We start from the raw sequence: 71,868 nt of genomic DNA, 5'->3' as shown, positions 1-71,868 counted from the left end.
GTCCCATTTATCTATGCTATCTCTTAGTTGCTGTGCTGCTGGGGTTTCATTGAGAAAGTTCTTACCTATACCTACTAACTCCAGAGTATTTCCTACTCTTTCCTGTATCAACTTAAGAGTTTGGGGTCTGATATTAAGATCCTTGATCCATTTTGAGTTAATCTTGGTATAGGGTGATATACATGGATCTAGTTTCAGTTTTTTGCAGACTGCTAACCAGTTTTCCCAGCAGTTTTTGTTGAAGAGGCTGCTATTTCTCCATCGTATATTTTTAGCTCCTTTGTCAAAGATAAGTTGCTTATAGTTGTGTGGCTTCATATCTGGATCCTCTATTCTGTTCCACTGGTCTTCATGTCTGTTTTTGTGCCAGTACCATGCTGTTTTTATTGTTGTTGCTTTGTAATATAGTTTGAAGTCAGGTATTGTGATACCTCCTGCATTGTTCTTTTGACTGAGTATTGCCTTGGCTATTCGTGGCCTCTTGTTTTTCCATATAAATTTAACAGTAGATTTTTCAATCTCTTTGATGAATGTCATTGGAATTTTGATGGGAATTGCATTAAACATGTAGATTACTTTTGGGAGTATAGACATTTTTACTATGTTGATTCTACCAATCCATGAGCATGGGAGATCTCTCCACTTTCTATAGTCTTCCTCAATCTCTTTCTTCAGAAGTATAGTTTTCCTTGTAGAGGTCTTTCACATCTTTTGTTAGGTTTACACCTAGGTATTTGATTTTTTTTGAGGCTATTGTAAATGGAATTGTTTTCATACATTCTTTTTCCGTTTGCTCATTGTTAGTGTATAGAAATGCTAATGATTTTTCTATGTTGATTTTATATCCTGCTACCTTGCTATAGCTATTGATGATGTCTAGAAGCTTCTGAGTAGAGTTTTTTGGGTCTTTAAGGTATAGGATCATGTCGTCTGCAAATAGGGATATTTTGACAGTTTCTTTACCTATTTGTATTCCTTTTATTCCTTCTTCTTGCCTAATTGCTCTGGCTAGGAATTCCAGTACTATGTTGAATAGGAGTGGAGATAGTGGGCATCCTTGTCTGGTTCCTGATTTTAGAGTGAATGGTTTTAATTTTTCTCCATTAAGTATAATGCTGGCTGTAGGTTTGTCATATATAGCTTTTATAATGTTGAGGAACTTTCCTTCTATTCCTAGTTTTCTTAGAGCTTTTATCATGAAATGATGTTGGATCTTATCAAAGGCTTTTTCTGCATCTATTGAGATGATCAAGTGGTTTTTGTCTTTGCTTCTGTTAATGTGGTTTATTACGTTTATTGATTTTCGTATGTTGAACCACCCCTGCATCCCTGGGATGAAGCCTACCTGGTCGTGGTGAATAATCTTTTTGATGTGTTGCTGAATTCGATTTGCCATTATTTTGTTGAGGATTTTTGCATCAATGTTCATTAAGGAGATTGGCCTATAGTTCTCCTTTTTGGAGGTGTCTTTGCCTGGTTTTGGGATAAGTGTAATAGTGGCTTCATAAAATGTGTTTGGCAGTTTTCCTTCCCTTTCTATTTCATGGAACAGTTTAAGGAGGGTTGGTATCAGTTCTTCTTTAAAGGTCTGATAGAATTCAGCAGAGAATCCATCAGGTCCTGGACTTTTCTTTTTGGGGAGACTCTTGATTGCTGCTTCAATTTCATTTTGTGTTATAGGTCTATTCAGGTGATTAATTTCCTCTTGGTTCAGTTTTGGATGATCATATGTATCTAGAAATCTGTCCATTTCTTTTAGATTTTCAAATTTATTTGAATATAGGTTCCCAAAGTAGTCTCTGATGATTTCCTGGACTTCCATGGTGTTTGTTGTTATCTCCCCTTTTGCATTCCTGATTCTACTAATTTGGGTTTTTTCTCTCCTCATTTTAGTCAGGTTTGCCAGGGGTCTATCGATCTTGTTTATTTTTTCAAAGAACCAACTTTTTGTTTCATTAATTCTTTGTATGGTTTTTTTGGTTTCTATTTCATTGATTTCAGCTCTTATTTTTATTATTTCTCTCCTTCTATTTGTTTTGGGATTTGCTTGTTCTTGTTTTTCTAGGAGTTTGAGATGTATCATTAGGTCATTGATTTGGGATCTTTCAATCTTTTTAATATATGCACTCATGGCTATAAACTTTCCTCTCAGGACTGCCTTAGCTGTGTCCCATAGGTTCTGGTAGGTTGTGTTTTCATTTTCATTGACTTCTAGGAACTTTTTAATTTCCTCTTTTATTGCATCGATGATCCATTCTTCATTAAATAATGAGTTATTTAGTTTCCAGCTGTTTGCATGTTTTTTGTCTTTACTTTTGTTGTTGAGTTCTACTTTTACTGCATTGTGGTCAGATAGTATGCATGGTATTATTTCTATTTTCTTATATTTGCTGAGGCTTGCTTTGAAGCAACTGGCTTTTGACTTTTCTTTCTTGGGAGGCTTTTGATTAGTAACTTGATCTCTTTCCTTGTTATAGGCATATAATTAACTTCTTAAACCCCAAATTAAATCCAACTCTACACTGTATGCAAGAGACTCACCTAATATAAACTAAGTATACACACACATGTAATTTTTTGGCAGTACTAGGGTGTTGTACTCATGGTCTACCACTTGGTAAATAGGTGCTGTAGCACTTGAGCCATGCCCCCAGCTCTATCTCTCTTATTTTTTGCTTTAGTTATTTTTTGGATAGAGTCTTGAATTTTTGCCCAGGGATTATATATGTGAACCACCACGTCTGGCTTATTTGTGGAAGTGGTGTCTCACTAATTTTTGTCGGGGCTGACCTTGAACCATCCTCTCGACCTCTATCCCCCTCCAGAGATGGAATTACAGACTGTATTACCATGCCTGGCTTAATAATTTTGATGTCATAATTTGATTAGCAAACAAAATGCAATTCAGCTTAAAAAGCATTAAGCAAAATGACAAGGAGCTACGCAATATATCAAAGTGCCACTCAAATTAAATGTAGTCATAACTACAATGAATATCTGTGCAACAGATAACCTAGCTGTTCCATTCAGTAGGCATTAATCACAGCAATGCAGGGAGATCAGGAGCACACAAGTAGCAGGAGATCTGTATCCACCTCTCTCATGGTGGATCATATGGAAAGGCAAAGATAGGGGATGTAGCTCTGCTGTACACAAGAGACCTACCCCATATAGTAAAACAATTCTATGGTTGTCTCCCCCAAGCCCCTGAATGACAGGCAACTTTGCTCCATTCAGTACTTCAGGGACCCAAATTGTGGCCCTGTCAGCCCCTAAGGTGCATCGCATGTGCTTGGCAGAAGCCAAGTTGCCAACATATCCAGGTTGCTCTTGTGAGAAGGCAGGAGAGGTTGTGGAGCTGGTATGTCTGTGATCTTGAACCTGGATCCAGAATGGCAAATATTACTTATACTCACATTCTCTTGCAGAGTTTAATTGGGTTAATCCAAATTCAAGGGTCAGGTAGCCTGGGACTGGTTTAACTTCATGACTAAGAAAAAGGATGGACCAGATTTTAGGGGATCACTACCAATCTATGCCTCAGTCCATCCCTCTGGCCTCTACCTACCTGGGTGTGCTTATTTCCCTTGAATAGAACAGAATCAGCCCCTCTCCATGGAGACATCCCAAAGTCCATCTAGTTACTGTCCCCATGGTCTCTGAATGATGCCCAGGCTTCTCCATAGGTTCAAATGCAGTTGCTTGTGGCCTGATGACCTATAAGCTAAATGACAATTCATTTGTCCCACTCACCTGCCACCTGCTAAACAGACAATGCAAACAGGGAAAAGAAAACCACAGTAAAAACTCTGCTCAGAAGACAGAGCATAGGCCCTACGCAGTATTGTATTGGGCAAGAGGGAAGATATTCTGACTGCTCTGGTTTTTCCCTCTGGAAGATTCTCCCTTATCTATTATCTTCATCTGAAGTGTCAGAAAATATGTCTTCCTTGAGGGCTGTTTGGGGGCCTGAATAATTATGGCTTTTATAGTTTCTTTGGAAGAAACAATTCCCTGCAAGATTTATTAGGGCTCAAGTGTATTTGCTCCCAGTCAGTTCATGAGCTAGTAACCACACTTGATGCTATTTTTTCACAAAATTCTTACGCCTGCTTCATTTCTTTGCCTCCTTGCTCTGGCCACGCCTCTTTCCCTCACATTAATGACAGCTATTTTGAGACTACTGAAATCTGAAATAATAAGCTTATGTGTGAAGTAACACCCCTAGGCTCCTCCGTGCCTTAAGGCTGGATCCTGTGTGTGCTTTTCTTAATGAATAGTGTTTGAGAAAGGCTCTAAGCCACAATTGTCTGATCTCTGCTTTTCTTTCTTTCTTTTTTCTTTTTTTTTTTTTTTTGGTGTTCCTGGGTTTATTGAAAATATCATATCTCAGCAGAAAGATTTAAGCAGCTCCATGTGGTGTTTTGAAATTCATCCCAACTGTAGGCTGAGTGACTTGAAGGTTGGAGAGACTGCCGAAGTCCAAAAGCTTCAGCATTTCCTTAGTGTTAGGGTCAACGTCAATGATCTCCTGACCCAGGGCTCAGACCTCTGGAATGTAGTTGTCTTCCTCTCTTCTCCTCCTCCTGCAGCTTGATGGAGATACCTCTCACGGGGCCTCTCTGGATCTGCTTCATGAGATGCCTGACGTAGCCGGCGATCTGGTTGCGGAGCTTCTTGCTAGGGATGATGGCAAATCTCCTTGCACACACGCTTGTTGGTGTGGAAGTCATTGCCCAGGTGCATGTAGTACTTCTCAATGATGACCCGGGCTGATCTCTGCTTTTCAACCTTAAGAAGCTCCTACCTGTTCCCTTTCATCTCTGCTTAAGTGGGGCCAGTACTTGCAAAGTCACCTCTTTTCCTTGCATGCCTTGCTAAAAGTAACAATGAGCAGGCAATGCTCACCAATCCTCTAGCTCCCAACTTCCTAACACAAGAAGTGACTTTCAGGCTTTTGCAGGAAAGCATTTCACCAATGATTTGGCCAAGAGTCTCCAGATTTCCAGCCCTCATCTGTGTCCCTACTGCCTGACCATTATGCTTCAGTTATCATCAAACCCTGCTGTTGGTACCAATTTTATATTTGTTAGGGTGAGGATTGTTGATGGCAAGAGAGAGAGAGATTGAGAGACAATGGATGATTTAAAGAACAGAAAAGTTTTGTTCTCATGTTGTAGAAAGAGGTAAGTGTTCCAGGATTGTGGGTTCCTTCAGAAATGCTCAGTCCACCATTCCCAAGGCTATGTCCTCATGGGAGAAGCTGAGCCACCACCATATCTGGGTTGCAGGTGACAGAAAGAAGGGGGAAAATGTGGAAGAGGCACGCTTACCATCGTAAGACCTAATGTTGTCAGCAGGTGCAGTCTCTGATCAGAAGATTCTCAAACTCTTTGTGTCCCGTTGTGGAAGCATCCAGGCAGGACACATGGGTGTAATAAGGGAGGTAATGAGTTTATTAAAGATTAAGAGATGAACAAAAGACCATGATGGGAACTGGAAGCAGAGAGAGTCTTTCTCTTTCAGGTGCTTTTAAAAACCTATGGGAAGGGAAGCACCTCGTGATTCCCAACCACCAATAATTGCTGAGTGGGGAGGGGCACAGGTGGTCCCTGGACTAAGGTGACGGTACTTTCATCTATCATTTCATCAGGGGGTGAATAACCTACACACATTTGCAATTTAAAAGAAGGCTCAGAGAAAAAGACAAATGTTCAATCTGAAATACAATATTAAGTCATGTATGTTTTAAGAATCCTGAACTTTCCTATCTTAACCTACCTCACTAAGGCTAGAAATGGCACACAGACTTTCCTTATATTGCACTGACCAAAATTTAGTGTCATTGACTCAACAATCTATGAAGAGGGCTGGTAGTTATAGTATAGCCTGTCCCGGGAAGAACAGGAGAACAAAGTATGGTGAATATCTATTAGTCTATATCACAGACACAGAGAATACTAGTGAAATAACTTATTAGGCAGATCTAACATGCAAAAATAGTCAAAATCCCATATTTTCATAGGATTTTGGTCACAAAGAATAATCTCAATAACTTTCCAAAAAAGATAAATATTATAGAAAACATTATCTGGCTTCAATAAAATTAAAGAAAAATAAATAAATAAATACATAGCTAAATTAGAAAATAGATGTATTCCTCCAATTGGAAAAAAATTACAAGTAGCATTTAAACAGTTCTTGGGAAATACAAACTAAAACATGGTATTCCTATAACATAGTGAAAAAAAAGAATTGAAAATCTAGTATAGTTAAAGAAGTACTTGGAGAAAAATTCATAGCCTTAAATATCTGTGTCAATTTATAAAAAGAAGGCAGAAGAGGAGGGAAAGGAAGGAGGGAGGGAAGGAAGAAGGAAGAGAGGGAAGGAAGGAGGGAAAGAAGGAGGGAAGGAAGAAAGAAAGAAGGATGGATGGAAGGAAAAAAGGAAGGAAGGAAGGGAGGGAGGGAAGAAAGAAGGGAGGGAGGACCAAAGTAGGTTCAGTGAGCGCAGCTACTTTCTATGTGGTTTGTGCCCTCAGCAGACCAAAGGACAGCAAATCCATAAACCTTAGAACACTTGTAACACCCAATAAGAAGGGGTTTATGGGGCATGGGGCTAGGTGTAGCAAGCTCCTGAGGTTGTACAACTCCTAGATTAGCGCATGTATTCTGGACAATGGATAGAGAGGGCATCTCTGTCAGCATCCTCTCCAGAAGATCCAAAGGAAGGTTGGAGTTTGGCCAAAGGCCAGCTGACTAGTTTAGGGCTGTGGGGCAATCAGTGGTACATAGGCTGGGGTCCTGTGCCCTCCGTGGGGTGGCACTCAGGTTGTTATTTGGGGTTGGCATGAATTATCCAGCACAGAGCAACCCAGCCCTGAGTTCCTGAGACTCTCCCCAGGCTAGGAAGAGAGGATGGAGGCCCTGCTGTCCCAGAGAAGGCTTAGCCTTGTCTCTGTGCCTCCACCTTCCCATCTGTCCATGAGAGACTGAATACCTCGTCTCCATGTACCCTACCTGCCTTTTTCTAGCACTAGGAGTCTAAGAGTTCAAGTGAACTTCAGGACTTAAAGCTGGAAGCCCTCAGGGACAGAAAGGAGAAGTGATTTGCTCCAGGACACGCAGCAAGGGAGGATTAGAGCAGAGCTAGTGTCTGGCATATCCCAGTCCCAGCCTAGGACTCTTACAATGTCACTTCCATCTCCCCCTCTCCCCATCACTGAAGGCATATGTCATATCCCCACCCCAGTCAGGAGAGTGGGACATTTTTCTGCCATGAGAAAAGTTCTGGGTCAGTCTAGTAAGAACCAAATCCTGCTGGGATGTAGATTGAGGATAAGGACCTGGCATTAGTTAGGCTGATAGCAAGTGCTAGAGTCAGGAAGGCCAGTAAGAATACCTTGGTTTCGAAGGGAGACAGAAGTTTATTTCTCCCTCAGTTAGTGGTCCATCTTGAGTCTGTGTTCCATGACCACAGGTAGTTCAGTCATGACACTCTCCACCCTGGCTCTGTCCTCATGCTGGGTCCAAGGCAGGCCACAGATCTTCCCATGTTCCATCTTTGGGGAAGAAAAAGAACATGAGTGCACACACATAGACTTCAGGCCCGGATCCAGCACAGTACTTACACCAACATGGCATGCATCCCAGTATGGCAAGCACTACCTCTTGTCCATTCCACTGGTAGAGCGTAGTGCTGGGAGCCCACTCACTGCCCAGGAAGTTGGGAGATTCAGTCTGGCCATTGGCTGAGGAAGATGCAGACAGATTTCAGGGCACCATCACAGGGTTCACCATCGTCAGACCTACAGGCTGAACACACTTCACCCCCTTTCCAGAAGTTAATCCCAAATTCCATCTAGTTATACCTCCAGATCAAGGTGTAGGAATGGCTCAGGGAGAGGAAGTTCTTTCCAGAGCCACATGTGGTTCCCCATGGTCCAGTGACAAATCAACTACAAGACAGCCATCTGTCACTACCGCCACTACCACCCACCCACACCCAACTGCAATAGTGAACAGGGATAAGAAACCCACAAAAAACACATCCACTTGGAAAAGGGAAGAACGGAAAAACTCAGGTCACTGGTGTGTAGCAACTGACCAACCCTACAGGCTTCCAACTCTGGAAAAGTAGGCCATTCCTGGGTTGGGTGATTTGACCAATCCCACTCTGGGAAATTCTCCATTTCCCATCATCCCCTGGGACAGCATGTCCAGTGAAGAGTGTTAAATGGTCTGACCTCCTTGGGGGCTACTTTGGGGGATCAAACCATCATGATCACTACTTCCTATTCTTAGTTTTCTTGGCAATAAAATTCCCTGGATACTTACAAAGCTTCTGGAGTATATGCTTCCAGACAGTTCCAGGTTCCAATAGCCACACCCAAACATGTTTTCTTGGCACAGCTCTAAAGCTGTTTTATGCTCTGATTCAGCCCTTTCATTCTGATTTTGGCTACCTTGGGGGTGATTCTAAAACAGTATGTTTGAGTGGGAAAGTAACAACCTTAATCTAACCCTGCCCCAGGACTGGATCCTTTGCTGGGCTTCTTGGGTGGCCTCTGAGAAAGGCTCTGAGCAATTGTGTCTGAAGTCCTGCTGTGCAGGCTGTAAAGCAGAGTTTTCACCTCTGGAAGACCCATAGACATTTTCTATGCCTGCTTTCTTTAATAATCTGCTAAAAGATACAGAGTGCAGCCAATGTATACATTAGAATTCTGGTGCTTTCCAAGCACTTCTAGAATATAGGCTTGGTTAACTCAATTTCAGTCTTCAAAATTGTCATAAGAATGGTTTTACCAAGTACTTTGCCAAGGGATAACAAGACTTGCCAACTTTCCAATCCACATGTATACCCTCCATACACACAGCAAAACCAATGAGTTAGTGCCTTATATTTTAGGGGTTTTGTTAGGACGGTATACCCTACCGCCAGCACTAATTTCTATTTATTTACAGTTAGGGGATGCTGCTATGATAGAGACATTCAATAGTGATTCAGTGGCTCAAAGAAGATAGAAGTGTGTACTATCACATGTAATAGTCCACAGTGATAATTCCAGATTGATAGAGAGGCCTGTTTGGCTCCACAAGGTCATTCAGGGGACTGGAGTTATTCCACCTTGTTTCTCTGACACCTCCAGGCTATCGGCTTGATCACCACTGAGTTGCTGGCATGTACTTGTTCCCATTTGTGGGAAGGGGAAAGGGCATGGTGGGAGTCAAACTGGGGTATACCCATAATCTTAAGGCCATACAAGAAAGTCTGGGACATACAGATTGGCTGTGTGTCCTGGAGGAAGGGGAAATCAGTGTCAGTGAACATTTAGTCTCCAGCAAGGGCCTGGCTGCTGAATGGGCAGATGGTCATTCTGAATCAATATGGCCTTGGGCCTAGACAGGCTGAGAGAAAGACTGAGTTGGGGGGCCCCACACCCTCTCACCCCATTCATACATACACATACACACACACATAGAGAGAGAGAGAGAGAGAGAGAGGGAGAGGGAGAGAGAGAGACAGAGAAAGGCCATGGCAAGCTTATTCCCACCCAGAAACGCAGGGACAGTAGATCATCATGAAATATATTAATCTGGCAAACACTGCCATCCCCCCATAGCCCTCCCCAAAATGATGCCACCATCCTTCCCTATACCAAATGGGGGCCAAGGGAAGGCTTGGAAGCACTAGGAATGTGCTTCCAACTTCTAAGTTGGAAGAGTGTGCTAGCTCAGGTTCTCCTAAAAGCTGAAGCCAAGATGGGATTAAACATATTAGGTCTCATGTAGGCACCCAGCCTACGTGGAACAAAACAGGGAGGGAGCCAGGGAAGGCTGGAGGGCCTGCAGGCTGCTATGCAAGTGTGACTCTTGAGGGCTGGCAGAGTGGCTCAAGTGGTAGAGTGCCTGCCTAGTAAGTGTGACCCTTACAGGTAGAGAGATCTGCTCTGCAGCAATGGAAGCCACAGCAGAGCCATTAGGAAATTCTTGAGCCAGAGTCCACCAGCCAAAAAGTCTTCATATCTCCCAGGGAAGATTCTGCCTTAGGACCCCAGCCTCACATACATTGGTAGGCCACAGCCCATGACAGGTACAGCCTCAGCCAAAGGGGATGGAATCCAAAGCCAGAGCAGCTCCCAGTCAGTTCCTTGTAGCCCAGGATCTGCCAGGCCCATTCTCATGGCTGCCACAGAGGCATTCTCGGAAACACTATCAGGATGAAAGTAGAGGTCCCATGGAAGCTACCAGAAAATGGTGGCCTTTAGGACCTCTCCATTCTTACAGAGCCCAAAGGGCCTAGGGGCTACCTTCCAACGTGCTTCTGGAAGGAAGACTTCCAAGTCCACAGCTGACCCCAATTCCCTAGGGTCTCAGACAACCCTATACCACATGGGCCCAGAATTGGCATGCAGTGGGCTGCAAAGGCCACACTTGCTTTTAAATCAGTCCAAGAATGACTCTGATGAATATCTCCTCCAGGGCCAGAGAGAAATATTTAGGAAAGGCTGCCAGCCAGGGCCAAGATGGTCACTTGTTTCTCTGTCTGGTCTGGGCTCCAGCCTGTTTGAACACTTATCACCTAGGCTAGGCTAGGATGATAGGCTGAGACCCAGGCGGGAAGGGGAGGAAGCAAGCGTCTCCTTGGACAGGCTTGTAAATTCAGATGGCTGGGCAGGCTTCCACCCACCCGGCACATGCCTCCTCCACACACACTTGGTGGCTCAGTTCTCTCTCCCCCAGCCCCCATCAGCTCACTTCTCTCTACCTTCCTCCCCTCCGTGGTTCTCTTTCTCTCTCAGTCTTTCTCTGTTAGAGTGAGCTTCATTTTTCTCTGCCTTTTGACATTCTCTGGTTCCCAACTCAATTTTTCTGCATCTCTCCATGTCTTTCCATTAGCTTTCCTCTGTATCTCTGACTTCCCCTGTCCACACCCTCCCTATCCCCTCTCTGGCTCCCTTGTTCCTTCCTTGGCAGGTCTCTCTTGCTCAGCTGAGCACAACCTGCCCCTCCTCAGAGCTGTGTGTCTTAGAATGCTTTTGCACACAGGGGAGCTGAACCCCAGCACTTCCACAGGCACCTCATGGAAGCCCCTACCCCTAGGTTGCCCTTCTATCTTCCTCTATATGAGGCAGAGTATCCCAGTCTAGCCCAAGGCCATGGCCCCCCATGCCTTGCCTGCTTCTCCAACTTACCAGCATCCCAATGTCTCTGCCCTCACTGAGCCCCTCTCCAGGGGCCTATACCATCACCCCTTGGAACTGCCAGTTATGGCTAAACTAAGAAACTGGGACAAATACAATGTCAGTTTTATACTTAAGGGGGCATGAGCTTAATAAGATGTGGAGTAACTGTTCAATCGAATTTTATAAAAACCATGACATAGACCCATACATACGGATTCTAAACACAAATCCACTTGTTTAAAAGCAGGTTGAAAATTGCATATAGAGCACAAATCCATCTTGTCAAAGAAAACCAATATTCCTATCTGGGCATAACCTCCAAATACTCACCTGCCACTTCTGGGGACCGGGAGGATGAGGGACTTGTTTTGCATTAGAATGAATAAGTATTTATTGGGCAATAAATGCTAACATGGTTCTAGAACAACCAAGAAGTAGGTGAGGTGGGCATGAGCTGTCCTGCAGCCTTTTCTTCACTTTAACCCAACAGACGTTTCAAAATCACCTAGTAGTGTTACCTCCTACAGGCTGCCGAGCCGGGAATCAGATGAGTGGGTTTAGTCCCTTCCAGAACCCTCCACAGCAGCTGGAATGACCCACAGAGACCTCAAAGGTAATGAGGGCAGGGGGTGTCTCCCAAGCCCTTGGACACCTGGCTCCTGGAAAGTAGAAACATGAGGCACTCTGGGGGACACAAGACAAGATGAGAGACTCCCCTTAGTGAGTCTCTGTGGAGAGAGAACATGGCTGGGCTCAGGGGTCCAAGCTTTAATCTCCCTCCTCCCACCCCTGGAGCTCAGGCCAGCCAGCAGATGGCAGCTGCAGTGACAGGAATAAAGAGTCAACCTCAGTTGCTTCACAAGAGCGAGGCCTTGCAGCTAAGGGCCTCCTGTCACACACCCCACCACAATAGAACCATTGCAATGGCCAGTATGTTCTCAGGGACTTGGACAGGGGCCAAAGACCCAAGCAGCCGAGCCCCTGGGACTGTCTTCCCATCTCAGAGCCAGTGGGGAGGACATCCTTTCAGGCCCCCTGTGCCTCTATTTTTGTTTCTTTGTTTCATTTCCTCTGCTCTAGCTTTTTCTGCCAAGCCCAGAGCTTCAAGAGGTGGGGTGTGAGGAGAGAAGGGCAGGTCAGATCCTTTTCTAGGTTGAGCAGGGAGGATGTGTATCAGCCACACATACACACACACACACACACACACGTGTATGAGCTACACACACACACACACACACACACACACACACACTCACTCACTCACTCACTCACTCACTCACACACAACCAGCCCCCACCACCAGAGGGCACCCGAGCACAGAGACACCTGCTCTTCCTTCCTGGTTAAAGGCCAGCGGGTAGGTAATCCTGGAAGGTGGTCATGGAGGGGACTCCAGGTGTGAGGACCCATACTCCTCACCCAGTGTTTTATGTTACCTTGGCCGCCACCTGCTGCCAGGTGACGCTGATACACTGCTAACTGTGTAGACAGGGTTGCCAGGCAGCTAAAGAGCCCTGGAAACAGGAGTCAGAAGACTGAGTCTGCCCCACAACTCTCCACGTGGCTTTTCCCTGCTGCTTTTATCTTCTCATCTGTAAACAAAAGCCGGCTCTGGGAAAGGGTGGAGGAGGCGCAGTGGTACCCAAGTTCCATACAGGTTCTGACTACAAACATGCCCCACCCTGCGTGCGGAACCCTTGGGGGGCGAAGGAGAAGGGCCAGAAGACGGGATCAAAGGACAGCAACAGCCTCTGTTTGATCCCGCAGGGCAGGTGCGCCTGGCACCGCGCTGAGTCAGCACTGGGTCCACGAGTACCTCACCTGCCTGCTACGGAGTGCGCGCCCACACTCTTCCCTCCCTCGGGTCCCACCGCCCAAATATCCCCGCCGACTTTACCATCGTTGGCTCCGGCATCTTTCCGAGCGCCCTCTCCACCCCCAACACACACACACACACACACACACACACCACACGCCGCCTCCAAAGGGTGCAGCGGGAGGTCTGCGCTAGATGCGGAGCAAGGACCTGACCGGTCTCTCTTGAGAAGTCAACGACATGGAAGAGGGCATTCTCCATCCTTGCAGGGCCTCCTTCTCCTTGCCAGTGGCTTCACTCCATTAGACCAGGAGCGCTCTGGGCAGGGTGTGGACCCATTTGGGGAGGAAAGTAGTGGACTGCGCATCGGGGTGTCTTCTGGTGACCTAAGTTTGTGGAGTCGCCTCCACTTGGGTTTCCCCCATCCCATTATCTCCTCCCCTGCCTCCCAGTCTTGCAAGCCCAGGCCCCGAAGGTTCAAGAAGTCAAAAGCCTAGAGAAATGCACTGTGCAAATATATTGACTTTATTTGTCTCCATTCGAGAGCCTCACAGACATATCCAGGTAAAAAGATCGTTAAATAAACGCCTTCAACTATTGCAATGCAAAAATAAATATCAATCCTCCGGTCGCAACAGCAGCCTCGCTGTGCCCCAAGTCCCATCAGCCCGCCCTGACAATTGTAAAAGTGTTCAGCGAGAGTGTGCTGGCGTGAGTGTAAACGGGGGTGCGCTGGGGGGTACGGTGGAGCGGTGTGCAAAATCGGAGTTGCAAACCATCAGAAAAGGGCATGGAGAGGCGATTCTTGGCGACACCCGGCCAACTCAGCGCGGGAGGCCTCCTGCACACACTCACAGCAGAGTTCGTACTGGGAAGAGTTAAAAAATAAACATTTACAAGGGCAAAGAAAGCAGCCCCCCTCCCTGGAGTCCCCGAGCGCGCTCGAGGCCAGGGCAAGCGCAACCAAGGGCGCACCCAGCAGTTCTCAGCCGGGAAGGAGTCCAAGCGCGCGAGGGGCGGCGATCCCCGGTCCTCAGCGGTCCCCCGGGCGCGGGTCCTCACCGGGTGCGCCCGCTGGTTCCCCGGCGAGCCGAGGGGGCGCGCGAGTCCCCCTGCGGGTAGCGCCCCTCACAGGGCCGAGTCGGAGTCGCTGGAGTCCAGGCTGTTCCTCAGTTTGCAGCTGCTGAGCTGCTCCCTCTGCAGCGACAGGCTCTGCGTGCTGCGGCGCAGACACTCCAGGCTCTGCAGGAATGACTTCTTAGCCTTTTCCTCCTCCATGGGGGACACCCCTTCCTCCTCCACCTCCTGGATCTCGTCGAAGGTCACCGGCTGCGTCTTGAAACGGGACTGGCGCGGCCGCCGCAGCCGGCCCTTGCCCTTGGACAGCTTGGCTGGCCGCACGGGCTGCGGGAACTCGTCGGCCAAGCACACGAAGTGCGGCATCACCGCCTGGTAGCTGGAGCAGATGCCCATGAGCTCGCCGGGCTTGGCGGCCGCCATGGCGCCGCCGGCGTCTGCGGGGCCGGGCGGTGGGGCGCTGGGGCTCTCCGGGGGTGGCCGCTGCACCGGGCCCCCCCGGGAGGCAGCAGCCTGGGGCTCGCCGGGCGGGGGATCCAAATCTGCTGCGGGGTGGCGGCGGCCCTCGCGGGCCCGGGCCGGCGCTCCTCGGAAGAGCGGGCGTGCGGGCCCGTCGCGGGGCGCGGGGCTCCGGGTGTGCTGCTTTGCTGCTCTCCGAGGCGCTCGCCGCCGCTGCTGTCGCCTTCTGCCCCGCGGCGGCCGGGCTAGCGGCTTATATAGCCCGCTCCTGCCCACACGGCTGCGAGCTCGGATGACAGCGAATGCCATTTAAAGCGTGCGCGCCCCGCGCCCTTCCGCCTGACGTCGCCCCGCCACTCTGGGAAAGTAACGGCCCCTTCCCCGGCGCCTCCCGCCCGCCCCCTGCCAACCCGGCTCCGGAAGGCAGGCCCCGCCCGCGGGGTTCCGGGAGAATCCCAAGTGCCGTAGCACGCGGCCCGGCCGAACCGTGCGCAGAACAAGAGTCCTTGGATGGGCAGGACGGGGCTGGCACTGTCGGTTCTGGGACCCTCCCCTCCCCAAATCTGCAGCAACTCGAGCGGCCGCGGGGGTACAGGTCCCCTTTCCAGGTCCCCTAATACCAGATGCTCCCACTCCAGGTGCTGGCTGTGCCGCGGAGGGTTCTGCGCCAGACGCTCCGGGCGCAAAGCAGCTCCCGGTTCGCCTGGCGGCCTGGAGAATTGGGGCGCTCGTCTCCCCAGAGCGGAGCTCAGAGAAAGGGGCAGGTTTCTCTGAATCTTTGCTACCCGCCTCCCCAGGCGCGCGCATGCACGCACGAACACAAACACACCCCGTTATTCCATTCTGGTTCTTTTTTTTCCCCCTAGATGTCTTCTCTGTCTCCTACTCTTCCCCCACCTGCAAGTCCTTTGGGCACCCCCATTCATGCACTAAAGAATGGCACTTGGGTATGGCACTAACAACAACAATAATAATAGCTACCATCTGGAGAGCTTTCCTCCGAGCCAGCCAGCAAGCTTCGTTCTACATACATTATCCTCCTCCGCCCTCAAAACAACCCCGTGACATAATTAGTACTCTTTCAATTTTACATGAGAGAGGCCCAGCGGGGTAACCAACTAATCCACAAGTAACTGATGGAACCAAGTGGGGTGCTCTCCAGAGTCTGTGATCTTACTGCCCCCAGCTAGGGTAACATCAGGCAGCCAAAACCCATCAGTGCCTTTAGACCCTGTAAGAGCAGATCCACAGGGCAGTGAATGCCCGTGCCCAGTGCCCTGGCCCCTAGGGGAATCTTTGTGAGCCCTTTATTGAACAGGGCTCAGGGGACCTCAGGTAAGGGAAATGCTAGGATTTGCCCTCCACTCCTTCCTATCTACTGTGTGCTGGCTCAGAAGTAAACAAGAAAGCTGTACTCTGGGGGTGGGCACCCATAAACAAGAGCATGCCCTGTGGTGAGAATAGAGTGGGGTGGTATGATAGGGATGCAGAGGGAGAGGTGTGCTGAGCCCCTCACCTGGAGAGGCTTCTCAGAATGGGTAGCATTTAGCTGATGCCTGAAGGACAATATGAGCACCACTAAGTACCTAATATTTATGAATCAACTCATTTAATGCAAATGTTCGCTATTTTATTTGATCTTCTCAACAACCCTGAGTAAAAAAAAAAAAAAAAAGCTGTTATTATTATTTACAGTGGGAAAAACCAAGGCACAGAGAAGCTAAGCAACTTGTTCCAAAGTCTCACAGTGAGAGTCAAACCCAGGCAACATGACTCCTGAGCCCTCAGTGGTCCGGCTAGTGGAGGGTGAAGAAGGGGCCAGCCATGTAACAAAGAGGGAAGAGGGACTCCTGGTACAAAGCACAAAGGCAAGAATGAGTTTGGTGTGGTCAGTGAACACAGGGAAGCCCATGGTGTAAAGCAGTGGGGGTGAGAAGTAGGGACAGTCACTTAAGGCCTTAAGGCCATGCTCTGGAACTAGAAGTTTATTAGGAGGGCATTAGTAAGGCATTGAAGGGTATTGAGCAGGGGTGCTACATCCTCCAATTTATGTTTTTCAAAACTCACTCTGGCTGTTGCATGGAGAGAAGCCAGGGAAGAACAGAGACTCACTGGGATGATTATCACAGGCCCTCTGATTCAGAATCCTGAACACTTGGATTAGGGTGGAGGAAATGGAGATGTAAGGAGATGGTCAGATTTGAGATTTGTCTGAAGATGAGGTGTGGGGCCAGTGGGGGCAGGGCATCAGATCAAGGCTGACTTCTATGTATTTGGCTTGAGCAACTGTTAGATGTGTCCAGTGTTTGACAGGGAGACACCTTGCCAAAGTGATTGGAGGGGGGAGGGCCACTGGGCAGTAAGCTGGCTATCCATCAAAACTCACTACCCTCCTGGGTGGGGCCTGAAATGCTTATAACAGAATTACTACATGAGAGAAAAATCAGTTTCCATAATATTAAAACCAGCTCCTTTTAACAGCAGCATAGCAATAAATCAATCTAACATAATATTAAAACCAGCTCCTTTTAACAGCAGCATAGCAATAAATCAATCTAACATCGATACTGGTACCAGGAGTGGGAAGTGGCCATGAATGAAACACCCCAAATCTGTTGCATTGGCTTGGCCAACAGAGTGTGAGCAGCAATAGAATGCATACTGAGAATGAAAGCTAGATCTTTCTTATAAGGGACAAAGTACTTATTGCAACTATCACCTGTGATAATTTGAAAGACAGACCACATGGCCTACTGAGCCTATAATTCTAGAAAGATAGTTGGAAAGAGCCAAAAACGTTTGCATGTGTTGACTACTTGATACTGCTTTTAGCAAGATATTACAAGAAAGAGATTGGCTAGTTTGCAAGAAGAGATGGCCAGAAATAGAATCCAGAAAACTGGTGTCCAAGACCAGGAAGTCAGACTGTGGTTCCGTGGCTTAGAACTTCTCTCAAAGCCTGTGTATTGGACCAAACATTAAGCCAAGAAAAAAATCGCCTTAGGGCAACCATGTAAAATAGCAAGAAAGTGGTGGGATGGACAAGGAAGGCAGACAATAACTCTGTCAGGAAAGGAGTTTTGCGTGTGGTCATTAGACCACAGAACTGACTAGAACCAGACAGACTTGAAGCACACTAGGTTTGTGGAACAATTGTCATCACCAACAAAATTAAATGACTGGATTGCAAAAACCCATGAATGTTCAAACTCAAGTCAGCATCCAGAAAGGACAGGCCCTCAACACCCTGCTTTGTGATTGTGGACCACCAAATGATAAACAGGATAGAATTTCTCCAAAGGCAAAGCCAAATGATAAACAGGATAGAATTTCTCCAAAGGCAAAGCCAAAGGCTAAGGAGACACAGGACAAGGGGCCACTCCCACTCTATGAAGCTCCCCTCCACCATTCTAGATAATGGACTTTGTGCAGCTGGGTCTCATTCCCTAACTGTCCCCACTGACTCCATTGTGTGAAATGTGGGAAGAAATATTATGTGTGGCTTCTGCTTCATCTTCACAAGAGAAATGCTTGCCCTTACTTCTGTGGCTTTCCCCTCAAGCTGATAGAAGAGCCATAATGAAGAGACCTTGTAAGCTTCATGTTAAAGACAGCAGTGCACATTAATCTGGTTCCTGAATGACCATGCAGAACTGAGCTATCTACCAACTTGAAATACTTCTCTTGAAACTATGAGAGATCAACTGAATATTAGAAATGTAATTTGGGGACTTTTTATTATATCAACTTAGCATTGTCCTAAGAGAACCTTGAGATGTGCAAGTGATGTCAAGTGGGCCACTGAAACTCAGGGGAGAGCTGCAGGTTGGAGTGGAACTTTAGGGGTCATCAGGATACAGATGGTGGTCAATACTGGGGGACTGAGTAAAGATCTGCCTTCTCGAGGGAGGAGGCTGGGACAGCCTACACTGTGGAGGAGGTAGGGGTGAGATAGTGACCAACTCAGAGAAGCACTGTTAAACATAGTAGGAGAGAAACCATGAACATGTCAGAATCCAAGAGAAGGGTGCTTATAGGAGGGAGAAGCCTTTAGAATGTCCTGAGGTATGTCCTAGGCTGTCTCTATCAGAACTATGTGGCCTTGAACAAGCCACTTGCCTGTCTGCCCGCAGAGATCTGGGCTCCAGTGTTCCTTCCTCAGCACCATGTAAAGCCTTCCTTGGCCTCCCGACTTAAGGCTGCCCCTCCCTCACACTATCCTCTTTGTCTTCATATGCTTCTATCACTATCTAAAAGGTCTTCACTTTTGTTTGTTGATTTCTGTGTTGGCTGTCTTCCCCATTAGACTGTCAGCATTGACCACTGTGTTCCTCTAGCACCCAGGACAGAGCTGACATACAGAAGCGTTCATGGGTCCCTATAAAGTGGACAGCCACCATGTTTGCCCTGCTCTGTGGCTCCTGGCAGGCCAGCAGGGGACCACACCATCACCATCGGGGCTTCCTTTCCAACACATACTTCCCCAGGCTCCAAATTCCCAGGCCAGTTTGTGAAGTGCCCTTCTCCACTCTCCTGATGGAAGGCTCCCCAACCCTGAGAGGTTGTGTGCTTCACTGCAAGGGGCCCAAATTAGCCATGAGATCATTCTCCATTGCCTGGGGCCTCTCATAGGGGCTTCTAGGAAGAGTAGTGAGGAGGATGTGTGAGGCCCTGGGTTCCATTCCCAGCCCTTGGGGCGGGGGGGGGGGGGGGCGGCGCAAGGCAAGAGGGGAAGGGAAGTAGGAATCTGAGCTCCCACTCTGCTTAGAGTCTCCTGTCCTGCTGACCCTTCCAGCCTCAGGATGTCTCCAGGGCTGCCCCCATCCTAGTGGCCTTTTTGTGCTTTCTGACCCCTACCCTCTGGAGCCCCCAAAAGCCAGCCAAGGGCCTCTGTCAGGTTAGGAGGACACACACCTATTCTAATCTGCTTTCTTCCACTGACTTGTTCTGTGACCATGGATGAACAGGTCACACTTTAAGTCTCTGCTTCATACCTGGAAAGTGTAATGTCCCTCGTAGCCAAAAGAGTGGGCAGCACTTTGCACAGTGCCCAGCATGTCTTCAGCATGAAGTCCAAATTCCTTTTTTTCCCATGATCTCACACCCAAACCTTCCCAGCCCCCCAACTTCATGGGGATGTCAGGGAAAGGCGCCAAGATTCTCCTCCTCCAGAGGGCAGCTGGGGGGTTGGTGGCCTACACCTCCCTGCCTGACTCACAGTTTAAAAAAGGAAGCCAGACCCCAGCCATGCTGAGCTCTGGAAATCATGTCTCCAGGGCAGAAGTGGGTGTTAATGGGCATGCCCAAACGTGGCCGTAGGGAGCCTCTAGGGACATGAACCACTCTTTCAGCAGACCCCACCGTTATCTATCCTTCCTCCAAAGGCCAAAGGGCTATGGCCTTTTCTCTACAGTATGCAGAGAGAAGGCACACCTGGGGTTGGGCATTGGGACTGCCCTGTCCTCCAGTCTTGGCTCCTGTTGTCCCCTGGGCTGGCTGAGTTTGCAGAGGCTGGGAGTGCTAAGAGAGGCCAATGTCTACTTTCTTAGCAGGATACATGACCTCCTCACCTGGCCACCCTGGGAATGCAAGACAGTCATCTTCTCAGCAGGGCTACAATCCTAGATCCACAGAGGGTCACAGAAATATCATCTGCTGAGTACCCATGATGTGCCTGGCACTGTGCCAGCTCTGCTTTGCACATCCTGCCTCATCTAAATCATCCTCCCTGGGTCCTCTGCGGGGATCCTGGTGCTGTACCCATTTCACAGAAGAAGACATGGGTGATGGTGGTTTACCAGGGTCACCCAAAGTGCTAAGTTCCAAAGCTGAACTCAACCACGTCAGCCCAACTCAGAAATTGGTGCTCAATGCTCCCCCTGCACCCCTGCCAGTTATCTCCATGCTGCTGGGAACAGCACTGGACCAGAAGTCAGAGGCCCAGGCTGTGGCATGGCTCCACCACCTATTGCTCTATGGCCTTGAACCCATTGCTTCCATATCTGAGCTGCAGTTTCCCTATCTGTGAAACGGGAAAGCCAGACTGGGAATCGCTGGGCCCCTCAAGCTCTGACATTCTAGAATCCTCGGGGGATGCAGGGATGAGGGGACCACCTCAGAAGATGCTTCCCCTTGGGCCAGAGAGTGGTGAGCAACTTGGCTATGGCTGCTGCAAGGGAGCAGATGGGGCAGGAAGATGGCAACAGATCTGGGAGGAGCTTGTGTCACTACCTCTCCACCATCCCCACCCACATTTTGGCTTCAGGGCAGAACCAGTTCATAAAGGCACCCACCAGTTCTTCAGTTACCAGCAGGCTGGGCTGCCAAGGGGCCTTCTGTACCGTGGGCCTGGGTGGGATGGGAGCGAGATGTGGGTTGTGGATGTAAGAGTCCAGAGCCCTGGCAGACATACGTGGCAGTGGGAAGAACCAGGTTGGGGTGGCTTGGTTCATAGGTCTTCCTCTGCATTTTCCTGGGACTAGGTAAGAAAGTCACATCCTTCCTGCAGCTACACTGCTACCCTGGCACAGCCTGCTCCCAGTCAGAGCCTTGGCCAGTGGGCATCCCCTACTGCCTCACCCAGAAATCTCCCTAGAGTGGGTCTCAGAGGAATGATGGTCACTCCAGACAGTGCTATTCAGGTCAGTCTGCATTTGGGTGCATTGTGTGCTCGTGTGTGTGTGTGTGTGTGTGTGTGTGTGTGTGTGTGTGTGTGTGTGTGACAGAGAGACAGAAAGAGACAGAGAGGGAGAGAGAGAGAAAGAAGGGGAGGGAAAGGGACAGCAACAAACACAGCACCTCTGTAGGTGAATGACAGCTCTTTTCTGTGGTCCTCCTGGCCCCACTCTCAGCTCTCAATGGTGCCCACTCCACCCAGCAGCTGCCCTCAGCACAAAGCATCCCACCAACTGCTTCTCTTCACTCAGAATTAGCACTTTGTCTAGAACAATTGTGAGCATAAAGTGTTTTGATAATTTTGCTGGAGGGTTGCCATGACGACCCCCAAGCAAGCTCCAAGGGGGGGTGTCAGTGTGCAGCAATAGAGCAAGCCAGGAGAGAGGGAAAAAGAGAGTAAGAGAGACAGGGAAAGAGGAGAGAAGTCAGGGAGGCCCCAGCCATGGTCTCCCCCCACCCCTTTTCAGGCTGCTATAAGCTGGGCCTCACTGTCCATGGGGCAACAGGATACCAGCTGCTGGCAGGCAGGCTGCAGGGCTGTCATGAATGGCTGCCCCCACTGGATGAGTCCTAGGGAAGGGACACCAAGCTGGTGGGGGGGGCATGCAGGAAAATTCTTGGGACTCTGAGGGAACAGAGCCCAGGGGAACCTCCTGAGAATTATTCCCAGCCTGTGGGCCTGGATGTGTTTGCGGGGGGAACAGGAGTTCATCTCCTAGTCAAGGGCCGCTTCCAAGCACAGTTCCCTCAGCCCAGCACCCAGGACTCAGTCCTCCCCTCAGGCTTCTTGCAGACCTGAATGTTCCCATTCTGGGAATACCAGTGTGAGAATCACTATGTGGCAGAAAATCAGATCCTAAACGATCCATGACCCTTGCAAAGTAGTTTCTCCTTTGTGACCTCAGAAAAGCAAGTACCTTGTCATGAGCTTTTGAGATGAACACAGAGAAGCCCAGAAAGGAAGATCACAAGATCACACAGCAAAGAGTTAGGATGGAACCCAGTCCTGAACTTTACCCTGAGCTTTGCTGCCTGGGAAGGCAGGTTCTATGAACAGGTCCACCTGACACTGCCACCTCATATATGGATGGGGAAACTGAAGTCCAGTGGCATCCCTCAGCTAGTAAGCATGAAGCCTGGGCTTGCAGCCTTGGATCCTGAGGCATTTCTCTGCCTCTACTGAACCATGAGCCAGAACCACAAATTCCATAAAGCCCCAGCAACATTCTTATGTTCCCAGGTGAAAGTACTAAGGCAAGATGGAAGGATCGCTCCAGCCCAAGAGTTTGGCCTGGCTTGGGCAACATAGCAAGACCTCATTGAAGGGAATGAAGAGGAGGGCAAGGAAGGGGAGGGACCAGAGGGGAAGGAATGGCTTCCCGTTGTCAGCAACCAGAGCAGAGGGCAGCTGGAACCAGAACTACAAAGACAGGGCCAAGTTCCCCACACAGGGCAGCCTTACAAAGGGCCTCTGCTGTTGACTCTGTGTGGCCTTGGCAAGTCACTGGGCTCTTGGAGCTCCAGGTCCTGCAGCTGTCAAGAGTTGATGTGAACAAAGGTATGGCTACTGAATTAGGAGACCGTGAACGAGCCAATGACAGCTGTGCCCTCACCCTGCAGCAGTTTCTAGCTTAGTTCAAATTTACCTTGCAGTAATGTACCCCGGTGGGGGAGGAGGGTTTCCAAAAAGAAGGTGCTGTGGGCATTACAGACACCCACAAAGCCGACTTTTATGTGGCCTCAGTCATCAACATCAGTGGCTCCACACTGCCAGCCCAGAAGCCCTTGTTCTGGTACTCGCTAGAAAGTTCTTTTCACCACCCTGGGATTAGGAAGTCTATGCCTGCCCCATCCTTCTCAGGAGGTGGGGGGGATTATGAGGATCAGATTAGCTGGTCTGTGAGAACACACTGGGGTAAGACTTAGGCCCTTATGGACGATGAATATTTTAGTGGATTCCAAGAAGCCTTGTCACGTGGTGTTCTAAGGCTGGCCCTTCAGTCTTGTAAATTGCTACTGGCCCAGCCCTGGGGTCTAAAGCTTCCCTCCTCCTCCAGCTCTGCCTGTGTTCCTCCTCAGTTGCCTGTGGACACCACAGGTGCCAGCTGTGTCTGGTCTCTGCACTTTAAGAATGTGTTGGGGAGTGTCACTCCCAACAAGAGACAGCTTCTCCCTGATGCTACCCCACCTATAGAGGGTATCTCTCCTTTCTTCAAGCAACAGCAGCTGCCATTGCTCCAACTATTCCCTTGGAGGGATACACAGGGAGGGGAGTTGAAGGAATGTTTTCCTGAGCATGTGCCCCAGGCTTGGCACCAATGCAACCACTGTGCATCATCATCATGTCACCCTGACGTTTACCCTCCAAGATGAGGATGGTTACCAACCATCTTTTGTTGAGCAGACAGGCTCAGAGATGGGAGGAACTTTGCCGAGGCCACACAGCCAGCCATAGGTGGAGCTAGAATTTGAACCCATGTCTCAGTTCTAAAGTTTTTCTCACCCAAGGGGACCTCCCACATGGTGAAACCTGGACCTGCCAGGGAGGAGGTCAATGGAAGAAGTACCTGACAGCCTAGGGAAGGCTCTGGAATTCCAACTGATAGCCAGGCTCCACTTGCCAACAACTTTTCCAAGGTGAGAATGGGCATCTGCTAGTGCCATCATACAGTCTTGAGGTAGTCCTGACAAAGGGGTATGTGGATGACATCCAAGCCCACTCCTGATTTCCCACAGTGACAGCAGAAGGCAGGGAGCCCATTGAGACAGACAAGCAGCAATGAGCCATGGCCTTGGGGACCTCACACCATGAACCTGGGGCTCTGAGGGCAGCACACTTCCAGCAACTCAGACTGATGACCACAATTTCAGCCCCCAGCCCCAGCCTCTGAGGTTGGAAACCACTATCTGAAGAGCAAGGAAGGAAACCATAAAGGCTCAGCTGACGGGATCATGACATCACAGGAAACAGAAGAGAACTACAGGCTGCTGGAGCAGAAAGTGACTTTTCAGGGGAGCTGGGAAGCAGTTTCTAGACCATGGAGTGCATGGGATGGGGCTCAGCAATGGGCCACACAATCAATTTAGGGACCACGACTAGCATTTGTAAAATCATATACAATAGAACACAAAACCTCAGAGTAACGTCATACTGTGTCGTGAAGCTTTGGTTTAAGTTATGGCTTGTGTGAATGTAAACTTTTTCTTTTTAAACCGTGAGTTATAGTCAAAAAAGATTTAAAAACTTGTAAAATTAGTTCATGCCCTACATTGTACAGACGGGAAGATGGAGACCAAGGGCAGCAGAAGGCTTTGCCTAGGGACCTGAGACAGAAGACCCAGATGGTCCCCTGCTGCCGGGACTCAGGCTTGATTTCTTGCTGTCTTTATCTTTAGCCAGTAACTGTCTTGCCAGCTGTTGTCCTGTGTGGCTACCCAGCTAGAGCAGGAAGAATCCAGTCTATAGATGAGCAGATTGGCAGTGGGGAGGGGGTGGGAGTTGGTCACTGTGTTTAGCTGCTGTGCCAGAATGTTCTCAGTCTGCCTTCTTCACAGGACTGTTCCTTCTCTGCCTATCACTGCCTTTCCCTGTGGGAACTCCCCAGATTCAGGTATCTCATACCCTCTACCCACCTCCACAATGACCTCCCCCAACAAATGCCACCCTGGTCTCATTTGTCCCGGGTCGTAGTCTGTTCTAGACCTAGCCACAGAGAAGGTGTTCCAGAAGCTCCACAGCCCTGCTCACCCAGCCCAGGTGTGTACATGTGGGGAGGGGGTGGTCTTTCCTATACATCTTCACACTGGTTCATAAGAAGAAATGCAGGTCCCAGGACAGATACTGTCTCACTCCTTTCTTGTAAGAACCCAGGTTTATAGGTGGAAATACTCAGGCTAAGGAATTTGCCAAAGGCCATGCAGCATAAGAGCAGGAGCTGGGACTCAAACCAGGTCTATTGGACAATAGCCCTTCTACCCCAGCACTGCCCTGCCTGGTGGGCTGCTGGCAGCTTTTTCTCCAAAGCTTCTTGGATTGGGGTCTGGGGACAGTGCGGTGGAGGGGGACAAGGAGGACCTAACTGCTACCTTACACTGCACTGAGGAAAGGAACACTCTATTCTCAGGAGAGAAGAACACTGGAAAGGCGCCATCCACTCCTCTCCCAGCCTCCCTCACTCTTTCCCAGGAGATAGGGGACAAGGAAAATTACTGTAATCTGACAGAGGACCTGGGGAGAAGAAGCTGTGTTGGGGGTATGGGGAATCTGCTCTCCCCTACCTACTCCCAGACCTGTGGCCCATAGACAAGAGTACATGTTGCTCAGCTCCTGTGTGCCCCACATGGGAGGGCTGCCTGGGAAAGGCCAGTGTCCACCTTTTGGAAGCAGGCCTGTAGCCTCTCCCTCCGCTCCTGCCAGAGGTCTCTGCGGGGAGGCAGTGATTGTCCTGAGCTGGCAGGCAGGGTTGGCCTGCTGTGCAGACTGCCTTGGTAAGGAGGATCAACAAGTCTGACTGGCCATGGATGCAAGCCCAAGTCCCCAGTCAGCTCTGAGGGATAGCACTGATATCCTGCCCACACAGCACGAAGCTTACTTTTCCCTTGCTCCGTGGGAAGGAGGGCTCTCACGACACCACAAGCCCAACATCACCTCACCATGGCCAGAAGTGCCCACCAGGCCACAAAGTGACTCACTCTGGGCTCTTGCACGTCTCCTCAGGTCTTCCTACCTCCAGTTCAGTCCCCCACTCCATCCTAATAAGTGTACTTTCCTAAAAGTCACCTTCCAGCCCTCACTGGCTCCCACTGACAAGTCTCCTGCCCGGGCAGGCTCTCAGCCAGATCCAGGCCCATCTTCCTGTCTCAGCATCTCCTCCAGCTCTGTGATCCTCACACAAGCCACCAGGGCCCTTCTCTGCTCATGAGCTTTGTGGTGGGTACTTTGAAGCGTCCTCCTCCCTGTTCTGCAGCGACTCTTCCACTAGGAAGCCGTCCCTGACCATCACCCCACACATGCTGCATGTTCTGCTAACTCCTGCAGCGCACATTGTCAGAGCTCCTCCTTCTACTTTCATCCTCGTACTGCCAGAGGCATCTTCAACAGTTCAACTGTGCACCTTGTTTTCTCAGTAGAACGGCAATAATACTAACACTATCTGCAATGTACTGAGTTCTTGTTTTCTCTGGGCCCAGTGCCAGGGCCCAGAGAAGGGTCTAGAAAACTGGGTATGGGGCCCAGCACACAGCTGGTATACAACACATGGCAAGCATTTCTTAATACCACGGTTGGTAAGAGGATAAGCTGGAGCAACTTTCTCAGAAGCCATTTGCATTATGTATTCAAAGTCTTTAAAATATGCATAGCCCTTGGGATCTGGGCCAGTGACCCCACTTTTAGGAATTTATTCTGAGAAGCAGTCACAGATGTGCTCTAAGATCTAGCTACAGAACAGCTGAACACAGCCATGCCACTGATAAGCAGAGGAGCTGTGACTTGGTTTCCTCCATTGTAAAGCAGGGATAAAAATAGTGCCTTGTCCATGGGCTGCTGTGAGGATTAGTAAACCAGGTGCTAAATATACGTAAAGCACTTCACACTGTGCCTAGCACATACTCAGCCTCCATGAAAGTGCTACCTGTTCTTTTTATTGTTTGCATTGAGGCCCGAATGAAGCCAAATACTGGTCTTTCAGCTTCACCAATACCCTGCCTTCCACCTTTAATTCTCATCATTTTCCAGTCAGAACAGTCATAATAGCAGAACCCCAGTATCTACAACAACCTAAATATCCAACACAATGAAACAGTACAAGTATACAAAACACTATGCAGCCATTCAGCAATGTTATAAAATAATAATGTCCTGCACCAATGAACATAAGTAGAAACAGGCTATAAGACTATAAACTTTAATTTATAGTGATGTAACTTTAGTCTTTTGGTGGAAATGGGGTTAAAATTCAGGGTTTCATGCTTGCTAGGCAGCTGTTCTACCACTTGAGCCACTCCACCAGCCCCTTCTTGTGTTGGGTATTTTGACATAGGGTCTCTCAAACTATTTGCCCAGGCTGGCTTTGAACTGCGATCTTCCTGATCTCTGCTTCCTGAATAGCAAGGATTATAGATGTAAGCCAGTGGTGCCTGGCTAACTTTTAAGTTCAAAAATGTGTAGAAAATATGTACTACAAATTGTGAAAACTTGTCATCTCTGGCTTATAAAATTACAAAATGATTTCTTTTTAATTTCTTGAAAAAATATATACTCCGTTTTGTAGGAAGAAGAAAAAACTAGTTTTGCAAAAGAAAATAAAGGCCACGTTGGTTTACTCCCATCTGTAAGGGAAGGGACTGTGTCTTCCTTTTATCTGTCTCCCACCACATCTGTTACACAATCTCTGGACATAAAAGCCCTGGTCTTGAACAGAACTCCAGCCTGGCAATCTTGTTTAATCTTCTAGGCCAAGGCGTTCTGTACAGGGTTTAGAAATGGCCAGCCAGCACAAGCAAACAATGTGACTGGTGGGGGTGGACCTGTGTCTGGTTGTGGGTGACCTGCTTGCGGGGTTGGGAGACATCAAGAACTGACCTCAAGGGGAGGAGGCAGTGGACTTCTGGACTCCTGCCAGGGACTGTGAATTAGGAGACCAATTACCTGGGGAGCATGTGGCTGGGCTGCCAAGAGTAAGCTGAACATCAGGGCGAAGCCACTTTGGCATCTGGGAGCTCGCTTCAGCTTGATCTAAGAACTTCCCAGGAGGGCTTAAGTGCAGGCCCATCTTAATATGATCGGCCCAACTCCTGCAGTTTTTAACTTCTGCCCATCCTCTGGAAAGCTTCTGCTCTTCACCCCCAACCTTTGACTGCATCATAGGCTTGGGCACCAGGGGAGCCTAAGAGGGGAGGACAGCCTCCCAGAGCCATCCATTAGCACAGGGGTTAAGGTTGGGGCTTAGCAGGGCACGTGAAATGCTGCACTTAAAAGAATTGTATTACTAAGCACATTACTGTCGGGTTCATGACATGCATGACGTCAAATTTTCAAGACCAGGGAGAGAAGGCTGCTTCTGTGTCCACTTCACAGTTGAGGAAACTGAGGCTTTAAAATTGACTGGTCGGAGATGACTCGGGAAGAGCAGAGCTAAGAAGCCAGCCTGGTCAGTCAAGCTCAGGCACAAGGGCTTTGCAGGGGTTCTCTTCTGACTTATGTGGAGGCTGGGAGTTCTGTCCTTGCAGGCAAAGAGGGGGCATGGCCCCCTGCAAGGGTGAATCGGCCATTCGATTCCAAAGTTATACAGCTGGTGGCAGAGGCTGAGGACCCGATGGAGACCCCAGGAAGGCGGCTCAGCCTAGATCATCAGAGCGCCCAGATCGCCTTCTGGGACACCAAGGCTTAGGGTTGTCCTCTTGCAGCCCCCACCTCCCGGGGCTAGGGGGCCCATGTGGCAGGTCGTCACGGGTTTGTGAACACGGGCCGGGATCCTAGAGGGCGGTGGAGGCAAGATCGTCACGCGCGCCCACGCCCTTCCTGGGGTAGGCGGCTAATTGCACCGGGATAACGCAGCCCTCCAGCCCTCCGGCGCCCGCGCAGCCCACTTCCTCCCGCTTCCGCCCCGCGCGCATCTGCGGCTGCTCCCGAAGAGGCCGAGAAAGCGCAGTGTTCCAGCCCAGGGCGCTTCCGTTCCTCCCTTCCCCCACCCCCAATTGGACACTGGAGCCCAGCATCCAAAAAATCTAGGCACCTCACTTTTCCTCCTGCGTTTACAAAAAATAAACAATTCATGGAGCTGCTTTTAGGAGTAACTCGGCTGACGATGCAGTACACCCAGCAGCGTAGCTACTTTCTGAGCTCCCTCCTCTACCCACTTTCAGGCATCAGGATTTGCCCCCAGAGCCCAGGCCATGGGGTCCCCTCAAGGGCCCTGCCTAAGCAGTGACACATTATACTCCTGAAGGCCACATGAGAATAGGGAGTGTCCGTGCGTTGAGTATGACATCACCGTTCCCATGAGGGGGAGTGATAGCACAGAATCATCCTCACAACGATGTCACACATAACACACCCCTGCCAGCTCCAAGTGGAGAAAACTCTTCAGTGGTGCTGGCTATGAAGGGGCTGCCGGATTTACCGTTTCCGGGGCTGTAAGAGAACACTGCCCTGCCCCCAGTTTTAACAAATAGCCCAGCCCAGCATGGGGCTCTGGTCACAGGCTGGGGAAGACTTTTATAACAGGAGGAGCATGACTACCAAACTAACTGGAAAAGGCACCATTAGCCTGTGCTCCACTCTAATAAATAAACATCAAAGTCATTTGCCTACCAACCCCAGGCACAGGAATCATACCTAAGAATGGATTCCAGCAGTACAAATTTGACAGGGGTCTCATGGGGGGTTTCTTCCAAACAGAAAATGGGAGGCGGGGGAAAGAGCAGTTGTAAACTAATTCCTGGGAGGGGAGGGTGTGGGTGGAATCATGTATAAGTAAAGATTTAAACAAACAATGCATCACTATGGAAACACTGACTTTTTCAAAGGCACCGTTAAGAAAAATAAAGTAATCAAGACTTCAGATTCAACACTACAAGTGTTTATGACCAGAAAAGGCAAAGTGGGTCTTAGATATTCTGCAGCCAAGAAAAAGCTGCCAGAACTCAAGGAAGAAATATTCCCAGCAAGGCAAGAACCCATTATTTGTCAGGATATTCTCCCAAACCCTCCAAAGGGGGCATTCTGTTCACTGCAAGACATTCTTAACTCTTTCCAGGTTGCATGACACCACAGGGACTGCTGCACTGCCCCCAACTAGGAGGGTCATGGAGCCAAGGAGGCTACAGGGAGTGGAAGCCCCAAAGACAGGGCAGGTTCATTAGCTGTGACCCAACTCTTAGGAACCATCAGCTAATAGTGGTCTACTCTACGGGGGTCAAATAGAACCTGCTTTCAGTACTGGGGTTATAACCTGATGCTAAGTGCTGACTTGTGCTTTGAGGCAAGCTGCTGTTGACATTTCTAGTGTAGAGCCTGACCTGTCTGCTGTCTACAGTAGCAGTGTTGGAAAGTATTAGGAAGAAGTCTCATCCCTTAGTTTGGGCATCAGAGTTCCCAAATGTGCTCACAGAAAGAATGAAGGATAAAGAGACCATAGGAGGAAAATTCACCTATCTGTGAAAGTCTTAAGGTGTATCTGCTTGGACAGGGTCAGGAAACACTTACTGGGAAGTCTGGCTGAGAATGTGTCTCCCCAAAATGAGCCCCCCCAGTCCAGTGGCTAGTCCAGTTGGCAGGACAGTTTCTGCTCATGTTAGGGAGAAATGAGATGCAGACACCTGCCCTGATTCACAAGAAAGCAGGGGACCAACAGGTGATAAGGCCTGCGGCTCAGGCTACCAGGGATGCTCTGCAGAGGACTCCACCTCAACTCAGCAAGGCAGAGCAAAAAGCACACAAACTCAGGGATTAGCCCAGAGTTTGAAATCTGGCTCTGTCACTAAAAGTCCTATTAAACCACTTAACCTCTTGGAAGGGTGGGAAGGGTATCTCTTTTTTTTGCAGCACTGTAGGAGAACTACAGATTGTGTATAAAAGTTCCTAGGACACTGTCTGCAGTCTGCTGAAACTCACAAAAAATGGGCAGCTAAACAACAAAACGAAACCTGTTTTTCTTCATGCTACAGCTGTTACATTTGCTTCCTCTGCTTTACATGTAATGTTAGTAAAAAGAGCTTCACCCCAGTCCCTAGATAAGCTCTATGACCAGGAAAACACAACAACAGGTTGGTGCAGTCAATGAGCATGGCTGTCTTTGGCCATGGTCTGGAATTCCTGTCCATGCCTAGATTCTGCAGTTTCATTCTATGGCAAATACCTAGTTAACATTTCAGAAAGGACATTATCTCAGTGATTGAAATAAATGGCAGTCATGACATATGGTAACAGTGAGAAATAAAAACTACGATTTACAGCTCTGACCAAGAAACCCAGGTGATGGAGAGAAGAAATTTGTTTTCCTCACAGACAGGGGTGTGGTGAAAGACCAAATGCACAGCTAATGCAAGGAGAGACTGTGACCCTACAGTAGAGAGAGGGGGGTTACAGGAGGACTTGGAGCCATCTGCCAATCCTTTCATCTGCAAGCAAGGGAGGAGGAACTTCTCGGTGTCATGCATCAAACTCATCACCAAAGCTGGCCGTCTACCCTGGCCAGGTTTTGTTGGTTTTAATAGGAGGACAACTAGGAATTAAATAGAGGGTTTATGGTGATTCATACCTTTTTTCCAGGAAGGCTTAGTCTGATACTCAAATTGTACACAGCATTTAGCATTTCTTACAGAAGGGTTCTAGCCATTTTTTTTTTTTTTTTGAAGCTCCAATGCAAGGTGCCAGAGAGCCTTGGAAGACAAAGCCTGGCCAGGTTGAGCACTGGCAGGAGCCTGCACAGCTTTTGGCACTTTCCTATGATCATGGGGCTCATCACTCTTATAGCATGGAATGGAAACAGGTTAAAAACCAAGAAGGCACTGTAAATTTTCCCCACGGGCACAGAGAGAAACTCAAACTCTTATGTGCTACTTTCTTTCACTTAAATTCACTGTCTTTCTCTCGGTTTTTCTTTATTTTAGTTTGGAGTTTAATCTGGCACACTGCTCCTGAGTCAAGAGGTCACAGAAACATGTGCTTTTATGATGCAACAAGGGGCAGTCACTCTGTTCTGTTTTGGGAACCTTGGTGACATCACAGACCCTTGAACCCTAGGAACTCTTGTATAAGGGAACAATGAGTCAGAAGACAGCCTTAGTCATGGGGCTACTAAAATCTCAGGTGAGGAGAAGCATGAGGTCATCAAGTCTATTCCCTGCAGGATTGCTCCTGCTTCTATCTGGCTTGGGGTTAAATGACTCAAGTAATTCTCCAGGGGAAACTAATCTATGTGGAACAGCTGTCACTAACGGGGCATTTGCCGCTCTTCAGCCAATGCTGCAGCCTGCTACTTCTCCAGTGATTCCTCCCTTTGAGGGGACATTATGAGCGTGCACTAGAGCACACTGCCTTCCCTCTTTTGGAGGCCTGAGTGTGTCCTGGGAATAGCCAGGCTGGGAGACTCAGCTAAACACAGTGTCTCCTGAATATGCAGCTTTCCGTTACAATAATACAGGAGCCAGGATGGTAAGGAGTCAAGACAAGCTTCAACAAAGCCCCGTGAAGCCACGTCTGTTTGGGTTTCAGCAGCTGTCTGCTTGAGGAAGGCTCCAGAGTCACTGACGCATATTTATGTCTCCACTTTGCTAACGTCATAAAGAACAAACACGTGTAGATTTTCCCCAGAGGCACAAGGCCATTTGTATTTCTTCAAATTAAAAGGGGGAGGGTAGGAGAAAACTAGTTTATGGACCAAATCATCTGTGAGCACAGCCATAGTAGTTTTTAATTTGCCCGAAGATAGTGCTCGATTTTAGATGTGCTTCTCAATAACTGTTCCCACAGCAGACATATTACCAGTGTTAACTGCTGGTGGTTCTCTTTTAATAGGACTCGGAGCTGAGAAACAAATGCCACCATCCTCCAAACAGCCAATTCGGAGAGCAGCTGGAGCAGCTCCTTGAAGTGTGGAGGGTTTGGTTGGTGTGATTCAGCATGCAGCACTCACTAAGGCTTCTCTGCAAAGATCTCTCATCACCAGGGTGCCCCTCTAGGGTCTGGATAAACGGTCCGAAAGGTCAGGTTTACTCTTGGTTCTCTGGAGTGGTATTCCTTGGGCACTCGATGCTAAATGAAAATATAAATAACTGACATAAACACACATATATTTTTAGCATAAAGTGATTTACAACTTATTTATGAAGATATGAAAATATTTCCATTTATCCCTGTCTAAATGAGCAGAACTAAGCTCTCTAAAGTATTGTGGAAAACATTCTCCTCTCTGAAATATCCAGTGAGCCCCCCAGCCCCTGGCAGCGAGGCACCTTCATCTTTTCTGATTGCTACTCTTCCTCTCAGATTCCTGCCACTTTTCCAAATCCCCTAGGAAAAATGTAACTGGATGAAACTGAAGAGGCAGGCAATTCCACTCTCATGCTAAGGGTTTGCACAACAGCACAATAATATGCAAACCTCAAAAATGGTCTGGCCTAAAAATGGCCTACCCTAGCTGTGGAGTTGTGCAGCTCACCATGTTAACTACTAGATACCTGAAGTTATTTAAATTTATATTAATTAAAACATTCACTTCTTTAGCACACCAGTCACACTTAAGTGGTTAATGGTCATGGGTAGCTAGTGGCTCCTACATTGGGCAGCTCAGATACAGCATACCTCTATCATTCCAGAAAGTTCTACCCAACACTGCTGCTGCTGCTGCCAGTAGTCTCAAAACTCCTCGGAAATGACATCAATTTATTGTCTCTTGCTCATTCTTAAAGCAATTTGTTTTTTTGGCTTTTACCATGTTTACTTGGAAATTAACACTCCTCAAAGAGTCAAGAAGCTGCCTCCAGAAAAAGTAAATTTCTATTGATGAACCATATCTCTCACACATCCTCACCTGCCAGTCAGCTTGTGTGGCTCCTTCCATAATTAACAAGGTCCCATGATCCAAGGGTATCTTCACTCTTTCCACGTATGTGTAGTCTCCATTCTCTTCCTAGAAAACAGCATTCACCATGCTGAATTTTAAGATCATGTCACTATGTAGCCAGGCTAGCCTTGAACCCATGATCCTCCTGCCACAACCTCCCAAATGCTAGAAGTACAGCGAATGCAGGGATTGCAGGGACGAGTTACCGGATTGTTGTGCTAAATATTTTGCTTGTGTGATCAAGAGGAGAAGGAACACAACAACAGTGAAAGAAATGAAAACTGCTGTTCCTCGACCAAACTGGTAAGACTTCATCCATGGGCTCTGTCACTTGGCAACTGTTTGGCCTTATTTCACCTCCTTGTACCTTGGTTCACTCATGAAGTGAGGGTGATGACAACAACTGCCACTCAGTGCTACTGTGAGCCTCAACTGGTAAACAACGTGTGGACTGGCACTAGCAAGTTCTGTGTAAGAGTGAGCTAGGATTATTATTACCAACATAATCGAAAAGGCAGAAAAAAACATTCTGGCCTAGGAAGAAATCAGAAGTCACCTATGTAAGAATTCCTTAGCTCTGTGTTATGGACTTCTCTATGTTTCAACATCATGTGAGGAAAATGGCCTCTTAAGCAAGACATGATGGGTTGGGTTCTGCTTCACCTTTTCATGATTTAGGTCAACTTATTAATTGGTACCTGTGCTAAAATAAGTCATAGCTCTTCCCATGGCTACTTTAGTGTTTTACAGATATATTCCTGTCTTTGTTTAGAACAGACAATGGCAAGAGTTTCTCAAAGAAGGGAGCTCTGGCTTGACCAGAGTTGCCAAATGAAAAGAAATCCTGGTTGTTTGAGCCTTTGAGAATGGATCACAACCTGAACATTGAGGGCTCAGTGCCTTCTATTTACATGGCCCCTTTCTCTTGGAGAGCTTGAGCACAGCCTGCTAAGCATCAACAGGTGCTGTTCCCCTCACAGCTGACGGGGTGCAGTAAATAGTTCCTGGCTTACAGCAATGGAGACCACATCAAGAGTTGACACCAGAACAGACCTGAGCGTCCTGATTTGTTCACCTCCATCACAGGCAGAACTATGGGCCCTTCATTTGCTTCACTTCTGCTGCAGGGTGACACTTGGGTTACTTACTGAGGGATTTATTTCAGTGCAACACTGTGTTTATGTGTACTACCACAGCTTTTGAGAACTTAACTGTTTACAATTACTTCCCCAGAAAAAATCAAAATCAAAACAATAATGAACTTGCATAAACAGTCTTCAGTTCTAAGTCCCAACCCTTGGCAGTGACTTTGTCAAGGATAACCATAACCTGTACAGGCAGAAACAAAAGTAATGTTTTGAAACAACTTTTGGTTTCAGTGACTGATTTTAATTGTGTCTACCACCTTTTGTCTTCCAGGAGTAAGTAAGCACCAAAACACTGACCCCAGATTGCTCAGCCAACCAGAGAGCAGTGGGAAGGTGATCCTGCCCTTGGGTGGCTCAGCTTTATCTCAGAGCACAAAAGTTGATGCTCTGAAAACAATATGCTATACAGAGTTGATGAATGTCTTCCTGGAGGAGAGAAGGGAGTACACTGTCCATGAGGTTGGAAGGCCCCATGTTCCTTAGTATAGGCTGTAGAGGCAGTTACCAGCTCAAGGTTTAACTTAGCTTAGAAGCATAAGAATTTCTGCTATCCCCTATATAATCAGGGAGTCCAAAGTGCTTGAATTTGTAAATTAAGTACAGACAATAGTAAGGAAGAGGTAAATGAAGAACAGAGGAAATACTTTAACCACCAGAAGTGGACAATGCTGAGACAAAGACTTCCTAGAACATCCAGAATACTTTGGAGGAGGAGGAGGTGCTAAGAGAATGGGAGACAAGAGGTGAGCCCTATAATTCCACCTGGAAATGTGAAGCAGGAGTGCACCTGAGAAGTGAAAGAATTTCCAACACAAGAGGGAAAAATCAGCACTGATGGAAAAAGTAGTAGTCACTCCACTTGATGTTCCTAAGATCTGAATTTTCCATATGAAACAAAGCCTCAGGTTCATTTTGAAACCATTGCATCCAACATTGCCAAAAAGCACACCAAAAAGTAGACAAGGGTGAGCCTTCACTTGGGAGGGAGCGGCTTGCATCAGTCCATAAAGGAGAGTGACACATGGTACACTTACTGTGAGAGGTGATGTCATTACACTATTGCTTGCTATTTATTCTTTCCAACATCCTTGGCTTAGGAATCACCTTCCTAATTACAGATTGAGATGAACAGGAAAGGGGAAGGGAACCTACCAACACAACAGACCTTACAAATGCATACTTCTCTTGAGGCCAAAGTGGCAACAGACCATAGTGCCATCCTTTAACTTAACCAAGACACACGGAAGCTTTTTCTACTTAGGAAGCAGAAAAAAGGTGCAGAGAGCTCATGTGCTATATACAAAGGCTTGGTAGGTAAGTGGATAAACAGCAGTAGAAGCATGGCTTAGATGGTTCAGAGGAGCACACTCACACTTATTAGCCATGGTGAAGTCTCTAAACCTTTCAATATACTCAGGACTTTGTTCAAAACAACATAAACCCTTCCCAGCCCTCCCCCCAAAAAAACTGCTTAAGAGAAAAATTCCCATATTTGATAGCAATTAAAAGAAACTTTCTGGATCACAATCAATCTACAGAGTGTGTTTTGTTGTAGATGTTCTTGGTTTTCTACACATTTGAAACACATCAAGTAGAGGGAAAAGCAAAAATTGTGCATATTTTTCTATTATCGCTGACCAACATTCTCACTTTTTCTCCAACCACAGCTAGCTCATTGGAATGTTTAATTACACTTCTGTAGGAATGCTGGGTACTTCTCACAACTCTTATCTCCACCTCACCAAGATACATCTTATTTAGTTTCCTTTAGAAAAATGTTATGGAGGAAAAAAAAATCTAGGTGTATTTACTGTTATATCATTACTATCTAAGAGACAAGAAACCTAGGAATTTTCCTTTTTATTAGGAAGGGAAGTTCACATTGTATAAGATTTAGATATTTTATGCAATCCCCTTTCTTATCCTAAAAGTGCATCTTAGAAATTATAACCATCACTGCTTCAAAGTTACCATAATCATATTTTCTTTCTAGAATAAAAACTAACATAACTTCACCAATGTAAATGATATACTAGTAATTGTTCAATGCCTGCCTTCCTACTCTTACAAATGCCAGAGGGGAAGGCCTATGGGGTTTTGCTCTTTAAAAGCATACTCAGTGCCTATCACACCAGGAAATATGTGATAAATGACCGAAGAAAAGTGTCAAGAAAATAAAGAAAACATTTTCTTTATTTTTGGTGGTACCAAGGTTTAAACTCAGGGCTTTGCACTTGCAAGGCAGGCACTCTACCACTTAAGCTAAACCTCCAGCCCTTTTTACTCTGTTTATTTTGGAGATTGGGTATTACTTTTGCCTGGGCCCACCTACTTTAGAAGCTTCCTGCCTTCACTGGGATGGGCGCACAACCATGCCCAGTTTTTTTCCGTTGAGGTGAGGTCTCAAAAATTTTTTTGTCCAGACTGGTCTGGAACAGTGATCCTCCTCCTAGCTCAGGATGACAGATGCAAGCCACCATGCCCAGCTACTGGTAGAAATGGGGTCTCTCGAACTTTATTCTAGGGCTGGCCTGGAAATGCAATCATCCTGATCTCAGTTTCCCAAGTAGTTAGGATTATAGGTATGAGCCACCACTCCTGGCTAGAAAAATCACCTTCAATCCTATCATCCAGAGTTCACACAACACAGAGAACAGTTTAAACATACAATCACATACACCACATTTTAACAAATTAGGAGCATTTTTCTATGACTTTAATTATACACTATTTTAAAAATGTAGTTACATGATGTTCATTTGTGTGAACATATCCCTTTCTTCTTTAAATTCATAAATATTTTTGAACCCCTGTATATGCCAGGTATTGTGCAAAGGATTATCAGTAAAGAATATGTTGTTGGAGATGGAGATTTTGATATACCAGATTTAAAAAGAAAAGAGAGAGAGAATAAGAAAAGGCTACTGCAAGTGGACTTGAGGCAAAACATTTCTAAATATACATATTCTTAAAATGGCATTTGTGGGCCCAAGAGTATGAACTCTAAGGCACTTGATTTATACTACCAAATTGCTTTCTTGAAAGGCTACAGCAATTTCCCTAATTCCATCAGGGAAATATGACAGTACCTATCTTCTGACTGCACATTATCCACCTACAATGACAGGAAAATACTGGAAGAAATGACAACTCATTCAAACTTATAGTTCCTTGACTAGAAGTCAACATTTTTTTTCCCACATCTTTTTCTTGTTTGTCTTTCTTCTGTTGTGAACTCTTTGCTCATATCCTTTGTCCACTGTTCTATGGGGTGTTAACATTTTTCTTATTATCTATAACTATAGATAGTAAGTCATTTACTGTTTGTTACACATTTTTCAAATTTTTTTCTTACTTTCTATTTGTCTTTTAACTGTTTATATGACTTAACATAGAATTGCTCAAAAGCTTCTAGAGTCAACTCCACTGACCTTTCTTTGGCTCTCTTTCATGGTTTTTATGCTTAGAAAGTCTTTTCTCATCCTGAGGAAAGTTAAATATACAACTGTATTTCCCTTCAGTAAAAAAAATTAAAAAGTGCTTACATTTTTTAGATTTAACTCTTTAGCCAACCTGGAGTTTTTTGGTGTGTGTGTGTGTGTGTTTGGGGTGTGTGTGTGTGTGTGTGTGTGTGTGTGTGTGTGTGTGTGTGTGTGTGTGTGTGTTTGGGGGGTGTGTGTGTGTGTGTCTCCCCTATGCTTTTTTTGGGGTTGGGGGAAGGGAATTGGTGTGCTGGAGATAAAACCCAGGGCTGCATGCACGCTAGGCAAGCATTCTCCCACTGGGCTGCATTCCCAGACCCTATGCTTCTGTTTATAACAATATCCAGGTGTTTAATCCAAGGCCTTCTGCTAGATGTTTTGGACAAGATCAACTATGGTGGTGCACCAGTCATGTGAGGTACACACACACACACATTATTGCTAGTCCTTGCTACAAATCCACATGGGAAGGAAAGCAGCTGTATTATCCATTTGATCATAAGCAAATAGAAAAGGACTTATCTGTAGCAAAAGGCTGGCAGGAGGCAGGGCTAGTACATGAACACAGACCCATCAGGCTCTAAAGCCTATGTGTGTTTCACTGTACTATGCTCTTTGCAGTAAACACCATTCCTCCTGAAATCCTGTCATATTGCCTGTCCTCATTGCATAGCACCCTGACTACACGGTAGGAGTGCAAACACCAGTAAGGATCATAAACAAGGGGTGTGGCCAAGTACAACGCAGTGGGGAGTAGGGACTATGGCGAGCCAGGAGTCTGCATACAAGTGGCAGATGCTCTGTCAGTAGCCTCTGTTCCCTAGTCCCCCAGTGTAGCCCCCATCTTCTGGGTTTTCCAGTGAAGCTGGTAAGTAGGATTTTTGTGTGAAATCTCCTGAGTTATAAACTGTGACATCTAATTCAGTTCCTTTAAAAACACTGGGCAGCATCAAGAAGTCTGGAGGCCAGATTCACCTCAAGGCCTACCTAGCTGTGTAGCTGCCAGACGCATGACATGACTATCTTCTTTTATTTCCAAGTCAGTTGCCCTAGCTGGCCTATACACTCCCCAGACCAACTGTCACTTGCTGCACTTCCTCCATCTCCTCTTGCCACATATACATTACTGCTTTATCTTCAAGTATCATAATCTTCATCTCGTCCCCAACATCGAAGGCCAATGAGAACAAAATATGCTTCCAAATGATTGATCTCGGGTAACAGTGAGGCATTTAGTTTTTCAGATCCTCTCTGAGTCAAAAGGGAGCTGTTTAAGAAAACCCACTTTTTTACTAAGAAGCTGCTTATAAAAATAAAGTACACAGGAGCAGAAAGGGCAAACAACATGAAGCAGGACACTACTACCTGGTTCTCATTTCCCAAGCTCACAGGAAGCACCTAACATACAGTAACGATTATTAGTTTCTGTACTGGAGGCATCCGGGGAGATTCAGTGGCTATAAAGGCCACTGAAGGCTGAAGGGGCCTTGAATTAACAAGAACATGGAGATTGAGTGTGCCTAAGGGAGCACTCAGAAGTTCTTTAGTAGAGTGGAACAACCAGGTACACAACAGCAAAGGCCTGACTAGGTCGGGCACAGAGTCTGTGAAGGCTGAGCCATTTTCATTTTCTCCTTTTTCCAGGAGAAGCACAGGAAGTCTTCTCTGAGTTGGAAAACACAGTGACAAAAACTGGGAGTTCAAGCTTTGCTCTACACTCCTCTTTGTTCTCTTACCCTGAACAAGAATGTGTCATTTGGTGTCTTTACCTATTATGTAAATAATTACTGTGAATTCAATTCAATAAGCAGTTGCCTGAGTCATATTACACAATGATAGAACACTGCGTCTCAGCCACCCTGTCTGAACAATGTTAGCTGAAACAGTATTGACTTGACAAAATTCTTGAAGGATTCAATGTAAAGCCAAGCAAAGGACTGGCACTATACCTTGTTATTATTAGCATTTTACCGTTGTTATTCTGACAATTCCAAATGATATCCCTGGCCCAGGCCTGTATCTAAAGACTAGACTTATACAGCCAATGGCCAATGCTGTCGAAGTCTCAGGCATCACAAACCTAGCATGTAGAAGGAACTCCTTAAGAACAAAATCAAATTCCTCCGAGTTAGTAGCACCTCCATCCACCAACTGCTCAAACTAGAAACATGGGAATCATTCTTGATTCTTGCCCCCACATCTGAAAGAGTAACAAGTTCTGCTGGTTCATCCTCAAAAACATTCCTCAAATCCACTCACTTCACTTCCTCCCTACTGCATCCGAGTCCAAACTAGCAGGCTTGCTCTGGGACTACTGCCACTGCCATATATTAATCTCCTGCTCTTGCCTGCCCCCAAATTACTCTTCACACAGCAGCCATCTTTTAGAAATAGAAGCTGATCATGTCACAGCCCCATTCATTCCCATCACACACAGAATAAAATCCAAACTCAGATCTAACCACAAGTTTTGTGATGACTTCTCTCTGGGTTTTTCACTATTATCTAGTGATAATAGTGACTTCTGTGAGGTCAGGGACCATACTTGTTACACTCACTGTAATACATTCCCAGAGCTGAGCATAGTACCAGACACATAGTAGGTGCTAAATTAATGTTTGGCAGGGAGCTGAGGAGAAAGAGACAGAAAAGAGCTGCTACTGAAAATACCACCTGGCATCTATCTGGGCACTGAGCAGAAAAGAGGGATCAAAGATTGGAATTAAGGCTATCGGGCAAAAAAAGTGATTTTAGTACTTTGGGCATGTGGTAAAAAAAGCCTGGGATGAAGATGGGTGCTGTGAGAAGGATGGGTGTCTTCAGACATTTAAGTATTAGCTTGGCATGGTAGTACATACCTAGCCCTTGGCAGGGGGTCATAACTTCTAGCCTGGGTTATGTTATTGAGTCCCTATCTAAAAAGAAAAGTTTCAGATCCAAAGGCCTTGAACACATGCAACCTATTCACTGCATGAACCACACCTGGTGTGTGCCCAAGGACAAGGCCATTAAGAAGTTTGGGGTTTGAAACATAGTAGAGGCTGCAGGTGTCAGGACATTTCCAAAGTGGGTATCTTGACACCTAGTGCTTCCCAAGCTCTACGTGAAGCTGCATTTGCTATGTGAGTCATGCCATTCACAAGGTGGTCAGGAACTGATCTCATGAAGCCCAAAGGACCCAGCACCCCCACACCAATTTAGACCTCCTGGTGTTGCCCCATGACATTACCAAAGCCTATACAAGACTGAAGAAAAGTTGTCCTCTGGGGGAAAAAGATAAAATGTAAATTATACTTTAAAAAAAGAAAAGAAAAAGAAGAATTAGAGAGCCAAGTGCAGTGTGGCACATGCCTGCAATTCTAGCTACTCGGGAGTCTGCTTCATGAGTTTGAGGCCAGCCTGGGCAAATAGTGAGAACCTGTATCAAAAAAGAAAGAGAAAGAAAGGAATTAAAGGGAGGAGGAGAAAAAAAGGGAAGGAGAGAGAAGGGGACAGAGAAAGGGGAGTGGGGAACAACCGTGTAGGGGATTTATAAGAAACAAGGGAACAAGGCAGAACTGAAAATAACCTTGTTAACCTGACCAAGAGAAGGGTGGTGCTATCGTTAACAAAAATGGACTTACCGGTAAGGGAACTGTGGAGTTTTTCTGAGAACAGTAATTAATCTGATTTTTTAACTTCTATTTAGAAGTTCCACATGCTATTATTAAGTGGAAATAGTTCATGAACATGTAGAAAGTGATGACTGGTAATTGAAGTGAAGGTTAAAGCTGGAGATAAGAGATTCAGAAGTTACCCACCAGAGAAAGAACTGCAAAAGCTGCAAGAGCAGATAAGATCCTACTTGTTTGCTTATTCAGTCAAAGCATGCATACCTGCTGCTAAACACTGGGGACATAATGACAAGGCAGAAAGCAATCTTGCCCATATGGTGTTTTTAAGTCACTGCCAGTTTATAACCTAAAAACTGTACAGAGAAACAGAATCAAGATAATCCTGAACATCCATATTTAATCCATATTGCAGTGTAAAAGAAGGAGAGTGAAAATGCAAGGAGAAAAAGTATGGGAATAACCATGATAAGACAGGATTTCAAAAGCAACAGGAAGAAAGAAAGGGCAGCTAAACAATGGTCAAGTTTCATGCCCAGAAGAGATGTGCTAGTGACCAATATTACAACAGAGAAGAGAAGATGACTGAGGAAATGTCAGTGTTTGATGTTAGGTCAATGGCATTGGTATAATTTTAGTAGGATGGGGGAAGGAGCTAAAGAGTAGGTAACTTGAACAGGGAGTTAAGTTGCGAGGAAAGGGAGATTGTGGGATAGACAACCTATTCCAGAATCTACTGTTGTTGTAGGCAGTGCTGGGGTTGAACCCAGGGTCTCATATGGGCTCTACCAATGAGCTACACTCCAGCCCCAAATCTGTGCTTCAAAAGCAAGATCAAAACTCAGTTGTTAGAGCAACTACAGGTTAATCAGAGGGCTTTCTCAACATGATAATAGCTGTATAATAAATCCCTGGCTCTCTGGTCCAGAGATCAGATAAATGGTAGAGCTGCTTGACAAGTACACTCAAATCTTTTTTGCAGACTAAAATGGTATTTAAAAATTAAAGGTAGCTACTTACCTGTTGAGGGCCAAATGTCCCATCACTTGCACTATATCCCAACATATGGCTATTTTTCCATAATTTTTTCAGCTTATTTCCACAAATGGTGGTATTGCCTTGCCCTTGAGAACATAGTCGGGTTCTAGACTATGTCTTGGGTCATCTGTGCTTATAGCCATATTTGGGACATGAAATTGTTCCTATAACACCATACAAGAACACTGCTGGACATTAGTTCACAGTAGTAATATATTTGTAAAATCTGACATAAATGATACCCATCCAGTTATGAGAATCACAGAAAGAATAAAGCTGGAACCCCACAAAGTCATCTCTACAGTTATTCTGCTGACTCAACCCACATTTAAACAATGGCATCCTCGACATTGATCTGAAATACATTACTTTAAAAACAGAAGCAGCTGCTTCTGAAATAAGATCTGCTAAAGTAAGAAGTTAGCTAGGAAAGCACAACTTTGAAACCACTGAAGTTATGGGTTTTAAGACAGTCTGAAACTCACTTTGACACATACAAATCTTTGGGTTTTTAACAAACTCTTTCCTGATTTTTGGCATTCATTGGGCTATAAGGTTCTGGTGTAGTGAATGAGAAAAAGTAAGCAGAAAGGACTGGTAGGTGTAATCAATCACCCTATCCCAGGTCCACCCCATGGTCTTAAGAGCCCACCAATGCCTCCCTAACTCACAGAAGAGGCCCGGGCAATTGCTGGCTGCAGCAGAGCTCTCTGCAGGCATTGAAGGCAGAGCCTAGAGGCCCAATACAGCAGGCAGACTCCTGCTTTTCCTCCTCAACAGGATACACTGGGAGGTAAACGAACTGTAGGGAGAAACACCTGCTGATAGTGTTAACTGTTCAGATTTATTGTTGACACAGTATTGAGGGCAGGATAAGGGTGGCAGGTTATTAAATCTAAGCAAAAACAAACTTGGCTTTCCACTTACAGTTGTAGCCATTCCAGCTAACCTGGACATGCATCTGAAATCAGAAGAGTTAATGTGATGAGGATTCCATTCTTGATAATATATCATTTCCAAGAAGTGCAGCTTAAAGGAAGTGCTATCTTGAAAGAGCTTCTATCAAAGACCACAGCACCAGAAACAAATGTCCTGTATCCTCTAAGAGCACAGGAGTCCTGCCATGCCTGACACCCAGCTGAACTTAGTCACTAATAGAGGTGTAAGCTCTACCAGTCATCCATTAAAATCGGAAACTGTTTCCCAGACATTCCTGGATATGGCCTGGACAGACAGACAGACAGACAGACAGACACACACACACACACACACACACTCCACTTCCCTTCCTGGACCCTTCCATGTGTCCTTTGTAATTCTCACTCACAAAAGGGCAAATTTACCTATGTCCTCAACCTCAGTGAACCCTCAAGGTTCCCTCTTCCTCTTTGTACTAACTGAAACCTGGTTGTCTCAAGAAGACTGAACAGTCCCCAAAGCCCTCTCATGTGGAAGGTGGTTGTCTCTCTCAATCCAGTGATGGCAGAGCCAGGTGATAGAGTACCCTTCTTACTCCTTATATTTGGGGACCATTATTCCTATACCTTCTTTAAAATCCATGTTTCTTTGAGCTCACACTATTACAGTTGTCCTCCTCTCCCCTCCTTTTCCTTTGTCCCAGGTATAAACAAGGTCTCAAGCTCTTAAATGGTCTACTTGCCACTGTTCTTGCTCCTTTCTAATCAAGCTTCAAAGAGTAGCAATGTGACCCTTTTAAATTGTTGTTAGTAGGCCATGTCAGTCTTCTGCTTAGCACACCTCAATGGTTTCTTGAAGTACTTAAAATAAAAAATCTGCTCCTAGCTAAGGTCCATGAGTGTCTGCCTAATCTAGCCCCTGCCTACTTTCCCCAGCTTATCACTTGCTTACTATGCTCCTCATGCTGGTTCACAGGAGGTGGGACCTTCCCCTCTTTTCCTCAAAAGGAAAGGAGGCAATAAAAGACAATAAAATCATCAGGAAGCTTAGGAATAGTTCTTAGGGTATAGCAAAGGAGAGTAAAAAAAATGCTATTGTGACAAGGTTTTAAAAAATCAAGTTTGCAAGCAGACCCCATACTTTAATCATGACACACAAAGAATCACTTTGGAAAATGTTGTTCTCCTAAATACAGATTGTCACTAGCAATTCTAAACTGAAGAGACTCTTTGTGGAAATTAATCATTCCCAGAAGATGTCAAGACATGCGTGGACTGTGGCCTGAAACAAGGCCCCAACGCCCAAACAATCTCAGGTCTGTTGTAAATGATGGAATATTTAGGGAGGAGACCCAGTGAGATGCGGGAGGGCAAAATGAGAGGGCGATTTGGGGGGAGCGATTATGATGAAAGTATTTTATATGCATATATGAAGACAGAATAATGAACTCCATTAAGAACTGATTTGAAAAGGGGAAGGGACAAGAAAGAGCAATAGAGAGGTGAATTCCATCAAAGTACATTATGCATATGTATGGAAACATCACAATGAGACCCCTTTGTACAATATGTAACCAAAAAAAGAAAACAAATATCTCAAGTTTAAAGATAAGTCATACCAGGACCACCAATCTTTATCCACTATACACACACTCATTTATTAATACCCTCCAAACCATCAGATGGCCTTTGTGATAGGAGTTCAAAAACTCAATCACTATCTCTAGTCCACAGGCCACTTCACCCTCCCTGAGACTCCATTACACTCTGCCAACCAAAATAACCTTGGAGTTTGGATTCATTGCTATTCATTTCCTTTTTCAATTTCTGGTAAGTCGCTATTTATACTAGCTTAGAAATTCAGATTACTACAAAATTTCATGGGAAAACTTTTTGATTACTCACATGAGGTAGCTACTAATTATCATTTCCATTTGCAAAAAAAGAACGAAGTATAATGGAGGCAGATAAGTGCTGTTTACCTCAGGGACAGAAACAGGAAACAAAAAGATTTTCTAAATTTCATTAGGGGATGTTTTAAAAGAATCATGGTTATCAAGAATTTCTCTCAAGTGTTTCTTGTTATGCGAAGATGGGTTAATAGTAAGAAGGGACGACTGGAATGACAGCAATGGGGCTGCTGCCTAAGGTGGAGGCTCAGTCTTTATGACATGTCACACAGTTCTAGTTTACCCAGCATCCAAAATTAAGCTGTGCAATACCATATTATTTTAGATTTTAATATCATCTTGTTTTCTAAAGTCCTGGAAAGCTATCAATATTTATGATCAGGTTGATCTTTTAATACTCCAGCAGTATGTAAAAAAAAAAAAATTAGCAAGTGAGGCACTGGGACCCCCATTCACTGGGTGCTCTTGGAGTTTCTACCACTAGACCTCCTTTTATAACCATCCCCTCTGGTGGGATGTACACCCTTCAGAAGGGACTTGGGAGAGGAGCGATAAGAGAAAAGCCCAACTTGCCTCAGTTCAATCACCTGGAGATAGAAAGAAAGCCCCTCATATCTGTAAGATTCAGATAATAAAGGAAAAAGCTCATTCAGGGTAATTTGCTAGAAAAACAAGGCTTTTGGCATCAAAACCTCCAATGCATCACAAACTTCCTGCTATTATCTAATAACCCTCCCCAAGCCATCAGTGTTTCCACGGTAACCGACAGAGAAATAGCAGCCTGCCAAATGGCTTTTGTAGTTCCTCTTCCAGTTTGTTCCTCTGTATAGAATTAAAGCTAGCTGGGAAAAGAACCAGGCTAATCTTTGTAAACAAGGACATGATGCTGTGTGAAAAGTACAACTCGATTTGGGACAAGAAGTGTAGAAAAGCTTTCATGAACCCACCTGTCCAACACAAAAGGTCTACTGAGGTATATTCTGATAAGCTTTGCCTTGGTCTTAGGACAGGATAATCTGGCATAGATAGTCAGATATAGATATGGTGTTCTCTACTCAATATCTGACTGGAACCACACAAAAGAGAAGGGGCGAACACAAGATCAAACAAGTCTACTATGTCCCCCAGTACTGTCACACCATTAAGGGAAGGGTAATGTACTCTGAGATCAAAATGAATGAGCAAGAGTTGACACACTTGGACGAGAATACAATGAAAGAAGGCAAGAAGGCTTGGCAGCTTGAAGGAGGGCAGTATTTAATCCCAGGATGAAGCATGCATGGAGTGGATTGTGCTAATGTATGAGTCAGAGAGGCACTGGTGTTTAGGGAGCAGAGACCTTAGTCCCATCTCAGCACAGAGGGAAACACAAAGGCTGTTCAAGGAACTGAGGTAGCTTTCAGAAGATCAGCAGTCAGAGATCTGATGGAGGTGCCAGACTGTGAAACAAATAGCTGCCACAGAGGTAAAGTAGTTTAAATATGTGAAAACAAAACAAGACTATTTCTCTTTGAAAGGAGGCCCAAAACAAAAGCTTGTGTCTCAAAACTGCATACTTGCACAAAGTACAAGAAGTCTCATGACTTCTGTCAGCTTCAGATGAGAAACCGTGACTCAAGCCAAACACATATAACTTCTAACCTGATAGGTCAAAGCCAACAGGAGTTTGAAAGATTCCCTCCCACAACCGTTAATGTACTTTGCATATCTTGTTGACAGCCATGAAAATTAAATCTGTATTAGCTTTCTGAGATGGGTCCCTAACAGTTACGGAATGCCAGAATCCTACAAATCCCACATAGGTGATTAACCTAGTTTGTACTTTTTAATTTATACTTTGTATATGAACCATGAGTCATGTTCTCAGAGAAACCACCTACTTTAGAAAGAAAAGTAGACAGATCTGCAACAACCATTTCCCTTCAATCCTTCATAAAAAGGGTAAAAATGTATCCCTAAAAAGTATTTCTGTGGCTGTCAAGGCTTCCTCGCAGCTAGTTTAGTTACATTCGTGGAGTCCCAGATTTTTGCAAGCTGTTAATGAAACCTGAAAGAATCTTTTCAAAAGTTTAAATTTATATCCTCTTTACCCAAGAATCTAACTTCTACCCTGTATTCACTAATGTGTGAGTATAATTACAAATATATTACCATTCAGTTTCTCCATCTTAAACAAAAAGCACAATTGAGAAGATACATGAAAATTATATCGAATTCAGTCACAGTTAAGACCAGGCCAGAAGCCAAAACTTCCTACAGCCAATAACCTGCAGCATTGACATGTTTGTATTTCTTCCCAAACCTGTTTGCTTAGCCAGCTTTGTTTCAAGAGCCTGGACAAATTCTTACTTACTAGATCTACATTTTCATCAAGTCAGCTTCCTGATGCAGCGCAGATTCCCTAACACTAACAGACAACAAGGGGGCTTCACCTCTTTTTCAGTGTTTCATGGCCTGCACTTTCACTCATGTTCCTGAAAACAAACTCCAGAAAGCCTAAGGAGAAAATGCCTCAGTATGGGCAGTCTTCCTCTTACACATAGACTATATTCCAAATGGCTGCCCACAGAACATACAGCTAGTTGTTCTCCATCCACATACTAACCTATGACAAACTGAAGTATATTATCAAGAAATAGCTTTTCATCACCATGAATTATGTTTGTTTTGCTTTGTCTTGTTTTTGTGTTATGGGAGGTAAAACCCAGGGCCTTACATAAGCACTCTACCACTGAGCTACATCCCCAGCCTTTCTATTGGGTCTTTTCATGAGAAAATGAAAGCTTCTTACCTGGAGTGGAGAGAGAATGGAGTATTTCTGAGCACCAGAATATTGCTAATGTTTAGTATACTGTGCATGCAGTTTCTAGCTACTTACTCCCAGAAAGCACACTGTGGGGATTCTTAAGCTCCAGTCTATAAACAGGCTCCAAATATTTTTTCAAAAGGAGGTAGTGGCAATGTATGTGTGTAAAGAAACAGTAACTGAAGACTGAAATACTTAGCAACAAAGAAATGACTGAAGAACTAAAGACCGGTATTACATGGAAGACGACACACCCCACAGCTTGTGTCAGCCCCACCACACCATGTCTGCCGTAGAGGGTCTGGACATAAACAATGAGACACACTGGCCGAGCACAGTAACTCACGCCTGTAATCCTAGCTACTTAGGAGGTACTGAGAGGATCAAAATTTGGGGCCAACCTGGGCAAAAAGTTCTCAAGACCCCACCTCAACCAATGGCTGGGTGTGGTGGCACACATCAATCATTCCAGCTATGGCAAGAAGTATAAAATAGGGGATCATGACCAGGCTGTCCTGAGCAAAAATTGGGACCCTATTTTCAAAATAAACAGAGCAAAAAAGACCAGGAGCATGGCTCAAGTAGTAGAGGGCCTGCCTAGCAAGCACAAACCCTGAGTTGAAACCCCAGTACTGCCAAGGAAAAAAGAGACACACACTGTTACCATTTCTCTACTATTCATAAAACATGAGTCTCACTAAGGGTGGGATGAATTCTTCACATGTGTCAAGTCAGGACTTAACTGAGTAGGTGCCCATGCACAGAAGCAAAACCATATATATAAAAAGACTACAGCAAAAGCCAGCAATCTGATTCCCAAGTCTTACTTCTCCATTACATGACAAGGTTGCTTACTGATGACACTACAAAGGCTGTTCAGTGCTCAGGGAACAAGTTAACTTAATAAGATACAGGCAACTCGGGCAACTGACAATCCCCTGCCAACAATGACCAAAGCTTCCACATAAACAAAGCAAAGAAAACCTAATCAATGGAAATTATATCAACAAATGGGACTTGATAGCATATATGCAAAATGACCTCAATATGCTCAAAAGAACACACAAGGAACCCCAAATTCATCTCAGGAAGACAACCCAGTCTGGTCTGCCAATTGTATTCTTTAGAGTATATCTGATGAAGAACAGATGTGAGCACTGATTGACTAACAATGACGCAGCCTAGACTAGGTCATATTCAAAACAGCCCGTCTGCCTTCCCCATTGATGGGTCTGGTTTGACAATACAAGCTGAATAATCAGGCACCTTGGTTAGGAAAAAACAGAAGACCTGGCAATAGGATAATCTGCTGGAAGTTTGCTCTTTTCTTGGAGTTTCTACTATCTTTCCATCTTTGTCCTAAGGGTCTACACTTTCGACTCAAAAAATGAGGATGGGGAGTGGATAGCTGAGTAGTACAGCACACGCTTAGCCTACAGGAAGCCCTGGGTTTAGTCCTTAGCATAAAAACAAAGAAAAAGAGTTAAAAAATTAATACCTTTATTATCTCTTAAATGTCATATAATCTAGGTTAGAGCTGGGATGAAAAACTAAAATTTAGTTACTGCTTTTCTCCATGAAAGTAGACATCCATCACCTCTGATAATCTGGCATGAGCGCTCTGTGAAAGAGTCACAGGCTTTTAGGTAAAGGCTAAGAAGGAATGAGATGCTCATAAAACTGCCTCACAGAAAAGTGGTCATACTATCATTAAGGCTTTTGCATGGGGCATCTTTCCTTAGTCTCCTTCCTCTCCCTTCTAGTCCCCACTAGCTTGTGTTACCATTTTTTAAGCCCCTGCCATAGCATTTGTCAGAATTGAGATTATTTGAATAATTAGCAGTACCTGTCTATCCCCACTAGCTGTAGCTCCATGAGGAAAGGGACTGTGTCTGTCCTTTCATTAACAGAAAAGAGCCCCCAGGCTAGGTGTGGGGGCGCACAGCTATAATCCCTATATTAGGGAGGCTGAGGAATGAAGATCGTAAGCTCAAGGCCAGAAAGACACTGTCTCAAAAAAAAGAAAAGAGATGGGGATGTGCTCAGTGACAGAGCACTTGCATAGCATGTGCAAGGCCCAGGGTTCAATTCCCAGCATCAAAATCTAAACAAATGAGCCCGCAGCACAAGACAGGACAGGACAGGCAATTTCTGCTGGCGAAGAGTGAATGGGGCCTTTGAAAGCCAAAAGTTTGCTCTTGATAAGCAATCAGTTGAAAATGCTTCACAATACACATTTACTCTTCTCCTCTACATCTGGAAATAGGAGCTTTTAGGAGGTCTACTTCCTTCACAGAGTAATAGGAGGAAGGAAAAACATTTTATAAAAAAAGAATACTCACAGGTGGGGGCTTCTTCCTCATCTCAAAAGTGCGTGTGGCACCAAAACTGAGTGAGGCAATGATGGGGCACCTCCCCAGTGAGGGCTCATCATCGCTGTGCCAATCCACACTGTCCTTCTCATCTCGGTAGAGATTGCAGAGCAAGGAGTTGAAGGTGTGGCCTGTATTCTCTTCAATGCGGTTCTTCAGTGTGCTCAGCACGGGATGCCACTGTAGCCAACATGTTGAGGCAAGGGTAGGGACAGTCACACAGACACAAGGAGGCAGTCACATGGAGAAACAGAAAACAAAGGCAAACTCAGTCAAGTTACAAACAGGGCATGGAATAAGTAAATCACTTGGAATGCAATCAGGAAAAGGCAAGGGGGGCAATAGGTTCATTCCCTACAATCATTTCTATTTTGAAGCAAGTCAACCTCTGTAAATTTATAAAAGCACTAACTGTGGAAGAGCAATGCCAAGAAGACCAGTACCTATCTGCCTATCTCATCTTTTTCATGTTAAACACATGACCCTCACAAAGCAGATGTCAATCCATTCAGAGCAGGCACCCTGGAAAATATCTAAGGTGGTAAATAGAGCGGTGAAGCTGACCCAGACTGAAGTCTAAGGAGTGAAAGAATGTTCCTGCTGGGTGCCCTCTGTTCATTCTATTCCTACTTTATCCTCAATGACAGAATTGCCTTTTTAAAAGACAGTGTTATGAGTGACTAACTTCCTAAAAATGGAGCCCAAAGGGGATAAACACTATTTTCAGCAGAATTGGAATTATGACATGCTCTTATCAATGTAAGGGCTGTAAACTGCAGAAGACTTAGTCCAGCATCCACATTGCTCACTGACCGAATTGCTTAGGCACATATACCATGCTATGACCCTAACCTTGGGTTGTACTTTGAGCTACAATCAGCATAACTTGTATTGGTTCTTGGTTAGAATTCTGTGTTTTATCCAAAACCTCAAGTGCTTTAAAGACATTTTAGGACACTGGTTCTCAAACTTTACACTATTAAAATTATTGAGGACCCCAAAATACCTTTGCTTTTATGGGTTATAGATATTGAAGTTTACCATTTAAAAATTAAAACCAAAAGAATTAAACCATTGGCTAACCCATTTTAAATGCAATAACAAAAGCATTGCATTTTAACATACTTTATGAAAACTAATTTCAGAAACAAAAAAATCAATGAGAAGAGCAGCACTGTTTTACAAATCTCTTATGTCCAATTTAACAGAAGAGAGCTAATTCTTATAACTGCTTCTGCATTCAATTTTTTAAAACACATTGTTTCTGACGTATATTAAGAAAATTAATTTCATCTCAACATGAAGTTTTACAGCCTCTTCTTTGGTATTATACCATAATTCAGCAAGTACTGATTTCTCAAAGGTTAGCTACAATGTGGAATCTGAAACCATGTCACATTTCTCACACTCTTTTGCTCCAGCTCAGACTTAGAATGAGCCAATAAGATTTCCTAATAGCAATCATTGGTCATCTAGAAAATATTTGTTCCCTGAGTTATACAGATCTTCTCAACATTGACACACTTATTATACAATAATGAAAAACTGCACCTGTTAATACAATCACTGATCTCATCAGAAAAGTCTAAGTAATGGGAAGAGGTCAGGTTTAAAGTAATGCATACTAGTTTTTCAAAATTCTAATTTTTGTTTGAAAACTCAACTTTTATCATTAGTAATGAGTCCTGTCTATTGTTTTCCTTGAAGTGATACGTCATTCATTTATGAGAAAATATGTGCTAAACACTTGAATCTGAATGACCAGTCTGCTTGCCAGTAGTTCTAACTAAAAATAGTCCATGAAGAAAAGTTGCTAGTTCAGCTCACAGCTCAAACAATTGCCCTTTGGACAGGAGGTAAGCAAGGCACTTTATACATACTTTCAATTTCATCAAACTCCTAAGAAGACAGGTAGTCAAAGACAAAGATTTAATAAAACTAACAATGCTTACTACTAAGTTAAATTGGCATTTTAAACTTTAATCTGAAAGTGCATGGGTGGTGAAGAGCACATGACTAGTTCAGTTTGGCAAGAATGCCTTGATTTGTGCTAAGGTACATTAATCAATTTTATCTACTTGCACTTTTGTACCAGCATGCAAATTCAACACAGGGAAAACATCACAGTCTTGTATTGTTATGAAAACAGACTCATGGGTACCCCAAAAGGGTTTATGGGCCCCTACCCCCAGGGATCCAAAGGTTATACTTCAAGAACTGCCGCTGCAGAACCACTTGGACGTCTGTGTTACATGCTGATGGTGGTGGTGGTCGAATGGACACTCAGCAAAGGAAAGTCCAGCATTATTAAGGATCTCCTACACCCACAGCCAAGTAAAACTGCCTGGGAAGCACATATAAACACCACTCAGCTTTAACCTGATGGGAAAACCAGGGTTAAAGCTGGGCCTTCTTGTTATGGTTATTAGAACTGTGTTCTAAGTAGATTTTTTAAACTAAGCAGCAACAATAAACACAGCTTAGAGAAGTAAAACAAAAATATTATTAAACTAACCTGTGTTCAAGAGAATAAATTCCAAAATGAAATTCCAATAATAATGTCAGTAAGCTGCATTTCCTATTTATTTTACAGCCTTAAATTTATTTTCATGGAGATAAAGATCAGATGCTAGAATTATAGATTTAACAAGAAAAACAAGAATGTAAAGGAGGAAGATCACTCTTCTACAATGTGGCTGAGAATCTAATTAGCATTTCCCTGACTTGCTTAGGGACCAAGCACTGTGCTAACATCAAGTTTGCATTATGTTTTTAAGTGGGTATATATCTTTTCTTGGTTATTTTTGGTAGTGAAGTACAGAGTAAGGGAGAAAAAAGAGGATAATGAACCAGAGGATTAATTTAGACTCTGTAACCAATACTCTATATACAGATCCTTCAGAACTGAATGTCTAAAATAAAATTCAGCATCATCTCACTGTTCAGTGAAGACATTCTATCCTTAAAAGACATTTGAGGAAAAGAATGAGAAAATATAAATCACAGAAGTAAAAGATTTCAAGTATGTTTTGTAAAGTCCTGGGTACCACAGAGATGGTTCTGGGTCTTCAGAAGGAGAAGGGCAAAGTCAAGTTGGAGGGACTCTTAGACAGTCAAGACTTTGATCTGTTTTACATAAGATTTAGTTTGAACAAAGAACAAGACAAGCTTAAAAACCTATGAGCAAAGCTGGTGTGGTGGCACACACTTCTAATCCCAGCACTGAGGAGGTACAGGTGGAAGGACTGTAAATTCTAAGCCAGCCTGGGCTACAGAGCAAGACCCTGTCTCCAAAAAAAAAAAAAAAAATCCAACTATGAGTTGAACCTGACTCTTTTGTATGGAACACTAAGTTTGAGGTGATAATAATTGTAAAGTTAATTAAATACCCCCAACTTACATACATGTACATTAATGCTTTAAAGAAATTTGAGAAAGGGGTAACTCTAGATTTTAATTCAATATATGAACTAAGTTTATACCAATAGACACACCAAATTCCAGATTAAAGAATTCTAATTTGACAACCTTAATATCCCGCAAAAGTGGCTTGGTTAAATAAATTACGGTACTTGATTGTGGACTATATACAGATATTAAATGTGATATGGAAGAATATCTAGTGATACTAAAACATGATAATGATATGGTCAAATGAAACATAGTTTCATAATTTTATTTTGTTTTTGTTTCTCTGTAACAGTGTCTTGCTATGGCCTTGAATTCCAGATCCTCTTGCCTCACCCTCCCAAGTGGTGGTCTTGTAATCTTTCCCTGCCTCCTGAATAGCTGGGATTACATACAGAAGCCACAGTGCCTGGCCTTATTTTTACTTTTATAGAAAAAAATTTTCCACACATCTTTGTCTAAAATTTTAAACTACTGGAACTAAAACATCAGGTGAAACATTATCAAAAATTTTAATATTCCTTATGCTTATCCACAGTTTCTAAATTTTTATTAAGTATGTATTACCTTGCTTACATCATTGAAAAAAGTTTGTCATTAAAAAGTTCTTTGAAAAGTTGTCCCAAAAATGCCTCCAAAGTGAAAGACAGCAAGAAGCTACTTTACTCAGCAAATCTTGTGAGACTTATGTGTACTCTACAATGGTGGTTCTCAACCAAGGGCAATTACGCTCCAGCAGAGACATGTAACGATCTCTGGAGTCATTGTGGCTGTTGTGGCTGTCATAACTGTAGAGGAAGTGCCACTGGCATCTGGTGAATGGAGGTTGTAGATATTGCTAAGCACCCTATAAAGCACAGGTCAGCCCCACAACAAAAAATGATCTTGCCCAAAACATTGACAGCATGGACGCAGAGAAATCTGTTCTCAAAAAATTAACTAGGATGAGTGAAATAGAGCTGCCTCACAGCCTGTGTAATCCCCACCCTCTCTGTTATGACTGTTGACAAGAAGGTAAATTAATTCTTACAGAAACAAGAGAGTGCTAGGGTGTTACTCAAGTGAAAAAGCACCTGCCTGCCAAGCACAAGGCCCCAAGTTCAAACCTCAGTATCAATAAATAAATAAATAAGAAAAAGAGTAATGCAGTATATTGGATGGGTCCAAGTCAATTCTCTCAGTGTTTCCAAATCAACTCAGATAAAAACAGTCTCAACACTTCTCTAGGTCACACTCTAAATTCAGCCTTAGGAACCAAATCATGCCAGGAACCCAAGCATATCTCCTTATACAATAAGCCATATACCATCAGTCAACGTTTTATCTATGAAAATTTTAGTAGAATGGTAGTTTGCGCTTAAATATTAGTAGACACTCTAAAATGTATCACATTTCTGTATATCTGAATGCAATAAGCAAAACTCTACTTTCTTCAAAGTCTCTTTCAATAAAGCATAACATTTGCCAAAGGCAAGATTCCAGAAATTAAACAGGGAGCAATTTCTTGGACAAACTTATCTTATGGACAAACTTAGTTTATATCCTAAAATATTTTTGTCTACTGTCATGGAAATTTTTAAAAACAAAAGAAGCAGTAGAAACTAGCCGAGGAAGTAGTAAGTTGGAAGTCTGAGAAATGTACCTATTGAATTAATGCAAAATTTTAAAAAACACCAGATTTTTTTCACAAATAGCAAAAGAGACCAAGAAATGGAAAAAGCCATTCTGACCCTCACTGGCCAGTAGAAGGATACAGAAGCAAATGCACACCAGGAGGGTTACAGCCAGAAAAGCTTGGGAAAGGGAGGTATCAGGAAAAGAAATAGTTCATTTTTGAAATCCTGGACTCCAGTCCCAGTTTTCTTTAGTTCCACTTTTTTCTCATCCTCTGAGTTCATCCATAGATCAAAAGCACAAAGCTCAATGGTTGAACTCGAGCATTTTTTTGAACTAGGAAGCATCAAGTACCTCTGCAAGGGATTTACTGTTACTGTGTAATTGGGATTTACTGTTACTGTATAATTCAACACTTAATACCATATAGTCTATAAAACTATACCAATGACAGTATTTCAACATACGTGAGGATTTGGTTCCATAGTGATTCTTGAGTAAGTGTAAGGAAGTTCTCCGTACCATGCTGTAAGTCTTGGCTGAGGATAAGTTACATCTAAGAAAGAAAATACAGGGCTCTTGAGATGGTTTAGCGCTACTTAAGGTGTACTTACTGCAAGTCAAGTCTGAGCCTGGCACTGAGAGAAGTGGTGAGAAACATAAAGACAAAGAATGGGTCTGACCCAAGGTTCCACCCTCACAGAGAATATGGGATGTGGTGAGAAAGGGTGAGGGTTATAAAGAAGAAAAGGCACGTGGGCAGAGTCAGCTTGGGCAAAGGCCCGGAGATGACAGTGTGTGTGACTTGTTTGTGTTGGTAACAACAAAAAGCAGGATAAGGAGCCTAGACTCTTACATGTAGTAATTTATGGAACCGACATCCATATGAGAAACAAGACAAATTGTTCACCCATGTGTCCAACACTGTATAAGCCCTTTTGATTCAAAATGAGGAAAAAAGTATTCTGACCCACTGTAGCATGTAGCTAATTTAGTCAGAAGTTTGTAACTTCTAAATTTATCCAGAAAGGGAACAGTCCATAGATCTGATATTTCTCCCACAATATTGATTACAATAAAAATAAAAGGCAGGGCTGGGGACGTAACTCACTGATAAAGCTTGTGATTGGCATGTGCAAGGCCCTGACCTCTATGACAGCACAAAAACAAAAGGCAGCTAACATTTATTAAGGCTTACTATCTACTAGGCATTCTATTAAGCACTAACCATGCTCTACCTCATTTAATGAACACAACAACTTCATAATATAGATAATAGTATTAGCTCCATTTAAAGATAAGAAAGCCAGGAATTACAGAATTACTTAACTGTAATTTGCTTAAAATCAACCATCACTGTGATACAGCAAGCAAAGCATGCAACCAGATGGAAGAGGTGAATTCAAATATCATATACTTGATATATTGTAAGAACTTTTGTAAATGTCACAGTGTACCTTAGTACGATTAAAAAAAAAAAAGCATGCAAGCAACCAAAAACCCCGCTGTACAAACTTCTAGGAGTTAAGAGAAGGCTGCCCTGAAAATCCGACTCTTATTCTAAAGGGCAAGTAACGAAAATGATGCAGTATTTAATTTGCCTCTCTTTACAGAAAATTTAAATTCACTCAGTGTAACCAAAAGAAAATTCTGCACTAGAGCACACACTCCCCCCAGTGACCACCTGGGGTATCACAGGTGATGTTGCTTGTGGATGCCCACAGAGAAGGTTCAAAGTCAGCTAATCAGCTCTATTGTACCTTTACAAGTTCAGGGGGTGTTACAGACACTGAAACCAAAGGACACTAGGTGGCTCTGATGAAAGTAAAATGAAAATAAAAAGTTAGTAAGAAGGACTGTAGAAGAATGCCAAAACAGAATCAGAAAAAAACCAAGCTCTGGAAGCTTCTATGAAGGAGGAAGTTGGCACACTTGAACACAGCTAATAAACTGAAAGGAAGGTAAGCATGTCAGCTACAGTGCAGCCAAACAAGGCTTCCTCTGGCTCCTTAAACTCTCACTTCTACTGTGCCACCTGTTGCCTGAGCTCTGGGCTTTCCACCAGCTGTTTCTTCTGCCTGGAATGCTCTTCCCAGTCCCCTATAACTGGCGAATTCCTACTCTTCCGCAGGGTCTCAGGTTTGAATGTTTCATACTGGCTACAGTGAGCACAGGCAGCAGTATAAGCAAACACCTGGAGGGGAATCCAGGCAGCACCACCACCTCAGAGATCTACTCACCCTCCCTGATGCCCTTTCTCTGTTTCCAGGGAACATCCCGACAAAGCTGCTCCAATATCCAGTTGGCTTCTTCCAAATCAACAAAACCAGGATACAAACACACCCTTGATGCAGAAAAACCATTATTAACTAATGATTATGCAAATCACGGGTCAGACTAACCACTAGCAAAATCATTCCACCTGGATCGTCCCGCTAGACGGGGAAGAAATCATCTTACCACCTCCCACAGCAAGTAGAGCCTAACGTCATCCAAGTCATGAGGCTCCCGATGTCAAGTAAATTCCTTTCACGTTAAGACAAGAGAGGCCACAAGGACAAGGGGTGCCTGAGGACTTTTATATGTTGTGGTTCAAACACTACTTATGAATTGGAATACTACCAAATAATACTACCGAGAATTTAAGAAGCAGAAATGACCACATGGCTTAGCTGTAAAACCTTGGACAAGTTACTTAACTTTTCTGAGCATTGGTTTTCTCATCTGTAACTCAAAAATGGTATCTATCTCATAACATCACTTTAAAGAGTAAACCGAGTAATAAAATGTCTGGGCTTGTGTTAATAAGCGGCAGTCTTTTGAGACTATGCCAGTTCTAGGGAACAAGAGATCATTATGACTGTATCAAAACAAGAATACTCCAATGAGGGTTCTTTCCCTCTCTAAATATATGATTATTCCAACAATGATTTGGCTTAAAAAATCATTTTGAATATCTTTTTTAAGAAATGTTCTGAAGGCCCAAAGAACATTCTCATGAATACCCTCTGTGGCAACAAATCTTTACTCTGAAAGTGCATTTAATTTTCTGAAAGAGTCAAAGCTCACTTGAAGTTACCTAGTTAACAATGAGATGTGACCAAAATAATGCAACTGGTCTTGTATGTCTGTTAACCTTGCTGTGAAGGGAAGGCTACAGAAAGGGTTGTAAACATGCTAGTGCCAGAGGACTCTACAGAACCAAGGCCAGTGGAATGCCAAGCAATTCATTTTGATATGCAAATTTTGATACATTTGTCTACATGTCTCATTATTTTATACTGATAATTAGTATACTCATGCATTACAGTGATGTTTTTAAAATAATGGCACTTTTTTTGCAATCTACCCCCAAGTAGCAATATAACATGATATATAATACTGTATATGTAATTCATAAAATGTAATATATAAGTAATATAATACAGCACTCACAGCATAGAAGCCAAGGCTGCAGCCAACTCTAATATTAAGTTACTACATGGCACTAAGAAAAAGAACTCAGTCTCTCTAGGCTTCACGTCCTCATCTGATGAACTGGGAAAGCAATAGTAACTATATCTGATAGAGGCTGTGAAAATGTTTTGAAGCTAGAAATATTATATAAAAAGGAAGTATTATCTAATTCTTGTTCTCTAAGAATTTAAAAGGTAGAAATTACCTATTTCAAATAAAAGGACAAAGAGACTCTAACTTGCTGATAATTACAGTATTTTCCAGTAAGGATTCACTTACCTAGATATGCCTGTGGGTGACAGGCTGATTTCATACACACCCTCCCTGCTAAAGGAAGAGGCAGGACATTTGTTAGTATGAGGCAAAACAGTACAGTAATCAGTGGAAGGATTGTACTTTTGAATTCCCAAATCCTGGCTCACTAAAATCATTTAACTATGAGAGAGCAGTGTGGGGGAGATATAACCTCCACCTTCTACCACCAAGACCAGGGGTGAGACAGTGGTACATCATTAATGGCACTGGGAATAGAACCATAAACACAAAAATGGAATAAATAAATTCTGATTCTACTTCTTCATATTTCACCCATAATTTAGGGTGATATGATCCAGGAATCTATCACATGAAAGGTTGTCTAATAGAGACAAAGAGTGTCTCTCTTTGAAGTCTGGAATAGAGGATGCATTTCCCAGGTGGCAAGCACACCCCAGGGCTCTGGGCTCCTGATGATCTCAAAGATACAGGTCTAATGAGGTTCTGTCTCTGAGTAAAACTCTTCAAAGGGTCCCCATAATTGTGCTCCTGGGCCTCGTGATCTAGCTCCCTCTTCTGACAGCTCAAGCAGACTCAACCCTCCAGCAACAACTGACTGCTTGGAATCCCCTGAATACTCCTGTGTTCCTGACCAATGACCGACGTTGTGCCTTTCTACAAAAAAGGTAGGAATGCCCCCCTGCCACTCAGGATCACCATCTTCATCCTAGCTTTGGTACAGGGGAAACTCTAACCTACCCTTCAAAACCCTCACTCAGAAGCACCTCTAAGTCTCTCCTGACCTTAATCCATGCAAATAATGATACCTACATCATCCTGCCTGCTAGTGTTAGGTTTTATATACGTGTGTCTAGTGCTCTATGATATGCAAGATTACAGTCTGACTACACAACTGTTTCATTTACTAGACTGCGGGCCCCTAGGGGCAAGGAATGGGTTATTATTGTTTCCAGGGCCTGCACATAGTAGATGGCCAATAAAAGCTTACTGAGCTTAGCCAAACATGAAAAGCACAAAACTGCTGCAGTTGTGCAGAGTATAAGCTCCACAACGAAATGGACAGCTACAACTATGTCAGATCCTTAAGAGATACATTATAGAATAAATGGGGCAGTTTGCACATCACTTTTTGTCATGGGAGTTAGCCCATGATCCCTGCATGAGGCTCTTAGGTAGATGTGTGAGCCCAGATGAGCCAAAACTGTGGGCACAGTTATCACATATACAGTAAGTTATTACATTTTAATTGTTACAGTAATTATTACAGTAATTTAATTATTACAGTAATTTCTTACATTTCTAGTTGTCAATACAACTCTGTATTCCTGAGTAGGAATACAATGTTTTAATACATTTAATACAATTTTGACCCAATTTAGAAACTGGCTCACTTTAAATATGGAGCACTTTACTGGGTATTACATAAACAATATGTAATATAGTCAACTTTAGATCAGAATTAACAAACCCCAGGGCAAATGGAAATGGATTCTGTCATTTTTCTCTCAACTTCCAAACTCACAGTTGCCCATTTTTTTTTGTAGGAATGTCCCATCTATAATGATTTGCATATTTTTCTTTACTCTCTTTATTATCAATAGACTATTAGAAATGAACTAGGACTTAAGTGATTGTATAGTCCAAATCCTTAATTTACAGATGAGGAAATAAAAATCTAGAGAGATGGAATAACTTCCCTAAAGACTAGTAATACAGTTTTGGTTTTTTCAGTACTGGGATTTGACTCAGGGCCTCACACTTTGCAGGCTAATGCTCTACCACTTGAGCCACTCCAGCAGCACTTTTGATTTTTGAGATAGGGTAGAGCTTTACATTCAGGGCAGTCTGGACCCTATCCGAGATGACAGGCATATATCACTGTGCCTAGCCACTGGTTGAGATGGGGTCTTGTGAACTTTTTGTCCGAGCTGGTCTCAAATCGCGATCCTCCTGATCTCTGTCTCCCAAGCAGCTAGGATTACAGGCTTGAGCCACGGCACTCAGCACAGTTAACTAGTGACAAAGGCAAGACTAGATAACTTCTTTGAAATTATGTTGACATTTTTGCTAGTTTCAAATTCTTCTAAGATATACATGTCTACCTACAAACAGCTGAATAGCAAAACAGATTGCTCCCAGACAAGAACATCCATCTAGTGCAAAAATGCTAAAATAAGAGGATAGTTTTACTGACTATTTATTTATATCAGGTAGAAACTGAGAATCAAAAAGAGGTTAACGTATCTCTCACCAGTTTTGGGTAAGAACACTTCAGGTATTGATCAATACAAGAGGAATATTTAGTATCATTTGATTGCTCTGTAACAATCATGTGGTTTTGATAAATGGGTGGTAAGGCCATCCAGACAGCAGCAGCATTCATAAGCACTGCATGCAAACAGTACTGAAAGGCTTCTCAAAAAGCCAAGCTCCCATGACTCAGAAAATCCTCTCCATCTTCAACTAAGAGATGATTTAGCTTACTGTCGGCAGATACCAGTGAAATACAGCCAGGAAATCTACATCAGACTCAGAATTTAATGTACAAACATTTTGTTGCATTTTCCATACCATCAGCAAATTCAGAAAGTCTTCTCAAAAGATCAAGATTGGGATAAGAATGTCTAGCTCCAAATTAAGGGTCTTACTAGGCCATTCTATTCCAGATGGAAAAATCAACAGTAAGGGAAAGATCTTGCCCATTTCACCGTGGGCAACACTTATAGGATGGCAGCAAATTACTTACTCAATCACTTGTAGTTCTGGGGCCCTGCGGAGTACCTATAAGGAAACAGGCAGATCTTAATTCTAGAATGATTCCTAATTGTCAGGAAATCTGACTTTCCATAACCCTCATTTCTGGTCAAAACAAATCAGTGTAAACTTTCTTTTTTATTTCAACTTCCCACTATTCCACCTGAAATCCTTGTTTCTGCTCTTAGAACTACCTCACACTTTTGAGCAGACAGAAAAGTAGTAATTAAAATTAATCAGTTTTCCTATTGGCCAGTAGCTCTGGAAAAACCTTTATATAAAAGAGATATACACACACACACATATGTATATATGTGTATATATGTGTGTGTGAATTTTTTTTTTTTTTTGTGGTACTGGGGTTCAAACTTAAGACTCAGGGCCTTGAGCTTGTTAGGCAGATGGTCTATTGCTTCAGCCCTGCCTCCAGCCCTTTCTGCTTTGGTTATTTTTCAGCTACGGTCTTGGGTTTTTTGCCTGGGCTGACCTTGAACCACTATCTTCCCAAGTATGCCTCCCACATAGCTGAGGTTACAGTAGCACACTACCACGCCCAGCTTGTTTGCTGAAATGGGATCTCAGTAACTCTGTACACAGGCTGGCCTCAATCATTGATCCTCCTGTTCTCTGCCTCCCACGTAGCAGGGATTACAGGCATGAGACACTTTGCCCTAGATTTTAATGGAAGACATACTATAAAATAAGGACTTTTGGAAAACAATTATTTATGTAATCATTACTATAGCAGATACCTGAGTTTTTAAAATTCTTTTTCCATATTACTAAAAAGTGAGGCCAAGTATGGTAGCACTGTACACCTGTAATGCCAACACTCAGGAGGCTGTGCACTCAGGAGATTGAGGCAGGAGGGTCTTGAGTTCAAGGCCAGCCTGTTACCCAGCAAGACTCTGTCTCAAAAATAAATGAAAAACAGTGAGGACTGGGGTAAGGTATAGCTCAGTGGAAGAGCACTTGTGTAGCATGCACAAGGCCCTGGGTTTGATCCCCAGCAGCACCCCATACTAAAAAGAAGTGAATTATCTCTGTTTCTTACATTTTTTTTTCTCTAAGAAAAAAAAATCTAGAATTAAGGCATTTTGCTGTAATGACTGAGATTTCAAAGACACTTAGTGGAACATACTGAGGACAGCTTGGTTTTAGAACCTTAGATCACCAGTACAAGCCCTAGTCATGGTAGAACCTCCCTGACAAATAAATATGTGACCATAATCTGGGGGAAGAATATGAAGAATTCTCAGACATACAAGGAAACTAATATAGTTCCCATTCCATTATTATAGTTCTTAGTTCTGGTATTCATTAGTAAATTTATTCAGTCACTATTTGAACACCTACTACATAAATATAGCTTTTAGAGTTCTTTTTTTTTTTTTAAACGGGACTGGGGTTTAAACTCAGGACTTCATGTTTGCACAGCAGACACTCTACTGAATCCAGCTTTCATGAGCAAATCTTTATGACTATTGTAGGATAAATAAGAATTTACCTCCTGGGGTTCTTTGAACACAAACTCTGTGTTAGACAGATGATGCTCCTTGTTCTTCCAGGTCTGTCCAGGTGGCTGATGGAGATGACTCCCAGCAGCAGTAGCTAGAATTAAAGAACGAACAACCTCAAGCTGGGGAAAAGTCTTCTACTAAGCAAGAACCATTAAACCCACTTGGAATGACTCTAGGACATCTAAAACTAATTGGCAAAGTCAACAGAAGACCTCAACACTCTCTGAAAGGTGTGAGGGTATCAGCTAAACAGAAGGAACACTAAAGCTCACCCTTAGCTCACCATCAACAGAATAAGACAAAACACCAGCTAGCCATGTTTTAAACAATTCTTTAACATCAACTGAAATGGGAGTTGATTATAAGCCAAAACAATATAAACGCAAGATGGCCATCCACATCCATAAACATGTACAATCTCTCAGGTTCTTGCCTGGCTGAGCAGTAGCCTGGCTCTTAGCAGGAGCAGCCCAGGCTCCCTGCACTCGGGCTCGCCGTCTTTTGTCGTCCATGTTGAACAAAAGGTCTTCTGGTCTCAGCTTTCAGAAGATTTCATTCCTGATTCAAACCACACGATGATATCTGATTTAAAAAAATGTGCTTTTAGTTAAGGTCATGAGAGCTTGGCCTATTAAGGAGTAATCATAATCCTTTCGGGCAGAAGGGATTTCTCAATGGCAATCAGTGCTTCTATATAAAATTGTCATCATAACGTCTCAGTCAAGAAGCCTTCTAAGTCACTTATCACCACAAGAAAGTGCATGTTAAGAAATTCGAAAGCCAGGTCCTATCATAAATCACTTTTATTGTTCTCCAGAGCATAAGGAAATGGTAATACTCCCACTGTCCCATACATTGAGAAATAGGCCAAGACCCAGTTTCCATGTGCAATTTCCATATTCCATTGTCACTGGCTGTATCAAACTTCCCTGGAATCTTGTTAAAAGCACCCATGACAGTTGAATCTGAAGGTTAAGTAAAATAAGGCAGGTGCAGAAAGACAAATACTGCATGATCTCACATGTGGAATCTAAAAAAGTAGAACTCATAGAAGAGTGGAATGGTCATTCCTAGTGGCTAGGGGAGCAGGATGTACAAGGAAAAGGAAGATATTGATCAAAAGGTACAATGTTTCCGTTAGACAAGAGAAATAAGCTTTAGTGATCTATACTGCACAAAATGGTGACTATAATAAATATCAATGCACTGTATATTTCAAAACTGCTATGAGCAGATTTTAAATGTTTTCATCACAAAAAAGTGATAAACATGTAAGGTGATGGACTTATTAGCTTTACTTATTCTATAAGGTAAACTTTATATATCAAAACATCAGGCTATATCTCATAAATGTGTGCAATTATTTGTCAAAAATAAATCATAAAAAATGAGACAATAAATTAAAATTTAAAATATCCATGTCCCACCTTCAGGAAATCTGATTTAGGATAAATAGTTGTCTGTCCTTATAACAAGCACTGTAGATGATAATATGCCCATATGTATGGTGACCACAAGGTTTAGAAACTTAACCTAAGTCACTCAGGAAATCAATAGTAGGTAAAGTAAAAGTTCAAATTTTATTAACTTCCAGTCTTCAGGTAGCTGGAAAAGTGACTCAATATGTTCCACGATAAAAGTTTAACCCACAGCACATACAGAAGCATGCAGAACTACAAAAACAAAACCAAGGAGGGTCAGGTCAGGTGTTCTTTATGACTCTATGAAAGCTTTACATTTCAAGTTCTCAAAGGTAAAAGTTAATTTAACAGCCTGTTCAGCCTACAGATTCCCAGGCCCACTCCCCTACTTTTTCAATTAAATAGAGCTCAGGTAGACCCAGGAATCTGTAGTCAAAGCAAGTTCCCCTAGGTAATAAGAATCACATGCTGCTGGACTCCGGCGCCTCATGCGTGTCATCCTAGTTACTTGCGAGGCTGAGATTAGGAGGAGCACAGTTTGAGGCCAGCCCTGGCAAAGAGTTCGGGAAACCCCCATCTCCAAATTAACCATAGTAAAATAGACTGGAGGTGTGGCTCAACAGGTACAGTGCCTGCTTTGTGAACGAGAAGCCCTTTGTTCAAACCCCAATCCCACCAAGAAAAAAATTACATGTTTATCATTTAATAGAGAGTTGCAGAGGCTGCCATCTGCCCAAGAGTTAACGACACATCAAGATAACTCTCCAGCACCACAAGACGTGGGAAGGACGCCTCCGGTTGATATTTCTGAATTGAGGCCCTAAAAGCTCAGGACGACAACTAGCTATGGTCCCCAGAGGGGCTACGACCTGCTCGCCTTCTTGTTCCGTTCACGTGAGGGCGAAGTTACACATCGGATGTCGGGTGTGAAGTTACACCTTCAACTATTCAAAGTACCGAGTCCCACCCCAAACTTACTCGATCTGTGGCGTCCCAGACCCTGTTTGTTACCCAACGCTACCTCCACCCTGGGATCCTCTACACAGGTAAAGCTTGAGAACTCAACTGCAGTGCAAAAAACTAGGAACTCTGGCGACAAGCAGGACTTGTCACTTCCCAGCTGCACGGCCTGCGGCATGACGACCTCACCGTTCGGAGCCCAGTTTCTTCCTCAATAAACAAAGAAACCAGCGCTTCACCCGGCTGCGGAGCAGACTAAGCGAGTTCGCAAGAGAAAGCCTGGTGCTGGGTAAGGGTTAATCCCCTTCCCTAACCCAGACCCCAGACCCGTCTGCCCAGGATGAGACCCCAGAGGTCGCCCAGAAACGGACGTCGCGGGCAGTCCTCACTCTCACAGCCCCCTGCGCCCAATAAATCAGGCGTGCGCACCTACTGACGGGGCAGGGCGCGCGGGTCGGAACCCGCTCGGCCTTAACACAGCCCCCACGACTCCAAGCCAATCTACTGCCTGTGGTCTGGGGAACCTTAAGAGTGGGGCACCAACTGCTGCAACTACCAATCACAGGCCGCGGCCACACGCACTTTCCCCCGACGTCACGCGCCGCCGCCGCCGCTTCCGGTGCGCGCGCTGGAGTCCGGGCAGCCCTACATCCCCTACGAACACAGGGCCGGGTTGCGGAAGGTGCCGCTGAGCGCAAGGTTGCAGCTGACCAGTGGGGTTGAGGGTGCCGTGGAACGATATGAGGCCGGCCTATGGCGACTCTGGGAATGAAGACGAGTCTCCCAAGCCTAAGTGTCCAGGACGTGGGCTACCGAAAATGGGAGCCATCCAAGCTCTTGCATCTTTGGACTGTTTGTCAAAGAGCCAATGAAATCCGGCAGGGCTGGTGGAAGAGCGACAGAGTTGGAGGACTAGGTCATGGTGTGCTGAGCAAAAGCCATTGCGCTTTATCCTGAGAGACGTGAGCACCCCCGAGATGCGCTCTCCTTGTGTTCACATGCAGGGCAGGGGACCAGGCCTTCCGCCTTTCGGCTCTTCAGTGCTAAGCAAATTCTGCCTGGGTGAACAGACCTAAGTTTCAGTCCAGACGTCATGGTTTAGGATATCCATAATCTAGAATAAGTACCCCACTTCTTTTTAAAGTGGGCAGAGCTCCCGTTGGCAGAATTAGATAATTAGATGAGCGCAATGTCTGGAACGCAATAGAAAAAGTCAACAAATGTAAACGGTATTAAGACTATTTCCCCCATCCAACCTCTTGAGAAACATCTCCAAAGCAGCGGTGTTAAACCATGTATCTTGCAGTGTTAAAATGGTAAATGTAGCACTGAATTAACTATTTTGTGCAAATAATCCTCCGAGATCTGCCAAAACATTGTCACCTTGGAAATCTTTCAAGTAAACCTGATGCTAGATAGTGTTTATCTGCAGGAAACTCAGTGTGCCCCATTGTTGCAGGAATGGTACAGAAAGTATGACTGACAATCGAGAATAAGACTCAAATCCAGGTGGTTGGAAGAAAGGAAGGTTTATTACGCTAGCAAACCAGCACCTGGATATCTCCAAAATGGCGCAGGCCCCAAGCTCAGGGTGGTTGAAGTTTTTGTACAGAGAAAAGCAGCAGCAAGCAAGCAGGGAATGCAAGCAGCCTTGGCAGTTGGCTGTTCAAGGTTACAATATATCATGTCAGCACAGCTGTGGAAGAAGGCCATCCTGGTTTCTAACAGGCTAGTTGGATGCCCGGGCCCCTGGCTAAGGGGAAGGGCTTTACTAGTCTTTGATTCTTTTCCCAGCTTTGATCTTTCTCTGGGTTTCCTTATCACCATCAATGTACCTGTATTTCTACCATTGTTAGGTCCAGTTTCCAGAGCTTCCATTATTCTTTGTGACATGTTGTGACACTGAAGGAAAAATGATTTATTCTAGAACTGAAAGGAAAGAAAAGCCTAACTATAATTGTTTATCTTTTTTCCCTCCCATCAACTAGTAAGTTGTCAATGTCTGCTTCTGGCTCAGGAACCTTGGCTATCTCTCCCAAAGGGTGTTATTTCTTTTCAAAGATAATAGTTTTATACCAGAAAAAACAAATCTAGATTGAGGAGTCCTTAATAGTAGTGATTAACACCTATTCAGATTCAAGTAGAATATTTATCAAAAATCAGTCTATGGTCTGTTGGCACCTGAAATCATTGCATAGTTAAAAAAAATCACTTGCATTTTTACCAGGATCAAGGTAATTCTGATGCACAAAAAGTTTGAAAACCTCTGATGTAGGGTGAGAAATTAGTTTGTTAGGGGTGGAGGGGTTTCCCAGAACACAAGACTTACAAGTGCTAAAGCTAGAACAGTCCTCAGCAAACTTGGATGACTGTCACCCTAGAGCCATGTATGCACATAGCATTAGAAAGATATTCATGGTCTTGGCATGCTCCCTTGGGTCTTGGTTTCCTCATTTCTGTTTTCAGTATTTGTGGTTTTTATCAGGTGGTGATGGCGTAGAGACTATGGAAGAGGGAATGAAGATGAAGTGTGTTGCCAGTTAGTCCACTGGTTCCCAGCACCTAACCACCCTTCATTGGTTCAGAATACTGGAACATTTCTCCCTTGTCATTTGGTCTAGTGGGCAGTAAACTTCATTAGTAGAGGATATTGGGGAACACTGAAAAAGGAACAGCTCTTCTTCCTCATTCCAGGGTGTGCCTTTCCACTGAACTCTTCAGTACACAGTGGCCAGCAATGTTTGACACCTCCCTGTAAACTCAGTTACAATGTTAGTTGAATTTATGGCCTGGCTGAGTTTCTTTTTGTGAAAGTTAAAGCATTTATTGGGAAAGAATGGAACCTCAAAACATATAAGTAATCTGCTTGGACACAAGACAATCAGCAATCTTGAATACCCAAGACACCTGAGCCTTTCTTGACAATGGAAGTGATTTTTCCTCCCATGTCTGAGGAGACTAGAAAACACACCTGGGGCAGACAATCTGAAGTCTCATTCTCCACAAGACCCCCTACAACCCATTGTCTTTCTCTGCTCCATTGCCACTAGACCCGTAGCTAGACTCAAATGTCAATGCTCTTGATGGACAGGTACACACTGTGATGAAGGATAAAATAATTTTCACACCAAAAGAATGATAAGATTTTGCTAATGTGGTATAAACGGAAAGCCGAGAAATGAGTGTGGAAGTGGATTCTAAGTGCTTTGGTCTAGGTGGAAGCATGTAATACCACATTAGACCAAGTTAAGTTATGTGGTTACACATACTAGAGACGTGCTTGTAAATTCACTGTGCTGACTCATGCAACTGGAGGTGACCAACAGCTTGTTTGGTGGATTTATTGAACTTTAATTTAATAGTTAATGCTATTGAGATGCCAAAGCATGATGTGGAAGAGGAAGCCCAGAGATGGGGGGGTAGAGATGTTGGACTTGATATATCATATGTGACCTTGACCTGCAAACACCACACAAACACAAAAGACATTTCCCATGAGAAGGCACTCCTTTCCCTAAGGCCTTGAGAAATACTTTCAAGAAGGGGACACCTGCAATCTTGAAGAGCTCTATGGTCCTCTTTGTGGACTAGGTATGACCATGCCCCAACTAAGGGGAATGCCTACTGATTGGCCTCCCTGATTTTAGTTGAGATGATGAGGCCAAGTGGTAGCAGCACTTAATTGGCAAAGATGGACAAATCAACCCCATAGAGCAGCAGGCATATATCAGTAATCCGAATACTTTGGCTTGTAGGGATCATTAGGAGTAGCCATGGGATCTCTAGAAATAAAATAGATGGGAAGCCTAGTAGAGAAAGAAAAAAACTTCTAGGTCACCAAGTGCCAGTGGCTCATGCCTGTAATCCTAGCTACTTGAGAGGCTGAGGTTGGGAAGATTGAGGTTTGAGGTCAGTCCAGGCAAACAGGTCATGAGACCCCATCTCCAAAATAAGCAGAGTAAAATGAACTGAAAGTGTGGCTCAAGCAGTAGCACACCTGCTTTCCAAGCACGAAGTCCTGAGTTTGAATCCCAGTCCCACCAAAAAAAAAAAAAAACTAGGTCTGGTAGTCAAAAAGCTGGTCTGAGTTGCTAGAGTGAACAGACTTGGTCTGTCACTTAATTTCCAGGCTTAAGTCATATAACAGAGGCAAACCTCTTGACTGAAAAAGGAGGCCAGATTTGCTTGAGGAAGGACCTTGTATAATCAACACAAGTACATGCTGTCAATTTTCCTGCAAGCCTTCATCCAAGTAAATACAGCTAGTTAGTAGAATTATTATATATTGGGGAAATGTAAATAATAGACACTGCTCAGAACTGAAGCTAATTCCCGGGTACCTAAAACTGAGGCCCATTAGTAAACGTGAGGGATTATGGTGTTCAGGTAAGAGATGGAATCTTAGATCAAGTTTAACTCACAGTGGTCTGTGAAAATAACTGTGGTTGTTTTTCCCAGTTCTTGAATGTATGATTGGATTAGACACAGCCACTTGAAGAATCCCGCACAGCAAGAGCGATTTTATAGAAAAGGCTAAGTAGGAATTCCTGGAACTTCTCCTGCCTGCTAAGATGGTAATTAGTAGCAATACTGCCTCTAGGGGGGAGTTGCAGAGATTCATACCAGGACTGAAGGTGTAAAAGAACTGAATGATAATACCGATCACATTCCCACTTAATTCAGTATTGACCTGTGCAGAAGTCAGGTGGATCTTGGAGAATGAGCATGCGCTCTTGCAAATTTGATCAGGTTGTGATTCCAATGCAACTACTCTCCCAGATGTGCTCTCTTTATTGCAGTAACTAACATGGCCCTTTGCTGTTGGTATGCAGCTATGGACTTTGCTAATGCCTTTCCCTCTGTATCCATTTCAAGAAACATTCTGCCTTTACTTGGCAGGGACAACACTATACTCTCCCAGTCTTGCCTCAGGGGTACCTCAATTCTCCTGCTGTCTGCCACTGTATACAGTAGTCCACAGATCATCCTACAAAAAAATAACAGGAGTGAACGATAATGATAACATTATAGTTTATTAGATACCAGATATTTTGAAAAGACTGCTCACTAAACCACATAAAATTTCAATGGCCCACAACCTCAATGAAATTGCTGGAGATTCATTATTGTGAAGCGTGTTAAGATATTCCCTCCAAGGCGAAAGACAAATTTCTGCACATCACCTACCTACCACAAAACAGTGCACTGACTTGAATGGATTTTATGGATTTGGGGCAACAGAGAGAACAACTCTATAGAATCACCCATCAGGCTGCTGATACTCAATGTGGAGTGGATCAAGAGAAGACTTTGTAGTAAGTTTAGTTTTCAGTGTAAGTTGATCTACCACTTGTGTTCCAGGAGATGAAGTAATACTTAAGTGTATCTATGTT

General features: G+C 44.4%; 2 protein-coding genes across 4 annotated transcripts; both read right to left on the bottom strand.

Moving 5' to 3' along the window:
- Nucleotides 1–13,506: 13,506 nt before the first annotated feature.
- C1H11orf96 (chromosome 1 C11orf96 homolog) lies at nucleotides 13,507–14,898 on the bottom strand. The gene has a single exon (XM_020181627.2). It carries the CDS (start codon nucleotides 14,845–14,847, stop codon nucleotides 14,131–14,133), a length of 717 nt encoding a protein of 238 aa, XP_020037216.1. The 5' UTR covers nucleotides 14,848–14,898; the 3' UTR covers nucleotides 13,507–14,130.
- A 17,618-nt stretch (nucleotides 14,899–32,516) lies between these two features.
- Nucleotides 32,517–67,047, bottom strand: Alkbh3 (alkB homolog 3, alpha-ketoglutarate dependent dioxygenase). 3 transcript variants are annotated; one of them, XM_020181625.2, is made up of 10 exons: nucleotides 66,905–67,047; nucleotides 64,528–64,676; nucleotides 64,082–64,185; nucleotides 62,567–62,601; nucleotides 59,824–59,871; nucleotides 58,329–58,432; nucleotides 56,556–56,644; nucleotides 51,037–51,246; nucleotides 33,750–33,848; nucleotides 32,517–32,971 (listed from the first exon to the last, which is right to left on the bottom strand). In XM_020181625.2, exons 2-10 carry the CDS (start codon nucleotides 64,604–64,606, stop codon nucleotides 32,879–32,881), a joined length of 861 nt encoding a protein of 286 aa, XP_020037214.1. In that variant the 5' UTR covers nucleotides 64,607–64,676; nucleotides 66,905–67,047; the 3' UTR covers nucleotides 32,517–32,878. The 3 variants fall into 3 exon arrangements, with proteins under 3 accessions (XP_020037214.1, XP_073900750.1, XP_073900749.1); XM_074044649.1 differs by having other exon boundaries at nucleotides 59,824–59,868; XM_074044648.1 differs by lacking the exon at nucleotides 66,905–67,047 and adding an exon at nucleotides 66,582–66,866.
- Between the last annotated feature and the right edge of the window lie 4,821 nt (nucleotides 67,048–71,868).

This window comes from Castor canadensis, chromosome 1 (genome assembly GCF_047511655.1).
Source record: "Castor canadensis chromosome 1, mCasCan1.hap1v2, whole genome shotgun sequence".
In the NCBI taxonomy this organism is placed as follows: Eukaryota; Metazoa; Chordata; class Mammalia; order Rodentia; family Castoridae; genus Castor; species Castor canadensis.
Note: the sequence above shows the minus strand (reverse complement) of the source record. Positions and strands in the feature narration are given on the sequence as shown.

Excerpts from the sequence above, each read along its gene's own strand:
- C1H11orf96 (XM_020181627.2), bottom strand. The coding sequence starts at position 14,847 with ATGGCATTCGCTGTCATCCGAGCTCGCAGCCGTGTGGGCAGGAGCGGG.
- Alkbh3 (XM_020181625.2), bottom strand. The coding sequence starts at position 64,606 with ATGGACGACAAAAGACGGCGAGCCCGAGTGCAGGGAGCCTGGGCTGCT. Across the intron at positions 62,602-64,081 it reads TGTTCAAAGAACCCCAGGAG|GTACTCCGCAGGGCCCCAGA; the intron begins GTAAATTCTTAT and ends GTTTCCTTATAG. Across the intron at positions 51,247-56,555 it reads CTATGGAACCAAATCCTCAC|TGGCATCCCGTGCTGAGCAC; the intron begins GTATGTTGAAAT and ends TGTTGGCTACAG.